This window comes from Drosophila simulans, chromosome 2L, assembly GCF_016746395.2.
Source record: "Drosophila simulans strain w501 chromosome 2L, Prin_Dsim_3.1, whole genome shotgun sequence".
NCBI lineage: Eukaryota > Metazoa > Arthropoda > Insecta > Diptera > Drosophilidae > Drosophila > Drosophila simulans.
Genome location: NC_052520.2, coordinates 21,611,686 through 21,683,265, shown reverse-complemented (window position 1 = coordinate 21,683,265; position 71,580 = coordinate 21,611,686). Strand labels below are relative to the sequence as shown.

The window sequence follows — 71,580 nt, the reverse complement described above, 5'->3', positions numbered from 1 at the left end:
ATTTTACAAAATATTTCTTGCCACAAATATAACAAAAATGTCACACCCACATATTAGAAAATTGTTTTGAATTTTTTGAATTTTATTATTTTTTTATAAGTTCTATCAATTTGTTCGAAATTTCTTTTTCGCATCCCCAGCGTTCTCTCTTGAATCATTTTGATTTCCCAGTTCTCTTGGCACTTCCATCAGCTGAGTAATGAGTATTGAGTAAATTCGACTAAAGCGTTTTTCTTTGTTTTATCTTGACTGAGTACCTCCCAACTATTATAGCATTTCTTCAATTGATAGTTCATCCCTGAATTTAAACCTTTTTAACTGATAAATTGAAATGATTCAGATTTGGTTATGTATATTAACTAAATGGCACAAAAAAAGTGTTACAGCACGCAAGAGAAAAACAGTGAGAAAGAAGCCAAGAGAACGATGAAGCTCTGACAGTGACATGGGCATCACTTACAAATGGATCTCCACCTCCATCCGATTCCAACTGCATGGCGGAGATATATGTATAAATACATATTCATATTTTTATTTATAAAAGTGCAGCAAGGGGAAGTGTGTGCGTTGCCTATTTATGCTTTCTCTGAAATTTATTGTAAAACTTAAAAGTTTTGATGGAAAAATGAAATAAATAGTGACATCACTAAAAGTAAAGAAATTATAAAGTGTCACTGGGCGTGATAAGTGGGGCTACAGCACCAACAAGAACGGCAAAAACGTCAACAGGAGCACTGGCATGGCCTGCAACAACCGGTCAAGTTGATGTGGGCACCTCCAGGACTTAAGTAAGGACACTGACCAGGGAGGATTGTGGAACTAGTAAAGGTTGGGGCAAGGGAGTCGACGTCAGCTCCTGGGCCCTTAACAGATTTGTGGGTCAAAAACCTAGGCACGTATGGTCGAAGACAGAATGACTATTAAGATGGTTATTCGGGTATTCGGTATTATCATATGATAAAAAACTATGAATAAATGTTATGCTTTATACTATCATTAAACATTTGCTCCGCTCTTCCAAGCTATAATATAAGGCTTTTTATACTGGTCATACCCATTTATGCGTGTTATGATTAAAAACAAACATTTTCTACTTTAACTTTAAATGCCGATGGTAATTTCCACTGTCGCACACACAAAATATTTGACGATATTTAATGATGTTTTATCTAGAGGGCGCTCAGCCAATTCTTCTGATTTCCGTGTGAGAAGTTTAAAACTTAACCGTCAGCCGCGAAGGATCATTGGGTGGAGTCGCCGGGCTTTCCACCAAACACCTGTCTAGGACCTAGGAAGCTTCCGTCTGTGCGACATTTTTCACTTAAGTTGACAGTTATGTACTCTGGAGGGCAGTTGCCTCCCCAAAATCCCCACCTCAATCCCTTTTGGGGGTCAGCTCGGTGTTCGCTCAGCTGTCATTCATGAGTTGCCGTTTACCGTTATTAAAAATTACATACTTACTGGTTTGGAGGAAGCAGCAAAGAAGAAATAAATTCAAAAGTTCCACATGCACTATAAAACACTGGGGAGCGAGACTCGGACCATTGGGAAGTATGGCGACGCTTGACACGTCACAAGTTTATAGTGGCTTTTGACAGCTTGGACATACTTCTTTCTCCCCCCGGGTGGCTTTGCTTCTCTTTTTTGACATAACAACGGAAAAGTATTTGACTTTTTCTATATGACGGTTGATTTTATAATTTTCTTCCTGTCGCTGGAGGTGGGACCTCTCGCTTTCTAGTTGGAGTCTAGCTTTTCCAATGCAAATTCTTGGCGCCCAGCATGAGCAAAAAGTTGCCTCAACTCCTTGTTGATGATTTTGCGGTCACTCGTGCTTAATCCTTGGAGACATGTGTCGAACAGGAATTCCGTTCGCAGTGAATATAAATAATAATTTCTGGAGAGCCAGCTGGTAAAAGGTACTCAACTTTGAGTGGGTGTGGAATACTATATGTGTCCCTGTCGCTCTCCTCAGGTTCTTGCCATATTTGCCACAGACAGCTTGTCGATCTTTATAATGTTGTAATTGAAAACTTTTTTCTCCCCTGCATCCATTTTCGTATTTGTTGTACCCTAGAAAAACATTTCTTTTAAAATATTTTATACTTTTGATATGTCATGCTGGCTGAAAGCTGTCGAACCGGGCCAAGGCAAGTGGACAGCAGCAAATTTTGCCGAAAATATGTTGGGAAACACTCGGACAGGGTGGACCGTTTAGATGGTTAAGTGTTGGGTTTGGGGACTTTGGACTTTTGCAAACTGTGACAAAGCCTAAATGAGATTAATAAATTGGTATATTTTATATGAGCGTCTCACATGCTGAGCTCTAACAAGCAGTCGAAACGGCATCGAAAAAAACTGTGGTGTAAAATGTAATATTAATAAATCGCGTTCTAACTCGGAAATCGATGACGCAAGTTTTCTTAAAATGGACCAAAATTTTTGGTCAAGTGGATTTAGTAATGTCCACACACGGTACATAATCATACTCCACTCTATTTCGTTATTCAATATTTGTTGTAAAGTATAAAGTATGCCTAGCAAACCAACGTTAATCACAATAAATGAGCCGCAGTCCGTCCCATTCCAATGACAGTGTCCTGCAACTTAAGCATTGCAAGAGACACTTGGACAAATGAACATTTTCCAAAAAAACAACCTGGTTGAGTGACAATCGGCATGGCAGCCAGCAATGTCCAGTTTTAGAATGTTAAGATGACAAACGGCAAGCGACTCTGTGACAGAAACTCACAAGCACACTGCTGTGCAACTCTGTATAACCGAACACGTTTATACGTCAGAAAGTATTTTTAGGTTTAAGCAACAACTGCCAATAAACTTTGTTGGCGGATGCATCTTGGACAAGTGACAGAGGAATCAGGCGGAGGCGACAGAGGAGTCAAACGACAAATTGCTTGATAGACCGGACTATATAGAAATAGATATTCGTGTCGGGAACGCTACCTACAGAACAACTCCTTTTCGCCCATCCCAGTACTTTATGGGTTCATCACTGGCAGGTAAAGGCTGTTATGAAATGAGCAAAGTCCAAACTAGCAAAAGCTTTTTGTAATTTCTTGTGGTTATGTACGCAAGAAATATTTTATTTTATTCCAAGGCCCAGCTCTCGAGTGAGCAGGCATGCACGTACTGGCCGATAAAAGCCTTTAAGTCTCGTTTTTGAAATATAAAATAAATATTGGACATTTTCATCTCGTCCTATCTGTCAGCTGATGACAATGACAGGCATACAAATGCATTTAATTGTGGGTCACAGGTTTTACGGTTGACTTGGACTCAAGATACTTGCCAGGTCCCCTTAGTTCGTTATCTTAAAGAGAGCACAGCAGTCATTCATCTGGGGCAATTTATTCAAAAAAATAGTCCTTGACGCAATGACATGAGGCATTCACATAAGAAAATCTGTGTTTTTAGAATACCAAATAGTTAACTTCCTTCCATCAATGCATTGCTTTATATACATAAAGTAGGCAATTAAACTCATATATTTTTATATATTAATTTTTCTTTTTAATTAGGATTATATTAAGTATACATATGTCCGTGAGACGGTCCGTATGAACGTCGAGGTCTCAGGAACTATAAAAGCAAAAAATTAGACATGCAGAAGATTCCAAACATATTCGCATCGAAGGCTTGTTTACTGACTTTGCTACAGGCACACTAACGCACACAAACCACCCAAAACTGCGACGCCCACACTTTTGGGAAATGATTTACAAAATTTTGGCCACGCCTACTCTAAGACCCTCAAGCCACACAAAACTCCCACACCCTCATATTTTAGCATTTTTTTGAGTTGTCCTTTTTCCCCCATATCTAACGATTACTAATAAGAATGTTGAACTAAACATATTGTGTTCTCGCGATCTTTTGTGCTATAAATAAATAATTTGTCAATGGTACTTTTAAATGGTCGATGGTCTGCATAACAAGGCCGTGGAATCAATTGCAGTTCAACTTAAAGCTTTGTGAGCATTTTTATAAAATACGATGAGTACAAAAATGCTGTAAAGCATATGAAACTGACCATTTAAGATGTGTGTTTCAGTATTAGTGTTTCGGCTGGTCATTAAATGAGCGACAACTTCGACTGGCGGCATCATTACACCAGCATTAATATATCACATGACCAAAAGAGACCCACCCCCGGTATTTTTCACGCTGTCCACCATAATTGGCAAAAATTAATTAAATATTTTACAAATGAATGATTCAGCGTTACCGCGGTGTCCCAAGAGGGTGTGGTGCGGAACTGGTTGGCCAACAACAGGGAAAATTCGTTAGCCCATAATACTCCGGACCCACAGAAACATCAGATCAGCCGCGGCGGGCCCCACTTAAATCTGAAATGCAGGACTGCATTTGAATTATGTCAAATCCATTTTGTTTTAATGAAACGTTGATTGTTTCGCAATTAATTTTCTATTGTTTGACAGTAATTATTATTTTATTATAATTTATACTCGAATTGTTTTGAAGGACAATGCCAAATACAATAGGAACAATAGGATTACAAATATAATACTCGGGCTAAAGTTAAACGTAGACGAAATTTGTACATATTTTGTGTGTATGAATAATATACAGAGAAAAAACCAAGTTAGTTTCGTGTAAATATAATTCGTCTCAGGTTTTAGCGCTCTTATATATTAAATATATTAAACGTGAATGTAGTAATCGTGACTGGTTATGTGTTTCGACTCCGGTCACCGCCATCTTGAGTATGGACCCATAAATCGCTTGCATTGGTTCGTCTTCGTCAGTTAATTTAAAACATGTCAGACAACTCCGACAAGTTTGGACAATTGATTGACGTTTTAAAAGTTTAGCACAGAAGGCGTTCTTGCATCAGCAACAACCACACGTGCAACATGCAGCTCCGAGCAGGTTCTTCCTCCTCCGATCCCTTCCTGGCCCGGACTATCAGACTGGACAACGACCAACTGTTTTCCGCCCGACCAGAATATCCAGGGACGTTTTGGAATTGCAAAGAGGCCAAGCTCCGACAAGCCTGGGCCAAAGTAATTTATTTATTTTCCATTTGTCTTGACGATGAGCAAACGAGCCAAGTGATGGCCTGATGGCTTGGCCTCGCTTCGATGAATGGCGTTGGCGTTGGAATGGCCTGTGCGGCCTGGTTGGGCTCGGATTCGATAGCAATGGTCAGGGCAAGAAACGGGCTCCACAGAATGGATGGGTGAGAGCCATGCCGTTAAAGATGGGAATACATTTCATTTTTGGCTGTGCACTTTTCGTATATAGTCGGATGCCTTTGGAGACTGAGCTGTAAATAGCGAGACGATGGCGACTGTGACTTTGATGATGTTGTAATTTTATGATTTACTCGTATTAGATTTAAATTAACAAAAAATCATGGGTGACACAGTATCATTTTTTTACGTATCAGTGTTATAAAATAAAACAAGAGAGAATGTTATAGTCGAGTTCCCCGACTACCAGATACCCATTACTGGGCTAGTGGGAATGCAAACACGAAATAAGATCATTTTTTGGATGTCGATAGATATTGGGTGAGACATTATTTAAAATTTTTTTAATAGTGTGGGTGTGACCGTTTTGGCCGATTTGCAGGTGTGAGAAGGGGCGGGGTCAAAGGGTTTTTGATATACCGAAAGAAATTGGCAAAAAAAAGTGTTGGCGTTAGAGTAGGAGTGGTAAAAAGGTTTTTTTTTAATTGATAGGAATTTACATGACTTATAAAAATATTAAAAAATTTCAAAATATTTTTTAAAAGTGTGGCCGTGTCAGTTTTGGGCGGTTGGTGGGCGTTAGAGCGGGCGTGGCAGCATGGCAACAAACTTGCGCTGCGTCTTTGTCTTTAGAATCTACATATATGCTGAGTCTCAACCTTCTAGCTTTTATAGTTTCATACGGACAAACGGACAGAGCGACTAGAGCGACTTGGCTATTAATTCTGATCAAGAATATATTTAACCCAAGATCTCAAATGCAGAACCTCCAATCAACAAGAACAATAGATATGGGGACTCTGATGATGATACGTATCGCAATTCGCTTCATTCTGATTAAAAGAAAATAATAAGCATATAGATTCAAAGGTTAGCTCAGTCAATTAACTAGTATTAAAATATGCCCTTAATAAAAGAGCATTTGCAAATAGTATTAGCAGTCACGAATATTAAAATACACACCTTAACTTTTTAGGGCCTATATAAATAAATACTGCGCCTAGCAAAACATCTGTGAATGAGAACATCCCGCTTGAAACCCCTTCAGAATGTTTCTCTATCTGCGCTCTTTTTCGATTCAAACGTCTGAGGTGGCAACCCATGCATCGCGATGAGAACCTTCGCCCACTTCATCAAAGTCGGATGTCGTAGAGCTTGAATACAGTTCAGGCTGCGCCTCTTTGAGACCCAGGCCCCCACACACATCCATCCATCTATTTTGGAGGACGACAGCTGCAGAAGATTGGCCTCGCCAATGGTACGGGAGTATCCAAGGACAACCGAAGGCGCTCGACGATGGATTATGAAGCTTCCGTTCGTTGCAAGGAAGCGCAGCGATGCCAGCGTCATCGTCATCAAGCTGGTCATCGCATCGCGTTGTTTACTCGAGTCCGACGATATCCTTCTTGTTGCTTTGTTATTTTTCATGTCAGTCAAAGAATTGGCAACGGACATGGCCGATGAAATATGTTATACATATATAGCGATCGAACGGCGGGGGACAAACTCGGCCATGGAGCACATTGCATCAATATTGAAACGTCAACATCAAACTTGCCCAACGGCCAAAGGGCGATGGCAGAGAATAGACAAAGGACGTTGTGCAGGATGCTGCCTCGACCCAAAAAGCTGATGAAGAGTTCACATTTTTCTTTGTATGATTTGACGAATGAGCTGTCATCTTGCATTGGAAACTTGTCCGTATATCTGCCCATTTTCTCCCTGGACAACTCAGAACAGCTGATGGCCTTTATAGTTGTGTTCCTTTTTCGAACAATGTTGATGGCAAAAAGTTGCTCACCATTTCGTTTGATGCTTCGTTAAGGAATATAATCAAAGGCTAGAGAGGAAAGGACAGAAAGGATCAGATTGAACTCATCCTTCAACTCATTCAACTTATTAGTGGGTGACACGGAATAATTCCCTATTCCTTTGGACTTACTGAGGTGCTTACTCGTGGAGTAACAATATATTATGTGAGTTTCGATGGCCTGTAATACTGTCTTCCACGTATCGTTTCCGGTACTATATATTCAATAGTAATACTACAATCTCTGCATTATATTATTAAGTAAACTGACTTAGGAGTTCGACATAGCCACCAAGTAACTCGCAAGAAACCTTAAAATGAATACAAATGTCGCTTACTCTTCTCAAAGGGATTCAACCAAAAAACGTTTTTTAAAATCGAACTGATTGTGGGAATCGCACAAGCCCTACCACCCTTCGCCTCAGAATATTTCGCCTTTTCGGATTATTGATGGCAGGGGATATTTTTTATTGATGTCCAGACACTCATCACGGCTTCTTGCACCCGGCAGACGCTTCTTGTCACTCTCACGTTCTGTTTTTGGAGCCCTCCGCTCCCGCAAATGGCCATCAAAAATGATGCGATACTGTTTTCAACTTTCGGACGACAAGGCCACCGGGCTGAGGAAAAATCAAGAGATATTTGCCAGTGGGAATGGTGTCCGTGAGCAGGAAAAGAGTTTTGTAGTGACGTACGTTTGTTTGAAAAATGCACAGGACATTACCAGGAGCTTCTGCTGCTTGGATCCGTGATGTATGACGACTGGGCCGCGGAGTGGGAGGTGCTATGACTCCAAGCGCCAGCTGCTCCATCACACCGTTGGAACTGTCCTTGCGGAGGAAAGGACTTTGCTTTCGTCATCTTTCGGGGTCCTGACTGACCGTCAGCCCTGGCTCGACGTTCTGCTAATGGCTTCGGTCCATTATCTCGTCATGTTTGTTACGAAATTTAATTACTCTTATTTATTTTTCACTGCCCGTTCTCATCTGCATCCTTGTTCGCGTCCTTGCTCTGCTCCGGTTTATGATTTTCAGCTTGGTCAAAAAATGCAAAAGCAAAAATTAAACGTGAAAAAATGAAATTAAAAATACTTTTTGCAAAAAGCGTCCTTAGGGCACTTCCCTGCGCCCCTTTCCTTTCTGAGGTCTCATGCTTTGCCATCGTCTAAGGTTTCGTCACTTGAGCTCTCAATAAAAGCCCTCCTTTTTTCTGTTGACTGGAGCTAGGAGTTCCGGGGATGGGTCATTTGGATAAAATCTAATAAAACGTTTTAAAAATTATGTTTGTCATTGTTGACAAGTTGCCGTTAGACGGATATATAGATCTTAAGGTTAAACTAAAAATCATTTCTTATATGTATTAAAAGCCAATGATATCAATGATAGGTTTACTTCAAATTTACAATAATTAAAGCCCTCAAAAATTGATACGCAAATGTCGGAATTTTGGATTTGGCAAATTTCGAGCTAATAACAATTCGTTAATTTTTTCTATCCTGGTGGAGATTGTTTCTTACTAAAAGACCTTAAAGGAATTGATAGCGAGTATGTTCTCAGATCCCTGAACATTTCCCCACTTTAACTTGCAGTCGTCGAACAATCCTTTTGAAATTAAATGCCCCACGGAGATGCTGACTAAGAAAACTGTTCCATTGACCGGCGATGGAAGATGGAATTCATTCTGCTCTCCTGCAGCCCCGTGCATGTCCATCAATGCTTTTGTCTTTCGGTTTTGTTTGCACACGCCACTTCTTGCACAAAATCCTTGCAACCCCAGTGGCAGCCTCTTAGACCTGCCACGCCCCTTTGGCAACGCAACCGCCCTCGCCCACGCCCACTGGCATCCCTGCAGCTGTCAGTCAATGTGTCGTGTCACAGTGTCTCTCCATCTGTCTGTCACTTGCATGTCTGTATGTCTATTCTACGTGACACCAGGCGAGCGAATTTCCAACTCCTCCCGCCACCGACTTGCGAGCTTGCTGGATGCCAGCTTGGTTTCTTGCTTTCCTGCTTGCTTTCTTGCTTTCCTGCTTACTTGCTTGCTATCCTGGCAGGATGAGGGCGGGAAGGGGGAGCGAGGAGCCTCGGTGAAGGATGTTCTGCAAGCGATGGATGGATTTTTGGACTCGGAACTTGCACTTGGATTACAAGTCTGATTTTGATGCGTGCATGTTTGTCCCGTTTTCAGTGCAATGTGGAAGGGTGAGGGAAGGAGGGACCACTCGCAAGCGCACTGCTAAAAATTAATTAGGCATTAATAATTAAAAAAGAAAACTACTTCAAAACTATCTAAGTAACTAACTCAATTAGACTTACACAAAGGCTTATAAGTTGCTTAATTACCATAAACTAAATTAAAATTTGCTTAATTAACTAACTAAAAGTGCTATTATAGAAAATTGATCCTTCTATATAAGATATAATTATTATGTCATCTTGTATATTTATATTCACTCAAAATATGACTCGCTATGCAACTCTAATAGCCGAGGTAATCTTAAATGGCGTTGTTTTAAATTTAACTACTTTCTGTAGTCTTTTTAAAACACAAATTCACTCCTCCGGCTAGAAATACTGTATTTGAAATATTTTCTATTTTTCGTTATTTAAATCTTAGAATTACATGTGTATGTATAAATGAGCATGTGAAAAAGAAACTAGACTTCAGGGTTCATATATTTTCTTCCGTGTAATGGCCCCAAAACCCTTCTCTATTATGGGTCAACCTCACACAAACACGAGAGGCTGGGACGGTATGGGAACATTCAAGTTTTCTTATGCTTTGTCTTCGTGTTCTTTTATTATTTTATTCCCTGGCCTTGTTTTAATTCACAGCGTCTGCTGCCGCGTCATCCTTCTGACTCGACTTTGTCTTCGTGGCAGTATCCTTCTCCGTCTCCGGCAACATTGTCTCAGTCCGCATCCCTGGCAAGGATGCTCACTCACAGACACATGTGCCTGAGGAAAGAGGGAGCTGTAAGTGCAAGGCAGTGGCTCTTGTTGTTGGGTTGTAAGTGACATTCGCAATTTTCAAAACTATTGAATGAGTGACAATTTTTGCAGACACGATTGAAACTGACAGTTAGCTCGAGACTCGGAAAGCAGTGACTTGCATTGAATATGGGCGTGCTAGATGGGTCTTCAAATGTCTTAATGGAAAGCTCCAACGATCACTGAATATGGATCACAGCTTGGGCTTTAATAAAGGGAACATTTTTTCTTTGTATACGATTTGTTGCTCCTTTAGCCTGTTAAATATGTACACGTTTCCACGTATTTTTGTCACCTGGTGCTCTGGGAATATTAGGGTATGTTAGATTCGCTGAATTGTATGGCAGCAATCGACCATTTCGGGTTTTCACTGAATGGATTCACAAATAAAATTCCTATTTTAAAAGACTTCATTGGCTGTCGGACAGGTCCTGATGCAGCTGACAATAATGACGCTACCAACTCGATAAACTCGGTGACTCACTGGCCATTAACAATTTCATTTATTTTGTCACATCGGGCGAGTGAGTTGGGCTTGGTCTGTCGGGGACATTCGACCCAGTCTGTCTGTCAATGTCAACATCAATGTCACTGCGTCCTGGACCAGACATTTTGACAAATAATTCAAACCGCACTTTATAATGAATTTCCCAACGCCCTGGTAAGGATGAGCTGCCCAGAGGAGGGTGGGACTGCACCTGATAAGCCTTTCCCCCTTGTTGGGCCAGATACATGCGGGAGATATATGGGGAATAAATTCCAAGGGAGAAAAAAACACTAAACTGATAATTACACTGACGAGCGGGCTTTATTTTTGGATTCAGGCCTTAAGTGCCCAAAAGCGACGACTTGGCGTCACTCATACGCTCATCATACTCCCATAAAGAAAATGATTTTATGGGGCAGATGCTTGTGGTGACTCCGGAATGCTGTGCGATCGTAAATTTATTCGGTCATGCCTGTATCAGATTGCCAAGTTGAAAGTAAGTATTGGCTGCAGAGCTAGAAAACATTCTTACAGTCCGGCAAGAATAAACAAAACAATAAGTAAGTAAAAAGTAAGCGAAAAGATAACAGACCAACATTTTAACATTTCCCAATGTAAAAAAATTTTTTTTTTAAATCGAAGGCAAAGTTAGTCACGCTGCGCCGACTTATTTCGCAACCTGATTCAAAAAACCTGCGTTCATTAAGACGCCCAAAAAGTCAATATCCGGAAGAGAAGAAATATTGTTATAACCGCTGACAGCTGCAATTATATTGCCACGCATCATGGACGTTAATAACCATAAAAACACCCAAAATAACTTTAAATTTTGAATCTGCCAAGCACCTTTGCGAAATCGGATGGAAGTGGAAGTCGTGGTCGAGGATTAGCCAAGTCATTCCAATACTAAGCATCCAAAAAGAAGACGGCTGCGTGCTCCTCCTTGCAATCTTCGATGTATGGCAAAATTTGTCCGGCAATAGGAAATACAATGGATTTGAAATTGTCATAGATACGTAGGGTTTCGAAGTGAAAGCCGTTTTCAACTATCACGTAATTTTTCTGAGCCTTGTGCGGCCTTAAAATTGGCGACAAGTCCACGTTGGCACAGTTTAGAAAAAAATAGGATGAGCTGAGGGCCGCCACGAGATCGTAGCATCCAGTTAGCGTTTCGTTCCAAATGGAGACGGATGCGAAGGCCAGTGATTCGCACTGACATATGGCAATGGCCTCCTGGTTATTGCGGAATGTGTGAAATGTTACTATCCCAGTTGGGTAACTTCCCAGCTTATCGTGCGTACAGTCACACACAAAAGTGGGTGAAGCCAGTGGTGGGGCAACCTCAGAAATGCAGGCCCTTATTATGTTCAAGTTGGAGGTGTGGCATTTCTCCAGTGCTGCCAGATAGCTAGGATGCTCGGCCACAAACTTACTGAGAGGATGTAGCTTAGACAGGATTCTCTCGACGATCTCCCCCCGAATTTTCTCTTCAACCAGAACCATGGCCACCGCATTCGAGGCAAAGGGATTATGAGCCGACTCAATAATAAAGTGCAGTGCACTGTTGATGTCGCCTTCTTCAAAAATAATCATCAGTTGGGGAGATGAAGTGGCATCGTGTCCTGTGCGCCGGTCAGCTTCCGGATCCATTTCGATGACACTGTGATCAGGAGATCTTCCCTCCGGGTTATGGACCATATCGTAGGTGATCACATGATCCTGTGACAAAGACTCATTGTGCTCCGACTGGGATGGATGCTCGGAATCAACTGAACGCGGAAAGTATTTAGTTGTATCGAACATAGCTCATTCAAAACTTCACTGTAATGTAATAAATTTGTTTTATATATTTTGAGATTCGAATTGTTGAGATTTATTTGATTGGCAACGCGATTGCATATGATTAAATAAATCATTTCTGACACACTTCCATATTTCAATTATATAATTTTTATTAAATTCAGGAATTCTAATATTACTTGGGTACTCATACGCTCAATGCGATACACTCTGCATCCTAACCATCGGCATTTATCAAAAGCAGTATAGTTTTATTGGCCCCTTCCATCCATTGCCACATAAAGGGAATTCAAAAGAGCAACCATAACCCACGGTGCCCTTTATTTGTTAATCGCTTAATTTATGATCAAATGCGACAGTTAAATTAAAATATCACAAACAGATACAAAACACCATAGTATTTAGCCATCGTCCAAATAGAAAAATGCATTGGATTTGTTGAAATTAGCATTAATAATTATAAATATTTTGCCAAAATATTGCAATTTTTATTTTGCATTTGAACTACACACTTTTTGAATTACAACAAAGAGCATACGATTATGAAATAACAGAACAGAGCCAACAGCGACAATTAAAATATTTAAAGCCACAGGAATTTTTTTTCGCATGGCTCATTGGCGAACTGAAAACCCTCAACAAAAAGTGCATAGTAAATTTCCTAGCGAGTTGAGGGACATCCACGCGGACATCAAGTGCAGCAACAATACAGCCATGTACGGAACGATAATTTTGCTAACGATGACCATTTACATATATCAAGAGTAATTATAATAAAATGCCGAAAATAAAATTAAAATTAATATAGAAAGCCGATTATAAAATCATGTTTATACCTACAAACAGTTATCGCACACACTCTCATTCGATGTAGCAAAAACAACTGTCAAAAATAGCAAATCCCATAAATCAACAATGAAATTTTGCCAGAAAAAAGGAATTGAAACACAAATAGAAAAACCTGCGTGATTTCGTATACATACATAATTGGGAGAACAAAAATTTGAATTTATGTGGTAGGCCAATATTTCCAGCTTCGAATATTTTGTCAATTTGCGTAGACCTCTATTAAAATAATTCTCAAAATGGTAGAGGGCATGATAAAAAAGCTAACTGCTATTTTATTTGGGGTAAGTAATTAATTAGCATCCCGTCTCGAAGTTTTTACTGACAACTTTTCTACTCTAAGCTTGTATTGGCTGTATTATTTCGAGTAATTATACCCTCTACTCTGCGACTTAAAAGCGCTGAAATAACCATCAATGTGCTTAACTGTTTTAATTTTCTAACAAGTACCGTTTCAATTATTTTATGCCTTAATTTGGTCAGCCTATACTTAGCGAATTTGCGTGATGATTGGCTTGTTCTAGGGGTAAGGACTTAACCAAAAAAACTTGAGGGGGATAATTGTGAATTAGCTTATACCGCTGCAGATACTCGTCCTTCATTGGACGTACTTCGCCATTTCAAAACAACTAGAAGCCATGAACATGAGCTATAGTACATTCGTGGATAGCTTAAACCTTAAATGGCTGGCTTACTCCAACTTTAACAAGACAGATTGGCCTTCGGTTGAAAATGCGGTATGTGCAATGCTTTTACTCATTTTCCCTTTCAAGGGTTTTGCTTTTCACAGGTTTTATGCTGTGGACTGGAGGGTCCCCGTTCTTATATGGATTATCTACAAGTGGTTCCAACACACTGCTATCATCCCGACCTTATCACCCAAGGTTGCAGTGACTTTGTTAAAAACATTTTTATGCCGATGCAACAAATAAGTAAGTTGCTGCTCAGATTGGCAATTTTTGTGGAACTGGTAATATTACTTACTCTTGCTGCAACGCTTTTAAAGAAATGCATTTCTTTGATTGGCGAAAGGAAACATAAAAGAATTATTACACAGGGGCTTGCGGTACTAATAGATTTATTTAAAAACACATTTTAAACACAAGCCTTTCTCACCCAAACCAGATACTAGATGCCCTATGCACAACACGACACTACCTTGTAACCATTCTTGAGTACTGAATGCAGTTTCTCGTAATGATTGTTTAACACTGTATTGTTTTAATCTATGCCACTGTGTTGCATACAATATGCAGATGACAAATCCAAATGGAACAAAGAAATAAATTGAAATAAGCTGTCTTTTATTGCCGATGACAATTTGAATAAAATTAATATACAGTTTATCCTATTTTTAATTAATAAATGTCAAACATTTTGCGAGTATTGAGTATGAGTATTTAATTGTCTGATTTGTAATTTGTTTTTTTCCTGTTGTCTTTTTGTATGCATTTCATGGAAAATTGGTTTTGTTATAATTCGTTCGATGAGTACAAAAAAGTTTCAAATGGCGAATAGAGTGGTAAAAGGGTAGCGGAAACACACTTTGGTCTTGTGCAACGGAAACGGAAGTGAGTATTAGAAGGCAAAATAAACTTTCGGAATGGAAAAACAATTCACATTAAGCAAAACGTAAAAATTTTTGACAATTTCATACCGTTATTATTGGTCTGAAAATGTACCGGTTTGCTATTCCAAATTATAATTTATTGTCTCTTTTGGTTTAAAAATGTATATAGATAATATCAGGAAATCAATTGTGGAAAATGGAACGCAGGCGTGACCTAAGGTAGATATATGAACAGTGCTTTCTATTAATTTAAAACAAATTAAAATTATTAATTATTTATTTTCCCTAGAAGCCAAATGACATTTTTTTAAATTAGGTATACACTACTCGGCAGCAGATTAGCGCCCCCTGCATGGCTCCTTTTCTTCTTATGTTCAATCCCATACCCCGCTTAAGAAATATTTAAAAATCAAGAGATAATGATATATTCGATGGAACGCAGGCGTGACCTAAGGTAGATATATGAACAGTGCTTTCTATTAATTTAAAACAAATTAAAATTATTAATTATTTATTTTCCCTAGAAGCTAAATGGCATTTTTTTAAATTAGGTATACACTACGCGGCAGCAGATTAGCGCTCCCTGCATGGCTCCGTTTCTTCTTATGTTCAATCCCATACCCCGCTTAAGAAATATTTAAATATCAAGAGATAATGATATATTCGAGTTCCCCGATTATCAGATACCCTTTACTCAGCTAGTGTGAATGCGAACGCGAAATTTTCTGGGATATTGATAGATATTGGGGAATAAAATGAGAACAATTTTAAAAATTAATCCAAAGTGTGGGCGTGTCCGGTTCGGCGGCTTTAGGGCGTTGGAGTAGGCGTGGAAAAAAAGTTTTTTATTTCAAATCGATAGAAATTTACAAGACAAAGAAAAATGTGAAAAAATATTTACACATTTTTCTAAAGTGTGGGCGTGGCAGTTTTGTGCGGTTTGTAGGCCTTATTGTGGGCGTGGTAACATGGGTCAACAAACTTGCGCTGCGTCTCTTGTCTTTGTCTCTAGAATCTGTATGCTGAATCTCAACCTTCTAGCTTTCATAGTTCCTGAGATTTCGACGTTCATATGGACAGACCGGCAGACGAACATGGCTATATGAAGAAGAATATATATACTTTATATAGTCGGAAACGCTTCCTTCTGCCTGTTTCATAATTTTTAACGAACCTAGTATAAAAACAAGTGCTGAAAAATTGGGGCTGGAAAATGAATATTGGCTTCAGGAAGAGAATAACCCAAGGCACACTGCATTAAATCCAAATCGATAGCTGCTGCATAAATTTAAAATCCAGAGTCCTGATCTCAACTTAAGCATTTGTGGGATCTTCTTTAAAAAAAAAGTTTAAAAACAAACATTAACGTAAAGAAAGCGGAGTGATGTTATTTTGGAGGAGTACAGTATAAAACTGTGGAGGATGCAAAAGAAATTTTCTATTCTATTTATATTCTATAACCAAATTTCTAAAAGCAGGCTATTTGTAGGTTTAATAATCTGAAGGAGGATTTAAATAATTTTAAGAAAATTACGTTAGCGAAGACATTAAAATAAAGCTTAGTTACAAATTGTGAAGTTTCACATTCAAATATTTTTGGGATGTACGCGTTATGCGATTGATCGTATATAATCTGTAGGGTCGGAACCGCTTCCCTCTTTCATTTACATAGTTTTCTTGAAATCTGGTATATCTGGTAAATCGGTATAAAAAAAAATGTAGTTAAGATTGAATTGCTGCAATTTCACTTAACAGCAACTGTACTAGTTCATGGTTTCTACATAAGAGAAACCAGAACGAAATTCCTAAACCAAACCCTTTCCAGACCCTTGTCCCCGTAAGGCATCACTTGCTACTCTTAGTATCGGGTTTATGGATTTCTTGCCAGAGTAAATCATTAAACCTGATTCAGAAAACCCCAAAAGACTGCGAGTGTTGGGGTGATGGCTATAAAATCGCTTTGATTGATTGCCGTTCCCGATTTGACGACGAAAGGAGGACCACACGCTTGTGAACTCTGTCAGTGCTAAATTTAAAAATATACACATCGTGTGCGATAATATGAAGCCCCGGTCATAAATACAGGGACCCACGAAAGAACTCAAGTGGCTCGTACGAAATTCCGGGCTGTGCGAATGGGTGCTCGCAAATATTTTGTGACTGGCAAGTGCCAAACACTGGCCATCGCAGACAGGCAGCCATCAGAGCGAGACTTATCATTTGCTCATAAAAATGTCAAAACTATCAAGCTGACATTGACTGATGACGTCGACTTGGGGGGGAGGAATGACATTCCGTTGGGTTCCATTTCATAGCCGGGATGCCAATGTTAAATGCTTCGTCTTCTCCAATTGTCGTATATCCAGCTCGACCAGCCCTGATATCCCGGCCATCCTTCAGCACGCATCCTTGCATTGACTGATTTCATTTCATCCTTTCCCTTCGCTGTATTTTTTACTCGGTGCCACTGCATTCACCCTTCCGCCTATCAGTCAATCGAGTGACTCAGAGATGCTCTGGAGCCATCAGCATAACCATTACCGTCTCCTCCGTTTGGCATGATTCATGACTTCGATTGAATTTTGATTGACAATATCGCAAGCATTTAAAGTGTCTGTTTCCGCTTTCCGTGTTTTATGAATATTTTTCTCCACTCTGCTTGCAAGTGGCTTGACTTTTGGACCGCAGGGCTTAGGTGGAGTGATTGTAAAAATCATTTGTCCTTTGACAGAAGAGCGATTGATTGACATTGTCGGCTATGAATTGATCACTATTCCAGAATGAGTTATCAAGACATATATGCGCTGAGGTGGTTTAGTGGAGTATTTGGGGCATGTGCCTATTGCAGAGAATCTCGCAGGAAATATCCAATCAATTTGTACCAATGTACATACGTATGCTTAGCGTATAATCGCCCTGATTTCGTAATGCCTCCACAAAGAAATATAGTTCTTTTAAATTTATAACCTCTAATATGTGTCATCGCCTGCTAGGTATCGATTACAATCCCCACTTTGAGCACCCACTCTTCGAGCATGGACGCACACATTAATTAGCGATAAGATCACCTTCAGTTCTCTGGATGTGAAAATATCAATTTCATTTTGACATTGATGGAATTAATTTATGAGCCGTGCCTTTTTGAACGTCCACACCTCACTAGTTTATTTATGACCGTCACCAATTCGAACCAAATCAGAGCGTTTTGAGTGATTACCTGCTAGACCAATTTGAGATTTATGCTCCGAAACGGACTAAATGTTGTCGTGCCAGCTAGAAATATTCGATACGGAGTACGGTGTTTAGAACACACAGACCACAGGTGTTTTAAAAACAAATTTTTTTGATTACGTCTGTCGATGTAAATTGTAATTCTAATCTCACTCGATTTTCACATTCATGACAAAAATATTCTTTTCACAGAATAGTATTCGGTTATCTAGGGAATCCGATGTAGGCAGGGTTCGTCGACATGCTGGGACTACACTCCGGTTCGAACGAGGGCTTATAACAAATTTTTCATTTTCATATATAAGCTTACATGTTATGTTGCTATGTTTTCTATGGCATTAGTGGAAATACCCTGAATTCACTTTCATGTGACCTCGCATATGATAGAATTTAATCTGTCAACCTCAATGGTTCTAGTACTAATCAGTTAAGATTTGGCTTCCTCCGCAATGCGTTGGATTTTTTTATTTAACAATAAAATACATGTGAGTACAAAGCAAATGGAAGAGTCACGCACTCTTCTCCATGCTGTGGAAGTATGATCACGTCCAGTGGACGGGACATTTCAATTTACTCGTCGCGCTGTTCACCTCATGTGCAACCTGAGGCCTGACAACAATCGCCAACAATCAATGGAAAAAGAATTCATTTTAGGACATTTTGCAGTAATTGAATGCGACTTGTCATCCAAATGGTTTTAATTATTTTTTAAAATTTATAACTACCGTTCTGAACCCCACTACAACTCCCAGCAAATAAATTGCAAATTATTACGGATTTTTGTTTCGATGTGGCATTTAAAAATATTTTCATTTTAATTCCACTGCACGTCGCTCATTGAAACAGCTTCTGTGGCACCACTGGCTCTTCAAACAAACCGACATTTTGACGCAAATTATCCGCTGTGGGCCCACGGGCTATGGACCATTGTCTTTGAGCTTACTATTTGATTAATGAAATTTATTTCCATACTCTCTTCTCCCAATCGTCGTATTCCTTTATACACTATTGTAAAATTTCAATGAACCAAAATGTGTATACTCGGAACCTACTCTCTAGTAAAATGCAAATAGATTTGAGAAAGGGCATGAATGTAATCATTTGGCTACATAAAAAAAAAATCATGACAAAACTTCATTTACAGGTAAAAAATTCTCACGTCAAGTTTATGAAAGAAAAAAATGTAATACCTATTTCGGTTTTTCTGGGATATCGATAGATATTGGCGAATAAGAAAAAAATGTAAAAAATGTTCAAAGGCGTGTTGTGGGCAAAAAGGTTTTTTGTCAGATCGTATAAATTTACAAAACTAATAAAAATATGATCAACACATTTTTCAAAAGTGTGGTCGTGGCATCTTTGGGCGACTTGTAGGCGTTAAAGTGGGCGTGGCAAAAGTCTTTTTAGTTTTTTCTCATTATATTTACCAGTATCTGTCGATATCCCAGAAATATGATCCAAATTCGCGTTCGCATTGCCACCACCTGTAACGAGTATCTGATAATGACGGTTAGTCGACTATAGCATTCTCTCTTGTTTTTTGATAATTTGTATAATTTTTTAGCCCCTTCCCCCATAAGTATTCGCACGGTCAATTCAGAGACTCTGCTAGTGCTTGGCATCTTGCTACTTTGAGTATCCTTTTAGTGGTCTATATTTTAGATCAATCCATCAAATACACCCCTCAAATACAGAAGCAAAATATTTGTAGGTCTGGATCGCCGATGCAAGGGGACTGCCCCAGGTAATGACTGACCCGACTGATGGGACTGGTCAAAAGTAGAACGTCCGACAGACGAACGGTGGCCTCGTAAACCCCATTCCCCGGACTCGTCCGCACCCGCAGCCTCAACTCGTAGACGAAGGACTCTTCGCCGAAGTCCAAAAAGTAGGCCAGTAGAACCATTTCGAGCTTCAGCTGCCGGCACTGCCCGAATGGCTTGATAAGCTGGTTGATGGATTCCACCATAAAGCGACTGCTTCGAAGGACCAAGCCGTCGTCTGTGGGAAGTTCGGTGAGCTCGCGGCAAAAGCAGAATAGGGAAGGTATGTGAGCCAAGTCGCAGGTCCTGTGGTCGGGAATCGGAAGAAAGAGGCTTATGCCCCTGGGCAACCTATTTGGGGGATGGGTCTGGAGTCTTTTCATGCTGACCTCTATGTTGGCGTCCTTCAGTTGACCAAGAGCTATAACATCCGCCAGGGTTTCGCGAAGATCGTACGGAGTGATCAGGCTATGCGCGTTGCTTTCGAGATTCCCCACTGCCAAAGGGTATTTCCGCTTTAGCCATTCCGGGTATATTGCCACCATTAAAGGCTGTGATTCTTCCTTCATGCCCTGAAGGCTCATGCGGTATTCACCAGCTCGCAGGCCGTGGTCAGACATCAGAAGCAGCAGAGTGTTGTTCAGAATATCCGCGTCCAGCAACTTCTTCAAAAGCATCATATAGGAATGGTCCAATTGCCAGGCATATTCATAGTACTCCTGGACACCCTGCGACTGCCAGAAAACCGAGAAAAATGGGATTCCTTGCATATAGGGTACCAGTTGGAGTACAAAGTCTCTGAGAACATCTTGGAATTTACGGCCTGCCGTGCAGTGGATCATCTCCTTCAGATCGATGCTATAGCGCGTGTGATTATTCATCTCGACAATTACAGGAGTCAAATCAAAATCAACTGGAATTTTGGGAAGCTCTTTGTCCCCGTTCCTACTGAAGAGGATCCCTTCAGCGTTATCCTCACCGTAGGCAGTGCTGTAGCCTTCAATCTTGAAGCTGTCCCACAGCCACGCCTTGTCGTCGGATAGAAAGTCTGAGCCAGCTACTCGACTACTTCCGCCACCTAGAAAAGGGACTAAATTGGCATTTGCATCCAGGCCCACACGACTGTAGCCGAAGAATTTCGTGTGCGGGTGGTTTTCTAAGAAGGCCTTCACGAGGGGAAAATATCGCACAAAATGCATGTGAGAAACTGAGTCAATGCCCAAGACCATCACAGACAATTTTTCAGGACTCTCTGTCGACATCAATTTGGGATCAGGCGGAGAGAAAAAATAAAGCACGTCATAATATTTGCTTGCCTTAAACTTGTCCAAGCACCTAATGCGAACTATTTGCTCTCCAGCGCCGATCTTAATTTTTCTGGTCGCACCCCTTTTCAGATCGAAGTGTCCATACGCTGTGTACTGTCCTGAGTGGATGTGGGTGTGTCCAGATTTTAGCCAATACTTACAACTCAAGTCCTCTGAAATCCTTTTGGGCTCCAGAAAATTGCTACCATCTTGAGTTATCGCAATAAGTAGTTGGGGCATCCGACACCGCAACTTGTTGACCGGCTCAATCGAAGAGTAAAACCCCGTCGGCTTCCATTGGCCACTTACATGACAAACGGAGGTGTTCACAAAGACAACTTCTTCGGGTGCAGCCACTTGATCCTTTCTTTCAAACCACTCTGTTACTGGCTGGAGTCCAAAGTAAAGCGTAAAAAATACACCGGTCAGTATCATGGATACTTTCATTCGCAACATCAACCGGGCCATTTCTTGGGTTATATACGATCCGAATAAGGACTTTTGAATGATGAATATTTTGAAAAGACGTTAGGTTTTAGGCCTGCTGTAAGCGCAGAATAGAGGAGCCGTAACTTTCCGGACAGAAAATTGGTCAAAATATTTTAATTAGTTTAGTATTTCACATAGGTGCCTGTAGTCGCACTGAATTAATAATGTCGAACAGATCTGGACCCACATGAGCTCTATAGGAGAAACTAATTAAGCCGGCTAAATACGATTAGAAACTACGGAATATACTATGAATATATGCAACAAAGAATAAAAAACTCAAATTCGCTGGCAATTGTTGATCCCGCATTTCGATAGCGCTTGAAATGAAAAGGGACAAATAAAATAAAGCCACTAATAAATAAAGAAAAACCAAATACATTTTCAAAATAATTTTTACTATTGTTTTAAATAAATAATGTGCAAAACTGTACTGCCGAACTTTTTTGGCTCGGCTTAGCAATGCAAATTATAAAATCTAATCACCTGTGTTTAAAATGTAATGAACGCAATAATTTTAGCGGATTTGTTTTTACATATCATTGCATTGGTAGTGGGGTGAATAAGGGAGGGAAAAGGTGTTCGGGTCGTTGCCGTAATTGGCGACAGCCGCTTAATGCGCCGGGATGTAAAAAAGACCAGCAGAAGGCATAAAAACTAAACAACGTTTTCAAAAAACAAATAAAACGGATTTGTATCTACCGACGGCCAAAACAAAACAACAGAGATTATGGAAAAGCATAACAAAAGAGTTTAATTTCTCATTTTTATTTATCATCGTATGCAAATAGGCAGTTTACAAATACCGGCAACCGAATATTTGAATAGTTTGAATAAAAATCGTGCAATTTATTTAACAAATTATCCATTTTAGCGCTGCTCGCTTTGTTTTGTCAAATGAGGTTAATTTGTGTTTAACCTGACTTGTGCTGGTCCCTGCCTCTTTCTGCGGTCAAGTGTGGGCAAACGCAGTTTGCTGGCTTTCCGAGCCGTTAACAGTGTGGGCAAATGCAGTTGGAAGCGTCGACGTGACGGAATTTAACAAATTGTTGGTCATATATGTAAGTCTCTCTCGACATAAAAGCGAGAAAGCGACTGTTTCCGAGATTGTGGCCGTCTGAGGGCCTCTTGAAATCTCAATTTATAGAAAACTTCTAAGCAACAAATAGTTCAGACAACTTATGGTGTTTCGCTTGCTGCTGAATAAACATTTACTATGCATTGCCTCTACGTGGAAGACAAAGTAGCATTTTTGACTAAAAGAAAATTTGTTTTATACCACCCCTCATAGAATTTATCATAAATACGTAAATAATATAAAATAAAAATGAATCACTATTAATGATATTACCGAAGAAAAGTCTTTCAATTAATTTACGCTTAATTTGTTTGACAAGAAAGAAAATGCAACCTATTTTCTGTATTTATGTATTTATTATTAAATATTTGTTATCTTAGATCATATCCCGTTTTAAGTAACCCCGTTAATAATTAAAGCATTGAAAACACTATTTATATACAAATACCTAACTATTATATGAATACAAATAAGCACTTCACGTTGGATCGCTATTATCGCTTATTTCAGTGGCATACATACATATATAATACATAAGGACGTTGCCTTATTTGAACGTGCATACACATATTCATATGTACGTACATAAGTCCAATACAGGATAATTGCACTGGACATGCCAAAAAGCACACCACGGATTGTTTTGGAAAAATGGGTGGCTGGCTGCATTGGCTGGGCTGGATGGTGATGGTGCGTTGACGTTGTCATCAAAATAAAAATTAATTATGCATTCTATGCGCTGCATTTGAATTGCTTTTGTTGTTTATTACTGTCATTCCCATTTTGAGTGCGTTTGTTGCGGCGGCGTCGCTGTTGTTGTTGCTGTGCATCAGGCTTTGTTGGTCTGTTTGTTGTGCGGGATTAATGTGGCATTAAAGCACCGCGCATACTTTTTAGCATTTGGATCCGATAACTGCGGGGCAAATAAATTACAAATATAATAATTAAGCAGCATTATTTTTGACAAAACAAATGCACACACGAAAATGGTGGCGAATCGGGGCGACTATCCGGTATAGCCGTAGTTCCACCTCCCGGCGGCAGAGGGCGATGGCGCTACTTTCTACGTGCTGCGCGTTGTTATACTAAAATGCATTTGTGCATAGGAATTAATTACGCATAATGACAATTTGATAAAATTGAAAAATTACATTTTATTTCAATTGATTTATTGTAATTAAAAATTCTATAATGGCTCCCAGGGTCCGAGTTTGCGGTCCATTCCAGAAATGTATTTGTGAACAATGCGAACTTAATTTATCGGCATTGAACATTGTTATTGGCCAAGTGTGTAACATTTACTGGAAAAAAGTGTATTCAAATAACTAGCAAAAGGTCACCCAAAAAAAGAAAATATTATTGTCATGATTAGCAATCACACCATACGCTCAGATACCTATGTGTACGTAACACAGCAGCGGAAGTGAAGCAAAAACTGGAGCTCATTGATTTCTTGCCTAACCTCCAGCAAACACAGCAGTCCACTCCATTTGAATTACATGGAAGTACAAAAAAATCACCTATTATAAGCATTCGCATAGTTCATACTAATGAATTTTCGACTTAAAACCACTTTGAAGGCTTCTTAGCCTTCGCACGCTTAGCATTAAGCTATTAAAAGAAATTTGTTTCACACGTTGGTGCTTTAAAAAAGCAAAAAGCAAAATTCCTTGAAAAGACTGCAATGTTGGAATTTAATAAAAGTAGAACACATAAGATAGTTTTTCTTTAAACCATTGGGATAAGCTGACTTTTTTGCTAGTGCCTTTGGACTTATTTTCCCCACGGCTTCCCGTCAGCAGTTGATCAGAAATGATCTCGTGTTTTTCATCCGCGGCATCGACAATAGCCATTCCTGTGGTTTCATTGTCAGGGGGATTGCCATTGCCCTCTGAGCATTGCTCCAGAAACTCACTGACGGCATTCTCGGAAACGGGGTTCTCAGCTCTGACTTTTACGCGAATATCCCCGCCATATCCAATTTTTTGGCCATCGTAGCTCAGCGCGATTCGGGCATCCTCCACGCTGAAGTACTTCAGGTACATGCGATTGGATTTCGTCAAGCTTTTGGCAGCAATGCCACCGATATCGAGAAAGAAGCAGTAGACAATGTAAGCCCTGTCCAAATCGTAGTCGCTTACGGATACCCAAAAAGAGCTCCTGGGCTCTTCGCCAAACTTCTTTTTATTATCCTGCGAAATGATATGGTCTGAATTGCTTCCAATGACTTGATGGAACGCCTTCCGCGACAGACCATCCATTACGGGTTCTTCAAGATATGTTGGTAAGCAATGGTATTCTGGTTGTCCCGAAAACGAGGAGTGTTCCCTTTTTTTGTTGCTATTTTTAAATTTATTCTGTGATCTGACAATTGATTGTTTATTCTAACAATTAATCATGTTTAATTTTTACGAGAGATGAGGACAGGCCATGCATTGGTAAATTGATAAACTACAAAAAAGGACAGAAAGAAATCCAGACTTTTGCCAGTTTAAGGGATAATAGGTTTAAAATAATCTCTCGCCTATCAGATTCCCCATCTTATATAGTGGGAGTGCAAGCGGTAATATCAAAATTAAATTGAATAATCAATAAAAATTACAAACAACTAGGGATAACGCAATAGTCGAGTTTCTCGACTATGAGGTACCCGTTGCTATGGTGGTGGGATTAGAAGACTAATAAAAAAATGAAAAATGACAAAACAATTTTCAGGCGTGGCAGTTTCGGGTCTCCAGACCGGCATGACTGAATCGACTTGGCTTTTGATCCCGATTGGGAATATATTTTTATTGTGCTACCTGTTACATAATTTTCAACAAATCCCCTCGAAACGAAGATGATTTTACACAAACCCAATTCAGCTTTGCAAATCCGTTCAGAGCTTTATTTATAAAATGTATTTTCCTATTTCTGGGGAAATATATGATTTAGATTTAGTTTACCTCATGACCCCGCCATCCGAGTCACAACAACCGAACAACATCAAACGGCCGGCGGACCCCGAACAGCCGGCTTTGCTTTATTTACGCATAATTTCGTGCAATTTATGGGCTAGGTACTCCACCAAACACATAAATATCCCAGCTCCGGAGCGCAGGGAGGGGTCCGGGATCCGAATCAAGGCGAGTTCAAAGCGTTTTCCAGGCCCAGAGTCTATAAAATATTAAAAATTAGCTGAAACAAATACATATAAGTTATACTTGGAGGCGCCAATCGCCGTGGGTGCGTGGAGTGGTTGAGATTGTGATTGCGTGATTGCGGTTTCGGCAGCAGTGGTTGCCACCCACAACGAGCAACAGAGAGGCCGACACGGAAGTGTCTTTCAGCTAGGCCCATTGTGGCCATTAACGCGATCGGAGATTAAAGGCGGCTGCTTCCGAGGCCAGGTCAAAGGAACTTCAAACGGAGGAACGTTCAAATCAGCCACTGCTGATTGGTTCCCATCATAATTCTAGCAATCGAACGAGTTCCTAATTTGTTTGTTTGTTTGCCTGTAGTGGCGGCGGCATCCCTTTGAACCGGCGGAGTCTATCGAGCTCAGGTGCGATCTGATGAATCTGCGTACGATGCAGTATGCAGTACTGCTTTCATAATCCTCGATGCCTGCGACGGAATATTCAACATGTTAATCATCCGCGAACCGTGAAGCGCAATCTCGAAAACGTTCCAGATCAAAGGCTTATCTTTATCTTGACCCCATAAAATTCAATGATTCAATTCCCTAACGAACTGTGATCTACCTGCTAGCCTAATGATTTAAATCTTCTGGAATGTAGGCGTGCCGCTTGCACTTTCTTTATCAGGTATCTGTACGGTGTTGTGTAATCAAAGTCAAAACAAACAGAATACTTCATTTTTAAATTTATCTGCACTAAATATATTAATAATGCATATAAACTATTAATTTTCGTAACTAATTAATTATTTAAATTTACTGGACACAGCAAAATAATCTTTGATTTTATAGATTTTTACTGAAAAGTAGGGCCTAATTTATCTAAAAATTGTTCAATTTTTTTGTATGTTACAATAAGGATTATACATTTTATATAATATTTTGCAAGTGCATTTATAGTCTGAAGGGAACTTAACACTCTTATTTGTAGCGTAAGCTCTGGTCTATTCCTCGCCTATCAGAATTGATTCACAGCTCTAAATGTTTGATGACTTCAGCTTTAATATTATATAACATTTATGTAATATATTCCAATATTCCTGTTCCCAAGCTCGATCATTTATAATATATAAGCTTGTGATTTTTCCCATTAATTTTAGTGGCAGCACTAGGAAGAAATGTCAACGTTGTCTTGGCTACAAATTGGAAGAAAAATAGTAAGATCAAACGGAAAAATTTTAAAATGAAGAAGCTCTTCTCAATTTTTCAACTTTTATAGTTCCCGAAATGGAATCGTTCTTCCGGCCACATAGTCGGCGGGCAGACGGACATGCCCAGATTGACTAGGCTAGTAATCCTAAGAAAGTCCCTTGTGTAAATAGAATGCAAAACAACATTAAAAAGTTTAAGATTTTTTAGAAGAAACCGAGAAGATTTACAAACATACTGCATACATACATGGTAAATGATTCGACTTTTTTTACTTCTTATACCCGTTACTCGTGGAGTAAAAGGGTATTCCAGATTCGTTGAAATGTATGTAACACGCAAAAGGAAGCGTTTCCGGCTATATAAAGTATATATATTCTTGATCAGAATCAATAGCCGAGTTGATCTAGCTACGTCCGTATGAACGTCGAGATCTTAGGAACTATAATAGCTAGAATGTTGAGATTCAGCATCCGGATTCTAGAGACAAAGACACCGCGCAAGTGTGTTGGCCTATGTTGCCACAAACCGCACATAACTGCCACGTCCACACTTTTGAAAGACGTGTTGATATTTTTTCACATTTTTATTATTCCTGCAAATTTCAATCAATTTGCCAAAAAACTGCCACACTTTGGATCAATATTTTAATTTTTTCTCATTCGCCAATATTACATATTAATATTTTTTCGCATTCACACTAGCTGAGTAACGGGTATCTGATAGTCGGGGAACTCGACTATAGCATTCTCTCTTCTTTTCTGCTGAATTAGCATGTACATACACATATTTTTCATATTTTCAAAAAAACTTTTTGGTAATTTGACGTGGTGGTTTTCTCCTAGCTTTATTGGTGTTACAATTACAATGGGTTTCTAAGCTTACAGCTGAAATTCTACAGCTCGAATGCTATCGTCGAGTTGTAGGATGTTCTCAAAAACAAGGATGAAATTTGAAAACTTTTTTCAATTTCGATAGTACTAAGAAAGACAAATAATAAAAAGAAAATAACGTCAAAGCAGTTTCCAAAGTGTGGGCGTGAACAGTAGTTTTCCTCTTAACAAACATCTTTATCAGAAATTTGTGCATTCGTAAGGTCGAACATCTTGCAACGTTCTTGTGCTCACGGAAGTCTTATATACGGATCATCAAATGTGTCCAATCTTGTCGTTAACCAGCTAATACTCTCCGACTCCAATTGTGATATTATAATCATCTGTAAACGTAAATACGATTTCAGATTCCAGACCAACGGAATTTCGTGTGAACTTTCTTTGAACGCTGTTTTGAAATCCCTGGGGTTTTGTGCATTGTGCGTTGTTAGTATGTGTGTGAGGGGGGGTGCTACGGAAGTCGTGCGTCGACGCCTCTGCCGATGACGCCGTCGAAGAAGAAGAAGTGCCGGTAGTTCAGCACTTGCAGCGCTGTTTGCTGGCGTGTGTGCGTGTGGGGTTTGGTTTGTTTGCGTTTTTGTTTCTCCCAATTGAACGCTCTCTCGTGCAGCGCTGTTTCCAATCAGAAGAGAAGAGAGATACAGAGAGAGAGAGAGAGAGAGAACAAAAGAGCGAATTACTCATTAGTTTACTCTTTATTTCCCCTTTTGCAGAGACAGCTTCGGTTTCATTTCAGCCGTTCCTATTGCCCCGTTTTTCCCCTTATACAGCGTTTGCTCACCCCCGTCTCTTTTCAGATTTGCTTTGCTTTCCCCTCTGCCAAGCATCGGCGCACAACGTGGTCTCGCTCTCGCACCCAATAGAATTGGGCTAGATTAAGTTTTGTTTCTTTTTCCCCCTTTAGTTGTTTGGCTTTTTGAGTTTTCTTTGTTCTTGCCTTCGCGGCGGGTTAATTGTTGTTGGGGCCAAAGTGATGCGCAATGGTTGACGGTGTATTGTCATTTACCGTCCAGCTTTTTTTTTTCAATCTCCTTCTCCCTTTTGCCTACGTTCACCTCGCTACACCTAGCTCTTACACATACATAGATGTAAGTGAGGTGCCAGGCGAGAATAATATAACAATGTATCAATACACAACATAAGTACGTATGTATGTTGTAACAAAATACAACATATTTTGATGCCGTGCTAATTAGAAGCAATCTCGCATATATACATACATATGTACATACTTAGCGAGAGTAAGTTTTCCCTTTTTTTGACAGCTAAGTTCAGTTTGAGTAGCCCAGTTATGAGCACGATGAAGATCGGAACTGTGTAACTACGCAACATAAATTAATCTGATGGGGCGGATTAATCTGAACAGGCAGAAAGGGTAAATATTAAGACATAAAGCCGTCTGTTCAGTAACAACATTTAGCTTTTAAAAGTAAACAATTTTAACGCAAAACCCAACTGAAAAATAATTAATGTAAACCTATTACAGTTCGTGACAGAAGAGTCGAATCGATTATGATTGGCAGTTTTGTTTTGTAAATGTCTCTCAAATGTATCCACGTTGTCACAACCCTCGAGATTTCGTACTGGTTTTGCTGGAGAAGACTATCCCGCGTTAGCCGGAGTGCGTATCAGATTTGGGGTATCTGCCAGGTGGATCAATTCCTGCCGACCACGTCTCGTCATCGGGAGCACCCTGAAAGTTAAGCAGGAGCTGGGAATAATCCAATTGAGTGACTTGGACATTTTGGAAAAATATGTGCATTTTCTCACTTGAGACGCCTTTTACAAATTTCATATGACATTTCTATTTTAATTGGGGAAAAAATATTTTGAACTGAAACAGTTATTGCGAGAATGCTCAGCCTGAGGAATGGAATCTTCGCGGGCAATCTTCTCGGCAGCGGCTTTTGCCTTCAGCGATTTGCGCCCTGTGCCTGTCGCTCTTCGCGAAAGCTTCCGGCGGGAAACTCCCCGAAGAACCCATACAAGCAGCTGAGAAATGACTCGGTGGAGGAGAAACGCCTGTCGGTCCTGATGGAGCTGGGGTGTCGATGTCCGCAGAAGTCGCACAAGGAGCGTTGGTTCCTCACCAACCAGCGCATTATTTTGGCCCTGGCCACGACTCTGAATCGTCCGCCGGACTTGGTGTCTGACTTTTTGCACACACTGACCCTGCAGAACTTTTCAGAGATCCTTCATCCCGTCGAGACCGAGACCTTAGGCCCCTCTTGTAAAGTTCCCTTTGTGAACTGCGGAGCCTGTGAGAACTTTATGAGAATTTTCGATACTCATGGGAATGTAAGGAGCCGCCTTAGCCAGGACTCACTGCAGCTACTAATGGAGGCCGTGCAAACTGTTTTGCAGCAATCTCCACCCACTGAGCTCCGTGCACTTGACGCAGGCTTTAGCGGCCAACGAGGAGCAATTAAAAGGCATTCTATAGCGCGTAGAGCTGGTATCGATCGCGACTCAATCGCTCGTCAAAACGGGAGGAGGCGATTAAGAAACTCGGAAGCCAGGGCCTCAGAGAACAGAAGCCATCTCAACACTGGCCTGGAGCAACGCACAGCCGGAGATCCTGGATATGTTTTTGGATCCAGCCTTGAGTCCGCGGGCTTAAATGCCATGCACACGCCCGAAAAATGGGCCTTTACGGATTCTTTAGCTTTAGAGCGGACCAGGCGGCTCTCCAAATTGCTCATTCAGGTTAATGAGAAGACTTATCTGACGCGCGACACTGAGAAGCTTATAACTGCCATCAAAGAGCTCAATTTGGACAGTAATGTCACTAATCCAAAAAAACAGCCCCCACGGCATAGCATCATGGCCAATGTAATTTCCGATTCGTACTATGAAAGAGTCAAGGCCTCTGCTTCGAAAGCCGTGCTCAAGAGCCACTCGGCCCGCGGCTCGAAGAAAAGGAAGAAGGCCAGCGACGTTGAGCCAGTTCCTAAGCGGACCAGGAACCGAGTGTATTATGGCGATCCGCTCCCGGTGCTCCTGCACGAACCGTTTAATCGTGAAAAGCCGTGGACCTGGTTGCGCCGATATCCCCAGCAGATGCGCATGGATGAAAAGGGTCAGGTGACACAGGGAACTATCCGTCGCTACCGGCGCCAAACCGTGGAGCAGATGATGCAGAATGCCAAGGAGCGATCTTCGGTGATCACTGTGATCTCAACAGGTGACGAAAACGATTCCGTGAATGCGCAGCCCATGTTTGGCCAGGAAACGTCCGGGAGCTAAAGCGATGGATGGATCCCGATCGTGAATTTTTAAAATTTCTTGCTAACGAAAATACTCGAAATTCGCATGGAAAATATTCAGTGTGCATGTCAGTAATCCATAAACATTTATAATAAATAATTAAAAAAAGAAATAGATTTTTCTATTGCAATACTTAAATATATTTAAAGCATTTAAATATGTTTTTGAAGTGCAAGCTTCCGAAAGCTTAATAATCAAATGTACAAATTACCGTTCCAAAATTTGATGTTAAAGCTTGCCCACAACCCTTGCGATCTTGAAAAGCTTTCGATAGTCTCCCGCTCTCTGCGTCTATTAAATGTGCCATCCAATGGCATTGGAAATCTGCCTGTCACCGCGACTGTGCTGTTAAATCATTTTGATAATGTCACCCGAGGGGCAGGGGGCCCCTAAAGGGCGCTACGAATACTATTCTTAGACCGCGCCGCCGTACCGCATCTCGGTATATTTTGTGAGTTGAGTTTTATGACGTGTGGTAATTTGTTGGCTCGTTTAGTTTCTTTAAAGGGTGGGCGGGGGAAGGAGATTCGCCGCGGAGCAAGCCGTTCGCTGCGTATCGAAATGATCTTGCATTTCGCCTGGCTCTCTGGTCAATAAAAATCCAAAATTTTTTACGACCGGCAAAGGCAAATCCAACCGAAATGCTTTTATTGCACCAGAAACACTCAATAAAAGCGAATTATTAGTGTTGGATTGCTGCTCTTTGTTTTTGTGTGCTGGCGCGCCTTCCCAATCTATTCCATATTTTTGGCTCGCTTTTTAAGCTTTTGTTGCTTCCTCGTCCCTTTTTTGTTGGAGGTGTAAATGCATTTTTATTACACTTTTAAAGCCAATAGCCGTTTTTAGTTGGGCTTTCGTTCCCCCGGATTTGTCTACATACGTATGTATGTACATACACGTATCTATTTGTGTGGTCTCGGGTTGAGCCCTAAACTTTTTGTGGAGAGTGCTTTGTTAAATGGCGGCGATCTGTTGTTTATTAACACTCACGTTTATAATGGCATTTATATTTCGAGAATTAGGCCATTTGATTTATTGCTTAAATGGAGCTTTCTGCGAAGACACGAGCATGTGCTACGACTTGGTAGTTCTTATCCATTGAATAAAAAATGCAGTCTGCAACAAAAACGAAGTTATTGCGAAAAAGTCAGCCGCATGTGCTTGAATCGAAATAGATTTAGCAAATAAACTATTGAGACACATTGAATTAAATGAATTAAAATGTTACCACATCAACTGCCTATCCTATATATGCAAATAAATTGAGTGCCGAATACTTTGGCTCTAGCTTTTGGCGAGCTGCGACTAGAGCTAGTAGTAAACAAAGTCTTTTTTTGGGCGAAAACTAGACCATAAACCACGACGAACCGTGCTCCACTCAGCGGCCCAGAATGTGAACGAGTATGTCGCCTGTCAGACAGTGACATCATAATAGTGTCATTGTCATCAGACCTATTGCATCGAGGACTTCGCTCGACTTAAAAACTGCCAAACAGGACGTCGAAAACGAGCCGAAAATGCCAGAGCTATAAATCAAAATGCGCCGCATGACGAGCAAACAAGAAAAACAATTAGAAATAAGCACAAAAACTAAACGGGCCATGCATGCAGAGGATGAGGATGAGGATGGGGATGTGGATCTGGATGTGCGCTATGAGCTCCATATGAACCATATGCCGGGCATAAATAAACAATGCAGGACCAAACAAGGACAGCACCGACGACGACAACGACAACATTTCATCAACGCAAACGAGCGAAACGTTTATCAACTGCTCAAATGGCCATTAAACGTGTGTGTGTCCCGACATCAACGCCCCAAAACAGTATGGCGTGAGTGGGGGGAGCGGAGTGGCAGGACTATCTGCCAGGACATTCATCAAACGATAAATTGAGTGAATGACTTCATGATGGCGATGCAAAAGGGGCGCACTTCCTCACTTCCGGCCTCACGCACACTCCGCAGCCAGGACAATTGGCCAGGACATGCTGCAGTTGCTGGCCCGGAGGCGGTGCGCTTGCCACGCCCCCTCGCACCATGGCGGAGAGCAGATGGAGCCCCGGAGAAACTCCATTTTGAGCGACTGTCTGCTGTCTGCCTTAAATTGCCATCACATCCTGTTCGTTGGCCGGAGGACGACGGCTTGCCAATTGTTTCTCTGATTGGTATTCATCCAAGTACTATCCGGTGGGTGCAGCCGTCAGGACCTGTTATCCTTTGGCTCCGGTTTTTGGCCGTTTTTCGCCTGCACTCTCGTCTTCGTCCTTGGATCACATCCATCACTCGCCGCCTGACGTGACGTTAGTGTTTTAATGGACTCCACTTGTCTGCCTTGATCACAGGACTCTGAGGTCCGGAGTCCAGAGTCCAGAGTCCAGTCAGTCCCCAACATCCTTTGGCTGCATTGTTTGTCTACGTGTTGGCAGTCGAGTCTGTGTTTCGGAATGAGGGTTTTTTATTGCAGTCCTGTTCGGATTCATTTGCATCTTTATTTGTGTCAGTTGCTTACCTAGCATTCGACTTCGGAGTTGATTTGATGAACTAAGGAAATATTTTCCAGTATGCTCTACTACTACGAAAATGAACACAGAGATTCAACGTTCATTCGGACAGATTTACAAATAAAATTGTTTCGAACTAAAATGTAAGTGTTCGAAAAACAAGTGACATGAAAAAAAATATACTACAAAAATTGCCGTATTAAGTACTTCATTGAGCTGCTTCGATGATTTTAGGATCCTAAAGCCGGTGCTGCCGTTTTGGCCCTTTTCCAAATAGATCTGTACTTTGTAAACGGCCACTGTCTTCCACTTCCACAACTTTGGTATATTTCCTTAACCTAATAGATTAATAGTAAAGATAGTCAAAAGGGCAGTTAGATAGGTTCGAGCCTAAAACCGGGATATGGATTGATTATATTGCAATACTACATTGCCATGGTGCCCTCGTGGGCACCTAGTGTTGAAATTTCTGGTTTCTTCCATTTTAGTAAATTATTATAATAATAAAAGAAAAATAATCACATGGACTTCAAGATTTTCAGACTTAACTAGCATAGTTTTTCAAAATAATGTGAAAGCTACTATCATATGTCAACACTAGAATGTTTAGAAAAACTGTAATATCTGGCTAGCTAGCTAGCTAGGCTAACTAGCACTTATGAGTGAAAACTTAAAATTTAATTATTGCTATAAAGTAGCTAATGCTTCAAACAATGTGGTATTTTTCGACTCTTACTCTCTTAGTTGGCTGCCTTAGTTGAAGAGTGAACTAGGTACTAGGATGAAAACCAGATCGTGTGGGGAGCTTGGAACAAAACAACAAGTTCTTCCCAGCTTTATCAGCCGGAATTACCCCTGAACGGCGCAGAAACGGAAATACTGGCAACAGTGTTGCGCACCTAATGAGCTTACAATCGAATGAGTTTGCGCGATTCCAGGCGATTCCATCATCCTATATTGGCGGCTTACGTCAGGCGACTTCCTGACATTAGCGAGACGAGGCGACGGGCTCCTTGCCGATTTTAATCGCTGCTAATATTAACTAATTGGCATACTTAGCCGGAGATAAGTGCGATGGGAGAGAGTGCGGTAGTGCGCCTCACAAGCTCTTCATCGAGATGCGACACGGACTGAAATTATCTAATGAATTTTCTCATAATCCGAATCAAAAGTGGCGATCAGGACGGGGCATCCGTTGCATCTGTTGGCATCGTCAGCCAAAAGAAAACTCTTGCTTGTGCTGTGTCGTTGGCTGTCATAATCCGATCATCAGGCAAATCCGAGGCCCAAGAGACCCAAGGCCCAAGGCCCCAGAGTATCGTATCCCCAGGGGCAGGGGGTCCCGGAGAGGGGTTGGCACCCAAGATGTGATCTGTGAGGTCGTCAGCACGATCCCCCTCTTTTCCTCCATGCTGATCCGGTGATTTCTCGCGTTGATTTTCAGTTCATTCTCGCTAATATTTCGCCTGACAGATATTCAGGCATAATTAGAGATTAATTGTTTTGCTCATAATTGGTCTTGGCTTGATATTTTTGGACATTTGGCAGGAAGGCGAAAATTGCACCATCGTGGGGCTCTTAGCCATCACCAATACACAAAAACTAATGGCAGGGTGTCCGGAGAGATGAGGATGGGAAAAGGGACCAGAGTGACACTGGCAGTTGTCCGTGCGGAGAAATCGTATTTACATGTAAAGAGCTGTATGAATGTGGCAAGTGTTTTTCTTGAAAACCGTGTATGAATATTGACTATTAATGTCGTTTAACTTAGAATTACCAGAGAATCGTCTTAAAATTGCATACTTTTACTTTCAAGTAGAAAAAGACATTAGCGTAAGATATTATTCAAAATGTTCTTGGTGTATAGACAGAAATTTGTAATAATATATAATATTATATATATAATATATATATATATGGCATGGCCAAGATATTTTTGATGAAACTAAAAAAATAAAATCTCAAAAAACCACAAAAATAACCCGCAAAAAAGTGTTAAAAAAGCATAAATGTACACCTCGTTGGTTTGAATTCAGTGCTCAGTACTCTTTGTACATTGTTCTCTCTGTGTACTCTTTGTTCTTGCCCAAAAAAAATGTTGGTGAATTTTTAAAAATTTAATTTTTGTCTGCAAAAATATATGCATGTACATATAACTAAAATTCACTCAAATGAACTTTTGAACACCACAGAGGCTATAGATTTTTGCTCTGTGTATTATATAATGCATGGCTTTCTTATCGTGTATCGTGTTATCGTGTATTTTCCTTTTTTCGGCTATTATTTTCCATAAAGTTGATATTTGCCTCGCTAGTTTGACATTTCGCAGGACATGACCAAGACTGGGGTCCCGCAAAGTGAAAGTAGGAGCATATTTTATTCCCCCTAATGACAGCGCGTAAAATGTCTCGAAGGAGCAAGGGCCGGTCAAACAGAAGCTAGAGCCATGACAAAAAGCCAGGCATAAGAAGTAGCACATAAAAAGTGAAATTTATGTTCTGGCTTTTCTTTGTTTTTACTCAAGGCGTTCATAGATTATACGGAATTATGACGAGCGCGTGTCTATCCATCGAACAGGACAATGGACGAATGTCGCCAACAGACTGGAGGACCCAAGCTGACTTTCTTGTCCTGCTGATATAGTTTCCATAAATTCATTTTATTTCATTTGCGGAGCCTAGAACGAAACTCCTGCGTTCGACTCCAGACAGTTACATATTTCTTTCCTAATTGTGCGACAGTTTTCCTCCGTCTGCTGGGCGAAATTTACGTAGATTAGAGCACTTTGCGTCGATTTGTAACGATTTGGCGTACAAAATTGTATTGCGAGCCCATAAATATTTATATTTATGGCTTGGGGAACATTATGAATGGCTGCAAAAGTTTTCTTTCGCGCAAAATTGGAACTGGAGAATGGTCTGCATAGCGATCAGGTTTCGTCAATCTGGAAAGTCAGCAATTCCCTGTTTCCTTGCAGCAAATAGGTATGGTTGCTGACTTTTAGTTGAATTCAAGCAAAATGTCTATATGGATTAAGCACTTAGTAAGCAAAGGGAATGCTGCAATGTTCCGATTACGAGTTCATCTACGCTAAGCAAATTGGGTTTTGAACGGTGCCACGCCCACCCCATAGCACACAAGCTGCGAAAACAGTTGAGCCTAAAAATGTTTCGACTCTTTTAATTTTAGTATTGGTTTTTCAATTTATATTCGCATATTGGCCACGCCCAATCTATCGCCCAGAAATATCACTTTTTATCACTATTTTACAAGACAACTGTTATGGATGTGTTAAAAGAATTTTGAAATTTTTCCCTCGCAAACTACATACGTTTTCACAAACAGGAAATTCGTCATTTCTTCGTTCATAGCTCGCTGGCTTGAGCGACAGTCCAAATCCTTCCTTAGCTACGAATCCTGTTCTTTTTTTACAAATAGCGAAAGCCACCAAAACTGTTTCGCTTAAATCCCAAGACTAAAACCGTAAAAATGAATTTTTAATGCCTGGCATGGTTGGGAGGACCAAGGCGATAGATAGGAAAAGAACAGATTCGCTCGGAAATGTTCACACAGATAGTGGAAGGTTCGAGGAGACAGATATGTGGCTTGGACCGGCCAACCATCATTTCAAAATAACGTATCGTAAATTTTCAAGTTAACATCAAAATTGTTAAAATTATGTACAATCCCCAGGAACAGAAACGAGTGCAGACCGAAAACATTCATAACCAAATTTATTGCAAATAAGAAAAATGTCCGCCATCCGATAGACGGTCGGGACGGAATGAGAGTGAGACTTAGAGGGGTGGATGGAAAAACTGGGAAAACCAACAGATAGACAGGAATGTGAGCGAGTTGAGTGGAAAACTTCAGAGCAAGGAGGACATGGCAGTCGAGCTGTGAACGTAGTAAAAGTGGCCACAGGACAACAACAACAATGGCTCCTGTGCTGTGTAGTTTTCCCACTGGGTCCCTCCCTCTGTGGTCAGCAGAAAATGTGGAAAAATAGATGAAAAGCAAGGCATAAAAAACATAAATTCGGCAAAAGAAAAACAACAGACACACAGGAAAAACAAGAGCAAAAAATGAGGAAAGACAAACATGCGCCGCAAGGATAATGGACAGTGGCAGCGAAGCGGGGTGTAATTTAGCGAGACTGGGATTCGGCGTTTAAGGACATCGGGTCCATCGGCATCCATCGAGGCAAACAACAGGCCAAGCAATTGACATGTGCCGACCGTCCGAAGAGCCAAAAGATCCACTCCAGAGTAACCGGGTTGACCGACCCGAAAGCGAAGGTGTTGGAATGTTTTGGAGTGAAGGGCGGTGGTCAGCTGAAATTGACAAAAGAAATCGGTCGGAATGCAAGAATATTATTTGTCTAAGCAAATTAAGTTCATGAATCTCTTTTTGTTGGATCGTTGCGTATTGTACACAGATTTCGGTTATGTCCAGACCAGTATACCCACATCTATTTATCTATAATGAGACAAAGCCTATAAACAAATTTCAAAAGTGTGCGTTGAGAAGTATGTAACAGGCAGAAGGAAGCGATTCCGAATAGCCAGAAAGTCCTGAAAATGAAAGGCTCTCGATGTGACAAACAACGAATTGCTTTCGAACCGAAAAAAACCAAATTTTGTACAGATTTTTCAGCTGTGTCAAAAATTGTCAGCACAGAATAAATGACAGGCCTAACTTCCCTTCCAAGCACCACAGTGCCGTACCCAATCCCAATCCCAATCCCAAATTCAGTCCCACATACCCCCCTTGCAAGCCTCAGGCTACAGATTCGTATATGTCGTGGCAAATATGAGTTACATTCTGCTGCAGAAATTTGACACATGATATTTTGAAAATTGTCTGCCAGCAAACAAACAAAAGGAAGAATTAACCGGATGGAAATGGCTTTTGAATTTGTGAATTTCTCGATCCACTTCTAATTAGAGACAACTTTTTGGCAGACATTATGGTTCCGATTTCGGTTGTTGAATTCTTAATTCTGAACTTATTTGGCAGTTGTCATGCTGACAGCTTGTGACAAAATTCGAATGAGATGCATACGTCGAGTTTATGAATTAGTATGAAATGGCCATACAATATTTGTTCAGCCACCTACGACTCATTCCCTTAACATGTTTCGACTTTAGCTGGATTGCGCTTCTTTTTGACGAGCCAATTTCTTTTTGAGAGGAGCACCGAGAATCCCATTTAACATGTTGTACCCCATTAAGAGAATTCATTTAGCCTAATTAATTAGCTTGTTGTTCTTAGCGTCAGCAATTACGAACGAGAGAAAAGAACGCTTCCATCATCATAAGATATTTGCCGTTGAGGCGTGGAAATTAATAAAAATTATACAAATATATTTGTGAATATATACAGACACACTCACGCACACATAGCTACTTGCTGCGTTTTTCGTCCGCGCTGCTATTAAATCATAATAAAAAAATGATAATTGCGATTCTCACCCGACAAGCCGTAAATTAATGACACGCATGCGAGTGAGACAAGTGTAAGTCGTGATTCAAATTGACGCGCCAACAATTAACATAACTCTTGGCCGAGAAAGACGCGGCCTCCAAATGGCCAAGGGGAGTACTCACGCCCGCCCACGCCCCTGAATTTCCGCATTTCGGGTTCGGGATCGGGTTCGAGTTCGGGACCAACGGCATTCGTCAATATCTCTGTTCGCGCCTTCACAAATTGCAGCCCAGTCCCCAGTCCCCAGTCCCCAGTCAGTGGCATCCAGCAGCTGCATCATCATCACATTCCGGCCAAGCGGTTCGAAGACATTTTCCGTTGACACCGCGGATTTGCTGCTCCGCAGGCCCCTCGCCGGCGAATCGCGTGCGGTGCGTGGGTTGGTTCTTCTCTGTTGTGAAAGATCTCCGCTAAGGAGGAAAATATTTGGAAGATAAATAAACTAATAAATCATTATGTTAAATTGGCATGATATTTATTTTAGTGCCTTGGTCTTGGTCTTCGGCGCGCTTTCCGAAATTCAAATAGAACGGTAACATGTGTTATGTGGCAAATGCTCTTGGCGTGTTCAACTGTCAGTGTGCTTTAAGTTTACATGAGCCTAGTTGGATGGACAGCTGACTGCGTAGACGACTCTAGATCCCGTGGTATTAGTTCTATAAATGTTGACTTTGGAACGACCCGGAATACTTGGCGCTCTTTAAGCAAAACACTTGCACCGCCGATATGGTCTTAGTCTAGCACTTTTCGGTGTGAATTCGAGACTTGATACAGCTAGTGATGAACAAAATTATGGATCATATTATCACATAATTTGTATCGCGACCACTAACGGAGTCGATCTAATACTACGTCTGTTTTGAGAACTATCAATATATGTATTTATGTTCCGAAAATAATCAGCACGCTTCCGATAATTACACTGACAATGAAGAGGCTATCATTGTGGCAGATCGGACTGAAGAGTTCATTTGTATATGTATGAGTTCAAGTTTAATAGTGAATTGGCTTGGGGCTTTGCAGGATTTTCTCGTTTCTACCCCAGTGATCTTCTGAAACGAGGCACATTCAAATGCAGCGGCCATCGACTGAAAACTGTCGGTTTTTATGTGCTGAGTTCTGCATGTGGAAATGCCAAATTTAATGTTATACTCCAATAAAAACTTCTTGAACATGCAACATGTTGCAGGGATCGCAGCATGTGTACGAGTGCGCTAATGTATGGGCAACGTCCGCATTCCTGCATCGAACATTTTCAAAATATTAACAACGTGCAACAGCAACAAGATGCAGCAACAGCGCCAAATTTGTTATTAATTGCGACGAAGCGGCAAAAGTATTTGCGGCAAATGAAGAAATGAAGTTGCCCGAGGCATCAGGAATGAATGGAGCATGGAGCAGGAATGAGGGAGCCGACTAGTATTTCTACCTCACTGACAAGTGCTTGTCATCTAGAAAGATCGTGGAGGCGCGAGCAAGGGGGCTCTACGCCGCTGCCGTGGAGTGGACCAATAAATAACAAGTGGTGGTGGAAAACAAATGGAAAATATTGAAAAGTGATTGATGCCGCGATGGTCTGTGTCTGCGTCTGCAGTGGGTGGTGGGCCCAACGGGTGGTGGGGGCTGGCAAGGGTGAGGCGTGAACAAAAGCGAACGACCAGGCCGAGGAAAGCAATCGAGAGCATGCTGTGCTCTGAGATGCAAGAACAGTGGTGTCGAAACACCCTGTAGCCGCTCAGAGGAGAACAGTGCCCCCTGATAAAGTGGATAAGTAAACATTCCTGAAAACAGCGCACCCTGTCGTTGAATAGCGGTGTACACACTTTTATCTTTGTTACTAATAATTTTTGAAAATTATCTGAAAATACAGAACTAGCGCATTGGGGATTTTGACAACCTTATTTTTTAGATCTTGATTAGAATATTAATAATAATATGTGTAATCTACAACAGATGCCACTTTTATCCAAAAATATTTATACATTTTTGAAAAGATTGCCAAAATAATCGATTAGAAGTTTCTCTCGTTTTGTTTTCTTCACGGCTAATTAACCGTAATCAGGAGAATATCTTTAGTGTCTCTATGAGGACAGCAAGAAGAGTCCCATAAATGGATAGATTTGCATCAGTCGAGCCTTTTGTGCTTTACTACTGCATATTTGAATGCTGATGAGCCCGTGTCAACGGACAGGGAAAGGCATTTTACATAATAAAATGAACATGAACAGATCGCTTCGTCCGACTACAGATTGGTCATATGTACGAGTATATGGCGTGGAGAAAATTTGAATAAATATCCAAGCTGCTGTAAATCACAATCAAGTCAATCGAATGGGTTGAGCAAGACACCCACTATTTATAAAGTATCTCTTGGCGACTTGTCGCCGCTATTTCCTTCAGATCTCGGCGTTGTGTCGTCTCTTTGGGGCTGAAACAAAACTAAGTTTTATTATATTTATCGCGGCGAGTCCGTCATAAATTTGTTATGTAGGACGCACATTATCAAATTGACCGATAAACATTTCAGTATAGGCCAGACAGCATGAAGCGAACTAAAAACACCCATCCAAGCACTTTCTATAAATGGATGGCTTTGGCAATTAGTTATACATTGTATTTATTGATAAATCGTTCCGTTCGAACATATAAACGATGTGGATTAGACGCGAGACAGGCAGTTTCGGGAAATCTGGGCAAACTCATATCTGACATTGTCGTCACCGTTGAGCATTTCGATTGCCCTGGGACTCTCTTCAGATCCATAAATAATCGTCAAAAATATGTAGCACGCCCAAATTGTTGTTGTGGTTGTTAAAATTATAAAACTCATAAATCCCGAGGCTAATCTTGGGAAAGAAGATGTCTGAGAATTCATCAAAATGTTGAAAAAGGTTTTAAGTTTTTTATTAAATTAACTTCTGTTTCTGTTTTTGCTCGACGTCCTCTGTTTCGATGAATTTAATGAAAAGTGATAAAAACAGTCAGGAGTGATCATCACGGCTTTCCGCCAAACTAATTAGCTAAGCCCATCTTAGAGTCGCTCAAGTCCTAGCTCCTAATTACAAATGCACAAGTGCACCTGAACTTCTCAGCCGATGTGACTTCCATCAGGTGGGTCAACATATTGGCGATGGGTGGTAGAAGTCAGGGGAGTTGGGCATGGGAGCCAGCACTTCTGATCTCAATCACAAGTGCAATCAAAGCGAAATTCATTATCACGCATCACGACCAGAGCAGCAAAACCCGACAGCCTGAGTTGCTAATGAATGATTGATGTGTGTGGCGATTGCAAAAGGCACTCAAAAAAATAGTAATATCTATCAACTTTTTTAGTGAATTACTTGTGAAGCATATTTAAATATTCAAAGATATCGAGTGAAACCCAAGCCCAGACATTGATGAAGCCGTCTAGGCTACAGTCAGATGAAAATTAATGAATTCAAAACCCAAGATTCAATTCATTGATTTGCTAACTGTATTCTTTAAATATTATTTAAATAGCTAACTAGTTTCTCGAATGGATGTGATTGCTTGTATATTTCATCGCTGACATAAGGCATGTACATATAGTGAAACACCCAGAGCACTTTTGAATTCTGGGCTGCAGTTCTGAATAGTCTGGATGCAGCTGGAAATGCACCATTTTCAGGTCGAATATAGTATAACCTTTTGAAAATAAATTTCTGTGCATTAAAGCATGCTTAACAGCTCAGGACTGCAATTTGTGTGCTTTGCACTTGCATTAATCATCATTGATTGATCACTGAACCCGGTTAAATACTGGCATCTAGACTGAGTCTGCCTTTTTGCGGTAGCAAGTCGAAAAAGAATTCGATATCAGTTGACTGACTGACCGGCCGGGAGACTAATTAGTGCGACGAAAGCAGCAAGAGGGGTCCAGCTTATATAGCGTATACGGGCAGCATCGGATCCGCCTTGATTGATGGCACCGCGAAATTCAAGAACACAGCTGCTGTCAAGTCATCGCGAAAAGGATTAGTTCGGCGCGATGCGATGTGAGCGGATGTGAGCGGATGTGACGGGATCGGATCGGGATGCAAAGCGATCAAATGGTGCCGACACATCAGCTCCCAGCAAAAGTTGACACTGGCAAAGTTCGCGCTGCGGGCTTGATGGATCAGGGGCTTTCGGAGGGACAGGGACCCAACGCCAACTCCGTGCATATTCCATCAGCTGTCACAAAATGTGTCACTGTCAGCCCGGATGAGATTTGCTCACAATTCTCTGCTCTCCAGCAGATTCTTCTTAGTTTTTGGAGCGAAATTTGCCTGACACTCCTCATTCGCTCTTTCCTGCTTTTCAGGAAGATTGACAGGGGAACGCTGCTAATCCAATTTAATTTGAATGTCAGTTCGTCTGGAAGACAAGACTCAGCTCCACTTGAGTTTATCCGACTCCCTAACTTTCGGACCAAACAACCACCTCGACCGGAGATGAAGATTCATGGGTATTAAGGAACTTCTTCATCTGATTTGCCTTTTACTCTTACTGCTAATTTTATTGTTTTCGCTTTGCGCGCTGCTGCTGTAGAGGCATTTATTTGCATTTAGGCATTTGTTTCCCAGACATATGTTTCACTTTATTTGGTTCACTGGTCTTCTAAAAAAAAAAAATCAAAAAGCCTTGAAGAACATTTGAAGGCCCAAAAACAGAACGAAGTTGACAGAAGCTAAAAAAGAGTTAAAATTGTTAGAATCTCGATATGGCTTGGGTTTTCGCAGTAGTTTGCTGGGGTTTTTATCAGTGGTTACCGCGTTGTGGCAAAAATAAAAGCATCGCGAAGTTATAACTACAGAAGTGATTTGAGATATCGTCCTAAAGCCATCATCAGGATTTATGATATGGCTAAATAGCAGTGAGAATCCAAAAAAATTCTTCACGTCATTGATATTTGCTTCGTAAAGTGCTTGAAAAGACAGCACTGTAGACAGCACTTTTGTCGTGCTGATGAGCACCGAGTGTTGTCTGCAAGGAGGCAACAAATCACAGCCGTCTAATTGAAAATCAAATCAGATTGAACGGCCTGCGCCGTTCAAAAGATATTCAAATTAAACATTTTAACACATATGTCTGTTTGCTTGTCTATCTGTTTCGTTAATTATGAAATCGTCGATTAGGAGTACTAGAATCAAGACAGAATTTCAAAAAGCTTAAGCTAAACACCTTTTACCTACGACACAATGATATAACATAATTAATAATAAAAAAGCAGTTTTGTTCTTTATAACTTGAAGCCGCTAAATATTACGTAATGGAAATTCTTTTAAGATTCTGACGTTCACAGTTGCTATGATTTTCATATCCAAAAGTCGGACTTATATTTTGTCATGCTATTGTGTCGTCTGATCTGTCCCTTAGATTATCGATCCATGATATTGATACTCTTCCTCTCGTACGGCATTGTTTTCGCTGTGACATTTTTGGCGAGCCATTCCCATCAAACTCCGCAGAATGGCCCCTGGAGTAGGTGCCTTTATTTATGTTTATGGCTCATGAGACACGACAACACTGCATTGCATTAGCTGAAGCTGAAGCTGAAGCCGGAGCCAAAACCCTGCTTCGGCCAGGTCCACCCAGATCCAGATGCCATTGCATTGAGAGCGAAAATAATGGCACACAATGTGATCTTTCCCATTGACATCTTGGAATTTGCTAAGCGCGCGCGTCCATGTCTCATCAGCTTGTTAGGGAGTTGAAAAATGCCCCGGCTTGTGATACAGGAGAAGCTTGGACCTAGTGATGGGCAACCACACCAAGGGGGTATTGTAACTGATGGAAATGTCTTTCTTGTTCTATATTTACGACTTTTTAAAAGGACTATTTCAAAAAATGTATTGTGGTCGAAACATATAAAAACTAATTAATCTATTTTAAATGTAAATGTTAAATTACAGGTAAAAGTTGCGAAACCAACACTTAGTTTATTTTGACACTTATTTCTTCCAATCGACAACATATATTTTAACTGCAATGTACCTTACCCATATGTATAATTTTCGGAACCTAGAACTGACGAATCTTACCCAATTCCTTTAGGATCACGAGGCCACCTCTAGAGTAAGCCAAAGTGATCCGATCGATTAAGTTGAGACCGAACAAGAGAGGACGCTAAAGTCGATTTTCTCGACTGTCTGATACCCGTTGGTCAGCGAGTAGGAGATATTCAGCATTTTGTTGGCGTAGCAGTTCAAATTGTTATAGTGGCGGAGAGAAAGAAATGGTCAGATCGACTCGCCTTGTGATCCTGATCAGGAACATGTATAATTCATAAATATTTTATAGGATTGGAGACGCTTTATTCTACCTGTTACATGCTTTTCAACGAATTCAATACACTCTTCTTCTCTACAAGCAACCGGTATACAAAGTATATAAGAAAGAGACATGAAGAGGCAGCAAGAGAGATGTCCATCGAAATTGCATGGCGGTAACTGAGTTAGTAGCTGCTCCTCTCGGCCTTATTACCGATCGCAGCGCGATCCTTGACAATGACAACAACATCGAGGAAGAGATGGAGGATGGGACTAAGCTGAGGATGCGGATGAGAATCAGGCGGAGTCAGAGTCCCAGTCTCGTCTGTTGTTCTTCGCACGCGTGCGCATTTATCGAAATTTATTGGAGTCTTTGCTCTGGAATTTTGGGCTTGTGTTCTCTGTCTTTCCGTCACTCGCTGGCTACCTTAGCCTTATCCTTTTGGCTTGTTTGACCAGAATAGCCGGGCGGTGCATGAGGTGGCTTGGAGCTTCGAATCCATTGTTTTTTGGCTCGCTTGATGCGATCGATTTGCAAAGAAAACCCATTGCCAAGGGAGAACACAATGTGGCTAGTTTTTTGCTGCCTGGCCTTACTCTCGATCTTGGTGGCTGTCATCGGTTTACGCATCCCCGCACCAGGGTCAAGTTTTTTAAATATTTTATCAGTCGACTCGAGTTTGGTGGAAAACGGCGATAAAGATCGCGCCATTTTTTCCGCAACCTGGTCGTGTAATGAGTCTGTTTCACAGGCTTAAAAAAAGAGGAAGACCTGAATAGAAAACACCTAAGGATTTTTCGGCAGAGTCATCAAGGACTTTGAAACCTTAACAAATCCTAATAGAATTCAAAATATAAATGAAAAAAATAAATCGGTATTGATTAAGTATTTATCGGTATAATAAATTTATGCATATACGATTTACACATGCAGGGTTAACGAATCCTAGTATACTCTTACTTTTACATATTGCTAGAAATGCCAAGGAAAAAATTAAATTAAGCAACAGGAGTGACGGGTATCTGATAGTCGTGAGACTTGTTTTTATATTTTTATTGGCAATACTGCTAGATATATGAGTTTTGGCTTCCCGAACTGAAAATACTACATTCCTTTGATTGGAGTTCTGCTTGCACATGCGAAACAATTATATCACCGCCTAACACCACCCTGTGTGGCTTTTAAGAAAACAGATAAATAGAATTAGTTAAGCACTCTTAACATAAAAAAACGCGTGGTATAGCGTTGAAAATTTGAAAATGGTTATATGGATCAAATATCAAATAACACATAATATATCAAATATAAATATATATATGAAACAAATTTATTTATTTAACAGTTTTGAAATGGCGGTTTCCGAGATGACTGGGATTCTCTGCCTCTGGCACGCTTTATTTCAATTCACATGGTATCTGAGCGTAGATCTCTGAACTCGGAGACTGCTGCACAATGCACAAAGCGCAAGAAAAAGTGTCGCTATCCGTTTTCGACTTTCAAAAGTCGATCCCTCGATCCCTTGCAACAAGAATTCCCACTTGTACGCCATACCCAGTCCGTTCGTTGATGGCCAAAACGAACTGAAAGCCGGCACAAGTCCGCAGTCGTCTGCGCAACAGTTTAAAGTTTTGAGGGCCTCTGCCTGTGCCGCTGCCAATCGGTATCTAGAAGCCAGGGAAACAAGCCAGCACAAAGCCCGATGGGGAGACTGCTCGTCCTCGATAGTCTTGTCCAGCTCTCGGGCTGTCCACAACAACGGCGACACAAGCCAATCTCCGATCTCCGGAAAAAAACTGCAAGATTTCGCTGCCGTCCGACTGTTTTGCCTACACTTCAAGACCATCAGCACCCAAGCAAAATGCGTTCGGCACAGATCAAATTAAAATTACGTTCCCGACTGGTCCCGATATCGATGAAGGGTAGTTCAGGCTTTTTGGACTATATTCGAAAGGCAATTGAAAATACATCGTAAATTAGCACAATTTAACATAACATAATAATCATAAACCAGAAAACATTAATGTTTTTGCATAATATAAGACTACGGACTGGCACACCTGACTTTCAATGTTCAAAGAACCAAAAAGGGTATCCCCAGATCCAATTCCGATTTTCACCTTCACTCCAGGCTGAGGCACCTACTGCTCCCGACATTGGGAATCGATCGCATTTGATATATTTGCTCCTCGAGCTCCGCGACTGTTTACCAACTGCAGCATTGGATGTATTGGATGTGGTGGCAATGGCGTCGTTGTTGCAGCCTCTTGCCTCCCGCCTTATGTATTCTTGTGGCCCATCCGCAGCGATCGTTGTTTCTGGGACAGCATAAGCCGCTGATTTTGCTGGTAGCAGTCGCAACTGCAACAGTTGCAGGAGTTGCCGCTGCCTTGCTCCTACACCTCCGCAAAACCCGGATGATTGCAGTTCGAGTTTGGAGGATGGCGCACGAGGCTGGTCGTCGAATGCACTCGATCCCCTCGCAGTGTTTATGTCGTTTTTGTGAAATATCAGCTGCTCATGTATAGAAGGCTGCCTTGTTGCTTCTGCCACATTTGGTGCCTGCTCCGTGCTGGTGTTGCTCAGCAGCGTTTTGTTTATGCCACTGGCGGCCATTGGTCAGCAATTGGCTGCCGCTTGAGTTTCAAATCATTGCACTCCGCCTGCCAAGTGGCTATGAAGTAAATTATACAAGCAACTGCGGCGTCGTTGACGGAGAATTATTTTTTAGCGGACGGCCTAAAAATGATCAATGCTTTCGGGAGAATTTTTTAATAATTCTTCATGGTACCTAAATGTTTATAAAATATCACCAAGCTGGTTAAACGGAGAGCTCTATTTAGTACCTCATACTCAAAATGCAAAATGTAAATGTAAATAGATTCCTCGAAAGAGCGCTACCATGTATTAAAATGCGGTAGCGAGCCAATAATGTGTAGGTGCTTTTTATCTGGATCACTACAAGCTACCATCTTTCTTGCTATGTCCGTCTGTCGGTGTGAACGTCGGTTTTCCAAAATCCGTAAGGTTGGAGAATCAGAAAAGAATAGCGCTTTTAGTTGACCTTAAAACCCGATTTTTATTGTTTTATTTTACGTTGATTGCCAATCTCTTTCAGTCGTTTTATAAGCTATAATACAAGTCCAGGTCGAAAGGCATAGCAAACGCCAGTGTCATGTTTTAATACTACCAAAACTTGCTGGAATCTTAGTTAAATATACATAAATATACATGTATAAGGTTAAAGAGTCCGATTTAGATTCTGAATAAGAGACACTATCCATGACTCTCCGTCCGTGGTTTTTACAAATGCTTTAATTTATAGATTATAGTTTCAGGCTCTACTAGTGCTTGCGCCGTGGAGTGATCAGTAGTTGGTAGAAGAACATTTGCTGATTCTTGAAAATAGTGAATGTCCAAAAATAGATAACAGAAGTTTTGCATTCTATTTAATGCCAGATACCCGTCACTCAGCTAGTGTGAAATTTCCTCACTTTTCTGAGAAATCGATAGATATTGGGAAATAAGATGAGAAATAATTTAAAATTGTTCCAAAGTTTGGGCGTTACAGTGGGCGTGGCAAACATTTTTTTGCAAATCGGTAAAAATTTACAAGAATTCACAAAAAAGTGAAAAAAACATTTTCCAAAAGTGTGGGCGTCGCAGTTTTGTGCGGTTTGTGGAGGTTGGAGTGGGCATGGCAAGATTACGCGCTGCGTCTTTGTCTCTAGAATCTGTATGCTGAATCTCAACCTAGCTTTCTAGCTTTCATAGTTCCTGAGATCTCGACGTGCATACGGACAGACGGACATAGCTAGATCGACTCGACTATTGATTCTGATCAAGATTTATATACTTTATATAGTCGGAAACGCTTCCTTCTGTCTGTTACATACTTTTCAACGAATCTAGTATACCCTTTTACTCTACGAGTACCGGGTATAAATACATACTTATATTTTTAAACCCTAATGAAATGCTTACAAAACCATAGACCAATTTTTTGCGCTTACCTGGAAAAGGGGCCCTAAATTATAATGAACATCCCGCCCTATTTAGCAAAATGCCTTAGAGAGAATTCCAAAATAATTAGGCGCACAAGATAGGCATTGTGTGAACTATTTATCTACCTGCCGCAACTTTCACCAGCTTACCGAAGGGGACCGCCTTTTTCCCGATGCGCGGTAATCCGTGCTAATCCATCAGAAAGGAGTCGCAATGTTGCCGAATCGATTTTCCGGCAACTGCATACGTTTCAAAACATTTCCCGCAGATTTCCCAAGGAGAAACGTGTGTTGGCATAACATTTGCACATTTGCTGCCTGCATTCGGTGGACAAGAAAAGGGCCAAGTCAGGACGCTGATCTGATTTATGGTCCTCAGAACTTCACTTTCGATTCAGTTGCAGTTCATCACTTGGGATTCGTTTACATACGAGTTTAGGGCCTGTTCCACAGTTTATTTCTTTGTATTCCGACTGTTGTCTTGACTAGTCTTTTGACTTTCCCTCGTAAATCACTCAAGCGCTAAGTCCTCTGCTTGACGTCTTCCGTCAAGACAATAAACGGTCGAAATTTCGCCAGTCTAGTGTGCTACCGGAGTGAAAGTGAACTCAACTAACCCGAGTTGAGTTTCGGAAAATTCCCTACCCGGCGGCCTACGGGATAATTAGAATTTATTCGAATATCTGGCTAATTTTTTTTTTTTCAAATTAATGTAAAAATGGCAAATAAGTTTTTACAAATTATACATCAACCTTGAGAGCTGAAATAAACTTTCATGTCTACATTTGTTATAATCTCAGATCAGAAAGGATTTCCATGCATTTTCAGCACCTCCGTGCACCTGCTTTTTGTTTTTGTTTTCGGTATCTGTTTGTTTCCGACATTGTTTTAAGTCTTATATATATTTTTGACAAATAATCGCCGGCGGTTAATTTTAATTGGATTCTGACAAAACCCAGGCAACAAAAACAGCAGTCGTCTGCAAACTCAGTAAAATCAACAAAAATGAACGGCAGCAGGAACAAAATCCTTTTAATAAAATTAAACATCAAACATTGCGTGGAATTTTTTGTCGTATTACGCTGACAGGCGCAGGATTTAAATTAAAAACACGCCAAGTCCACAACAATAGCCGAGGCCAAGATCAAAAGGCATCAAAAATTGTTATGTGCCAAGAGGCAGAGGTGAATCCCCCTCAGTCCACCCACCAACAGCAGCAAGACGAAAAACCCCGCCGAAAAACTTTTACCAGCGTCGACGGCGGCGAAACGGAAACGGAAATCGACGCGCAAAAGGTTGCAGGTGTCATGTGACAAGGTCGGGGGCCTGTGGGTGTGGTGTTGGCGGTGGTGGTCCTGCCACGCGCACAATTTCGCGCAGGTTAGTGGCTAGTGAAGGATGGGTTGAACGGGGTCGTCGCGGGATTTCCACCAATTGATTAAGCGTGCGTTAAAATCGCGGGCGCAGCTCGAAAAAGAAAACAAAATCAAATCAAAGTGTTGAAGCCTAAGAGGCTGAGCGATGCCGATTGTTGGGAGTTGGGTTGGGTTTAAGGGTTGCCTGGGGCACTGCAAGTCAGGTGAACGGGGTTAATTTGCTGCGTCTCAGGGCATATGGCGTCTCAGGTCCCTCGCTTTCGCTCCCAAGAAATGAGTCCCCAAGGCTTACAGCAAAAATCATTAAAAAAGTTCAGCGAGTGTCTGGCCTTAAATTAAGGACGAAAAAGGCGCTCGAGAGAAACAAAAAACCCAAAAACAATTGAGTTCAGGTGGGGTGGTGGGGCTTCAGGCTAAGTCCCGCGTCGGGCGCCATTAAAGTGACAGCAATGCCATAATTTTAAATTGCGAGCTTTTCGAATCCGAAGAAAGAACGAAGAAATAAAGGTATTGGCAAGTCTTCAGTCAGTGAAAACGTTGGTTTGTGTTAGTGTGTTTTTGGTGCTCAGGCAGTCGTGGGGGTTGGCATAAGAGAACTATTAAAGTGTTTTATGGTGGCCGAGACAAGACGAACGTTGCAAAAAGGGCTGGGGGAAAATAAATGGCAACAGGACCAGCTCTTGGACGAACCCAACCAACACGATTTAGTGGTTTTCCCTAGCATATTTCCTTTTTTTTGGTTATTTTGTGGCTTTCCTTATCTATTTGGTGCTCCAAACAGACTTAAGACTGACGAGTGGATAAGCAGCACATTGCAATTTCTTAAAGTTACATAGGGGTACTAATTTCACAACATAAGAAAGTTTGACATACAGAAATACAGATTATTCTAGTGTCTTTGGTATAACTCAATTTGAAATCAAGGCAAATTTTAAATTAATGTTACTTAAAAGGTTGTAGTAAATTGCCTGAAAAGTATGTAACAGGTTACAGAAGTCGTTTCTGACCCTTTTAGGTATAAATAGCTTTGATCACGATCACTATTCAATACTGATCAGGGGACATGCATATTTACTATTAGAAGAGCGACTGTTTCCGAGATTACTCTCTAATGCCAAAATTTAGGAGTTGAAAAGGACTTGAGAAGAATATTTTTATGATATCGAAATTTGAAATCGAAATAATGAGATAAAACCTATAAACAATTTTCTAGTGTCCAATATTTATACCCGTAAACCATATGGCTGTAAAATAAATATATTCCTGATCAGTTTTACTACCCGAAAGAATCTGACCTTGTCCGCCGCATGAACTTCGAGATCTCAGGAACTAAAGAAACTAGAAAGTTGGGATTAGGTAGACGCAGCTCAAGTTTATTTCCAAATATTGCAATCGAGGCGTTCATTCGGACAGGCATGGCCAGGTCGACTCGGCTAGTGATCCTGAACGTTTTTTAAATCCTCGTGTATAAATACCAGGTACTATTCTTTACCAAGTCGTTCTTGTCCATCCAAATGAACGTTGAGTTCTTGGTAAATATAAAAGCTAAAAGCTATGTGAACACTATATATTTTTCGTCTGCCTGTGATCACCATTTACATCTTTAAATGCAACTTGCTATGAAAATACGTTATTTTTCATTGGTCTAATTCATTCGCAATTCCTTCTCTGCCTTGGGTTTATTTATTTCAGAACAACATTTCCGAAACATTTAACAATAGAACCTGAGCGACTTGGAATTGCAATGCCCAACAAGAATAAAGAATACCCCTGCAAGAAGCAAGAACGACAAAAGTGTCGCTGCTCATTTAACCCCAAACTCTGCGGCTCAGTCTGGAAAGTAGTCTAGTAACCCAAGCCAGCGAACCGCATTGAAAAGTACCTTCAGCTCAATAATTTAACGGATTTTGGCCAGAGGCAAAGAGTCTAATGGGTGGTGGTGCGATGATGTGAAGTGGTGGTGCCGGGTAGCGGGTAGCGGGTAGCGGGTAGCGGAGAACCCTCCTCAGCACAATGAGAACATTTTTGGGAAAACATTAACATTAGCCTAAAATATTGTCCCATAATTTGCCGCAAGCACTGTGGATGGTGACAATACCGGGCCCAAGCTCGGAGTGGAGGTGGTTGTGGGATGTTGCGGCTGGAGGACGCTCGGTGGGACGGTGAAATATTTCAGTGCCAGCAAATGAAGCCACTTGCCAGCCGGAGAGGATGTGAGGACTCGGTGGATGTTTTTGGCGACAATTTTAAAATGCCAAAAGGCGGCAAGCGGGCGTTTATCAAGCTGAACGACAAAATTTGAGCAAAGAAAACAGGAGCAGCAGCATCAACCCTCGCAGCGTTTAGTGGGCCCATCAGTCAAGTCACAAAATTAGGCAATTAAAAATATGCCGAAGGCGCACTCCAGCAAATAAATGGTTTCACAGGACTGCAAGGAGCAGGGCAGGACGTAGGCCCACAGCATCCATTGACATAAAAGATAGCTTTTCGCGGGGAGGCTGTTTCGCAACCGAGCTGCCATGGCGTATGAATCATCAGATCAAAAACTCGCAGAAGATTGCGCCTGTGATGCCTTTAGAACGAGCTTAGAAATGGAAGGGAAGAACTTATTCGAAAGAATGCCAAGAAATTGTGGTCTTACAAAGTAAAGGATTGAACAAGGCTAATTAGGTAAAAAGTTTGAAAGCTACAATTATGGTCCATCCATCTTCTTAGCAATAATCATCGCAAAAGAATGTTTCGAATAGTATGTTAAGCCACGGAAGGCAAAGATGGATGGTGGTAATCCAATTAAATCAAATTGAATAAAGTGTTAAGTGTTTGTATAATTCAATACCCTAAGGTGGGAAAGTGCAAGTTTTAAAAAACGCTGCAGTCGATTTCCTCGACTATCAGTTAACTCAGCTAGAAACTCAGTTTCTCAGCTAGTGGAAGTACGAGAAAATGTTTCATAAACAAAAGATCTTCAAAAATTTGAGAGAGACAGCCGACAGGCGTGAAATGCTTATATCCTAGCCATAGAAATTGTTAAGTTGTTTTACTTACTTTTTACTATACTTATTGTTTAAAAAGTCTGTGGACGCTAAACAAAAAAATTAAATGGCAAAAAGGAAATAAAATGAATGAATGAATGTTTTGAGCTGTTTGTGGGCGTGACTAGAAACTAGAAACCTGTTCAACGAATTTAGTATACCGTTTTACACTTTGAGAAACCGGTATATATGATATAGTCGTTCGATCTAGTCTGTTCCGACTTAAATTCTTCACATACGTTTCGATAATCGAACAAAAAGGCCTCATTGTTATAGTAATACCAATCGTTTGCCACTCCAGTCAGAACGCGTTTATCCGCCTCCATCCAATTTAAGCCAAGGTCCGCTATCTAATATGCAATTTGGCCAGAGCAAAGCACCAAACTTTGATGCTGAGCCATTTTGCCAGATTCAACAAACCTCAAGGAGTCGTCAACGACGCCAACGACATCTTGCGTTGACTGCCTGCCAAGCCAAAGCGTCAAGTCAGAGGAATGGTTCATAGAAAGTAATGGGGTTCAGTTTGGAGGCCGGGTTGGCAACCCAGCCACACCCTACGGCCACCCCCGGCAATCCTTTTCGCGCCGTCCTGCCAAGAAGACTATTCTAAATTTTCGGCTGCCCTGTCAGCTCGGGTGTGTTCTGTTCCGTCCTGTTGGTTAGGTTTGGCTTGCTGTGCTTCGGCCTGCTCGTCAATAAATCGTAGAGTGCCAGTAATGATGCCAGCTTGGCAGAGCTCTGGGCATAGCTCCACTCTGCGATAGCAGCCGTTAATGTCAGGCGAGCGGAAATATATGGGGCCGAGTCGGTGGCATGGCTGTGGCCGTGCTCCTCCTCCTTCCTCCGCGTCCGTCTCCGAAACCTTTGCGACTGTCTTCGGGTTTGGCCAAAAAGACTTTCGTCTCGGCCACGATGACTGCCATTGATGATAATGATGACGAGTCAGCCGGCGAAGCCGTATTCACCCTCCTCCATCAAGGCAAGTCCGTCAACTCAATGCAAGGCAGACCTTGGGGCTTGGGGCTAGGGGCTTGGGGTCTTGGAGTCTTGGGGTCTTGGGCTCCTTGGATTTGTTTTATGCGTCATTCGGCCAAATATTTCCTGCCTGCCCCGCCCCTGCCTTGCCTAGCTCATTGTGGCCCTGCCGGGGACTCGATTTCGTACCCGGACTCTGCTCGGACTTTTGGACTCATCATTTATATAAGCAGTGAGCGGCCATTCCCGTTGTCAGTTGTGGAAGGATTTACGCTAGCCCAGACAAGACGTCCAGTCTGTCTGTGTGTCTTTCTTTCTGTCTGTCTGTCTGTCTGAGAGAGTGAGAGAGTGTGTGTGTGAGTGCCTGTGTGTGAGTGAATTATGGCCTCTGGTGATTTCTTTTTCGCCCTTTTTTCGTCCCCCAGCGGAATCGCCCTCGCAGCGCATGGAGTTCGTTCTCCGCTTTAGCACAGTGGCAAATTTATTGACAGATATAATTCCTTATGCGTATAATTAGAAATTCGGCAATCATTAGGCGGGCGATGCGCATATATCAAGTTAATGGCCTTTCCGCACAGACCCAAGATTGGATGGATCGATTGTCAGGGCAAAAGGCAGAGTTATGTACATATGTCCGCGCGATTTGTATGCACTACAAACATCTGATATTGGAGTGGAACGTAGCCATAATCAATTGTTTGCCAATAGCAAGGACTCAAAATGTTGGTTTTATTTATCTTGGCTAGAATCTGAATTGAGTCCCTGAGTTTTACAAACCCATTACAAAGCGGATAATCCACTAATATTGGCTAATTTGTATCTTCTAAAACAACGTAATGGCTAAAAATGTCATTCATTACGCACAAGCACAACACTCAGTGGGTTTATTTACGGTTTAAGTCCCATTTGCCATAAAATAAAATCTTTCATTCAAATAAATAAACCAAAAACTCGAAAAAAGAGAGTGAAAAAGCGACAGACACAATTACCAAATTTGCATTTGCATGAATGGCAAAACAAACATATAAATTCAAACAGCAAAATAAAACATAAGTAAATAAAATTATTTATGACTTGGGCATATATAGAATGAAATCCAAACGAAATCGAGTACTTTTATTTAATTTTACAAAATTCAGAAAATATAGAATTGAGATGAAATCACACGGGTAAGTAGGCAACTAAAGGTGACCAATAAAAACTATTTTTATTTTAAAAATTATTATTAAAGTTGTTTATTAATATTCTCCTTGATTTCCTAAAATTCAGTATCCAATTTCTATATTTTTTAAAATTATTATTACAAATCTGTACCCCTATTGTTACCTATCCAGTTGCTCCGATATGTTTAACAAGTTGCGAATACGGCACCTATATGGCTCCTGGAGCGGGTCCAATCCACACGTGAACATTCTCCTCCCATCTTTGCACGTCAGTTTATGGGGGTGGAGCTCGATGATGAGCAAGCTGAAAAGTGGTAGATGTGCAAAGAAGATGTTGCACAGAATGGTGCGCTATATATGCTACATGCGAGTATTCATAAATAATATTTATTAATGTATTTTTATGTGCGCAAAGAGTACACAGCGTAATAACTTATACAGTTGCCGTCGACGATTTTCGTACTGTGCTACTGTTGTCGGTACTGCTCGCCCTCAACATTATGACGTCTACAATTTACTGTCCATGTTCAGTTGTTTACTCAGATGCTGATGATGATGATGATGGCTGACTGGCTCGGTGGGTGCCTGGGTGGCTGGCTGGCTGGCTGGCTGGGTGGCTGGGTGGCCCGGCAATGTGACAAACAGGCTGGATTTTTGTCGTTGACGAGGGTGGCTATGCCGCCCATTAACAGCCCTCTCCACCTCCAATTCCAGTGGCCCAACTGCGGCGGCGTGCAAATAAAAATGATTAATGATGATGCCCGTTGCCACAGTCAGCTGAGGCGGACTCACGAGCAGCAATGCCCGCCGAGTAGGCGACAGTTCCTCCTTTGACCCCATCTCTGATCCCAAAATGTGTGTCGCTCAGAAATAGAGAGGAAAAGGAACGGCCTACACATATTTACAGCTTAAATCTAATGATGGTATTGGATAAGATTAAACTAGAAAAAATATTAATGTTTATTCATAGTCGTCGGTCCAAGATGCTCCAAATCCCTATCCTATCCTATAGCTACCATCCGAGATGACCCCGTACAACAAAGTAAAAAGTAAGATGTTTTTATTCTTCCTTACGGTGGCATTAAAAATAATACCTACTCCGTTTCTTATTGTTATTTAATATTACTATTATCATCCGTATATGTAACGATTTTTATGTTGGCTCTTGCAAAGTGCTTTTTTTGCCCAGTGTAAAAACGGGAACTGTAGCTGGAAGTTTGTTTAATTTCTGCAATTGCTACCACGGCAAACTCCTAGATCAGGCGGATGGAAGCGCGGGGACAGGAGGATACGAGCAGCAAACATGTAGAGTTGGGCGGAGCACACCAAAGGTTAATAACTGCCATAAGATGATGCATAGCATGACGCGGGCACAGAACAGTTGACAGTTGACTGGCAGCCGGGTGAGAACGAGGAATGGTGGTGGAACGGGGAAGCCATGTTCTCTCTTGGCAGCCATTTTTATGCCTCTGGGCGGCGAACGTGAAATTTGGCCAAGCTTAGCTAGACCCACTCCCCGCCACAGTCGCGATAATCGCACCTTTGCACCTTTCTGCTAGCTTGTCTGAGCGACTCAGGTGTGCCACGAGCACAGACACAGCCGCACCGGGGCACGGACGCAGGTACAGATACAGATACAGATACAGATTCAGACACAGACACAGACACAGACACAGACACAGACACAGACATAGACACAGAAACAGATACAGATACATTGGCGACTGGATCTACGGGGCAGCCAACCAGCGAGTGAACTCAACTCTTGCCAGCGGGGTGCATTTTCATTAAGAATGAAAAATGATGAGCAATCAATCATTTGCCCGGGAGGGTGTTTCTTATATACGAGTATGCGAGCTGCCTTTCCTTACCCGGCACTCAGCTCCATACCATCCCTTTCAACATACTGTAGTGCCGCCTCTCTCGCACTGCAGTGCATCTGTTAGGTACAGCTTGTAGATTGATAGCATTACCTGCCTCTGGTGTTCGGAATGGCTCGCCGTCTTCCAGTCCTCCATGTTGTGGCTGCTCTTTGGTTGGTCAATGCCTCACATTTCGTATAATTTACATCTTCATTTTCATGTATATAGACTCCTCCATTCGCTTGAGGTCTGTGTTTCCTCTTTGCTGAATTTTTATCGCTCGCCGAATATATTTCACCCTTGATTTGTGAGCTCTATCGAACACAACGAAGTGCAAGGGAGCACCGCTTACGGTGTTCAGATGTGAACTGTGGACTCCAAGCAAGAGCCTCCAATAAGAAGTCGTTGTTAGACTGATGATCTCAAAAATTTGGTCAAATTAACACAACATCGAAGCCGACTGCGAGGAAAATGTGGATGCGTGCGGTGGCATAGTACACGTACTAAATGGAAAAACGATAAATGTGGGTATCAATTTGATTTGCTGTGTAAAAGAATCATGGAGCTATGGTTTAAAAGGGGAAAAGGGTGCTAGTAATTGTATTCCAAAGTCTTTACGTTATATGTGGTAGTCCAGTTCGTTGACTATCAAATATCCTTTACTCAGCTCGCAGGAGTCTATGTATCTAGAATCTGCAAGCTTAATATAAGCTTTCTTGCTTTTATAGTTCCTGAGATCTCGACGTTCATACGGGCGGACATAACCAGATCGACTCGGCGAGTGATCCTGGTCGGAAACGCTTTCTTCTACACTTTTTACATATTTTTCAACGAATCTATGATACCCTTTTAGTCTTAAAATAACGTCTACTATTGATCCACTTCTGTCTGCACCACTCAGTTGATGGTTTATGTCACTTTATCTGAAATTGTACAATATTAGTTAAATTTTCGGCAGAGAACGTTGGGCCGCGAACATAAAAACAAAAATCCTCCAAGACAGCCACAATAAATTCATAATTGGTCGTGGTGCGTACCTACTTCAGATTCGGAGAGCGCGATTTACATAAATTCAACGTTCCAGCCGTCGATTCACCAGCAAGATGAAACGGTCCCGGTCCGGGCTGACCAATAATAATAAGCAAATGTCAGCTGGATTCGACCAAGGGAATGAAAGATAATAAAAAACCACAGAGAAACGAAAATCGACGATGAACGCCATCAAGCAACGGAATCAATTCGAAAAAGCTATTGAAAAACAGACGCAGCAACTGTCATCGGACAAATGATTTGTATTTTTGTTTTAGTTATTTATGTTTCATAAATTATCGGATGTATCTTTTTACGATATTAATTTTGCTCCGACTGCCCCTCAGCATGGTCTCTATGGGCCTCAAAACGGATGCCGCGACTTGGTCTGCCTGCCGATCAAGATTTTATTTAAATGGAACTCATCAACGCTCATTTGGTGGCTCTGTGACTTCATCTCCATCCATGATGGCAATGCTGGAGCTCGATTCCCGCCTTTTGTTTTCTTTCCATACTCCCTACTGAAAAGGGTATATACATTGAATGGTCAGCGGGTACTGAACTAACTGCACGGTAAGGAGGGCTTGAATACATAACCCATCAGGCAACGACTTCGCTGATTTCTTATTCACTTGTTCTTACTTATAGAAAAAAGTTGTCGAGTCCGAGTCGGGTTTTTCCATCAAGACCTAGGGGGGAGGTGTGACGATTTACCAAGGGGTATACCCTAGTCTTATTCCGACACATTGATACAGTTTTCCTCAGTTGGTCTTGTCCACATTTCGCGGCTTTTGGGCCTCTCTCCCGGGTTCAGCCTTAATTATAGAGGTCGACTCTGCTGATGATGCCTTAATGTCAACGTCGTCCCGCCGCTTGCTTCGTAGTTAATTAATGGACTTCGTCGTATTAAACTCATTAGTTCGCTTTCTGGGCATAATTTTAATTAATCACTCACAAATCCACGCACACGCAACCGCAGAGGAGACTGCGATACACATTCGAGTAGAACGACAAACACGTTTGGATCGCCTTATCAGAAAGTCTTTGCATATTAAACGATCTGCTGGCTACCTAAAAACACAAATCGAAGTCGGATCGCAGATCCGAAAGCGAATTCGAATCGGAACCGAGATCCATATTTAAGCGAAAATTAAAATTCGCTGAACAGCGAACAGATCGACAGATTGTTCGTTACTCAATCGATTTTTAATTTTAAAATGAAATAAATCAAAATTAAGAAAAACGAACGCAGAAAACGAACGCTCAAAAGAGACTCGCGCAAAAAGACGAAGCAAATTAACATTCGCTCGCCCGCCATTCGATTTGATATATTAAACTCAAAATGTATATTTCATCATTAAAAAATGAAGAAAAAAGGCAAAACAAGAGCCGAGCGCTCAGGCGAAGAACGAAATGCTGGAAAAGATCGAAACTAGTTTTACAGGTAAGCCCGAGATGAGGCTGAGATCGGATCAGATCGGATGCTACGAGATTCGTCCATCGCCATCGCCATTGGGTCTCGGGCCTCTCCCTCTCGCTCCCACTCGGCTGCCGCTGCAGCCGCTGCAGCCGTCCCGCTCGCCCCGACGCTCGTATGATAAATAACAAATCAAACGCTGAAATGTCGGTAATGTATGTGGCATGTCAGGGTTCTCCTAATTTATGGCCTGGATCAATAAGAATAACGCCCCAATCAGTGACTATAAATTAACGCAAAGACAAAAACGAAAAAACGTACATTTACGAATACAACTTCAAAAATGTCGAAGGCTGAGAATGTTTGGCGGCTGTTATGCATTTCATCTCACTCCCTGATGCTCAGCTCAGAGTTATTTGAGGTTTAGCCCCGAAAAGCTTTGATCCGGAATGTCGTTGACTCAGGCGGCACCTGAAAGCCAAGCCCGGTATCAACAGATATTTCGATTCGCAGCACATATGTACATCTGGCATTCGAAAAGGATTTTGGAATTGGGGATGTGGATAAACAGGATGTCTTGCTAGACCGTATGTTAGTAACAATAATAAACGAAACCTTCTATTGGGAGCTCAAAATATTCCACTTGTGTGTTGCTATATAGTTATATAGTTATGTACGTACGTGTGTCGTTTTCTTTATCAGATTAGATTCTTTCCTGGCTCCCTTTGTCATTCCCCTAAGTCTTGGGAAGCCGATAATACTTAATCCAATCCTACCCAGAGTTTGATCAATTAACTGAACTGTGAACACTGACTTTCATTACTTCTGCGCCTGGCGACTGCCACGGAAACCAAACCAGAGCAGCGGATTGCTCCGCGATGGAGTTGGAGTTGGGGAAAACAGACCCAAGCGACTCTATTGAAACGCACATGGGGCCAGTGGGCCAAAATGAAATTATCAAAGCGCAACTGACAACTGCCGGAGAAACTGAAGTGGACAAGGATACCGTTACAGTCTATACAAATGTCGCCGACGCCGCACACGCACTTTGACACACGCAGTTTTCCGAACAGGTGGAAGCCAGGTGGCTTCACTAGTGATGAGATCTCTTTGGAAGCCATTCGAATGCAACATTTTTAGTTAAAATCAAATGTCTCGCTTTCTGAAAGCGTTCGGAGGAATTATTCTTTGTGTTATTATTGGCCAAACGATTTAACCGTCTGAGCTTCGTTTTATTATCGCATTCCATCAGCTTTCAGCCAACATTACGAACAATTTAAATGGTAGCAGAGATTTGATTGTAACCATATCTTACTCCCAATCCTGAAAAGTAAGTGGCTAAAATCGTATTACACTACAGTTCCCAAGTACTGAGGATAAACAATTGTGCCATCACTGGGGAGAAAAGCACCACTAGAATGAGAATGATGTATGAAATGCTTTGAATTTAGTTGTCAAAGCTGTGTTCGTTCTGCTGAATGCGGAGCAGGGATATCAGCGCGCTTCGCAAATTGTTAAAATGTGCCAGAATCGCACAAAACGCGGCATAGCATGTACAACAAAACCAGCGAAAAATGGCAGTGCAACGCAGCTGACAGTGGGGCTTGACAACAAAAGTGAGCATAACTGACAGCACGGAGGAGAGTCTACAACAGTGGCAAAAATCAAAACCATTCCCTCAAAAGGGGAAAAGGATTGTGTGAAACTAGCAGGCGCATTATTTTTGGGAAATTATATCAAGTCATTCCTGTCGGGCCATGACAGTACTGTAAGTTTAATTGTACCTTCAAAAACGGAATATAGACACTATTCCACGTTGTACTTAATAATGGTTTTTAAAATTTCCCTATGCCCCTTTCCTGCCACTGTGCCACATCACAAGTGTTGCATGCTGCACCCGCCTTAACATCGCAGCGATTTGTTGTCCAGCCGGAAAATTCATGTATTCAACAAATGACACCTTCACGCGCATTGGCGGCAACATTCGCCTGTCAGCACCGCGCCTCTCCACACTCCACGCAAATGCGGAACTTGGCCGAAGAAGTTGGCCCAAACGCCTCGCGAATTTGGATGCCCGGCAGTCGAATAGGTTGCCGCATTGTCTTTGTCGACATTTCAATGCTCCTCCTTGCGCGAAGTTAGATGTTTTCGAGCCACGCCAAATTCAACCGCTAGGAAACAATATCATCCGCCGCTTTCCTCTTAAAGCCGAAATTTTGCTCATTCGGCATAAGGAGTGCGAATTAACCTGTTGAATTTAGGCTGAGTGCGGCGAAATGGTCGACGCAACTGCAGGCCAAAAGGAAACGAGGCGGCTGCTCGCGTTGGCGTCGCCAATTGGCAGTTGACGTTTATGCGCACACGAAAACTCTCAGTGGTGATGAGGGGCTTGTCGTATTTGCTGCATGATGAACAATAGATGCGGGATATTTGTATGTTTACATTTGAAATCATATTCAAAAACCCAGTAAATCAAGAGTATTGGTGATCACAACATGTATTAGGACTGAACTGCAACTTATGTAAAAAGTGTCTTAGGTTGTCTTCGCTAGGTATCTCGATTTCAAAGAGAACTCCAATTAAGATTTATAACGTTAAATTACAAAAGCATTTAGAATCCGGCTGCCGGCGATGAAAATACGGGTGTCACCATACAATCTTGCGTATTATGAGAAATATCTTTGGAAATTAAGTTAAATAATTTAAATATTTCTACAGCCTAATGGATTTGTTTACATGGTCACTCAGTGCAATTTTTCATTTTAGTGGAAAATCCAGTAAGTCCACTCAAACGCTTTATGCTGTTCAAGGAAAGAAAGAAATATTTGAATCTCACGGCAGGGAAAACCAGTTTGCTTACGAATCGCGAGAGAGCGAGCGAGACGGCCGACGAGATGGCGCGCGAAACAAATGTCAGAGGCACCGAACATCAATCTCCAGCGGTGTTGGCCGACTCAGCTATACCTGCATATAGCCGCCAAGCCACCGATCCGAGCATATCCTATCCTATCCGATCCGATCCGATCCGATCCGAGCCACATGGCAATCATTCGGCCCGGCCAACAAGTTCTTTGGTCTCCACAAAAGGAAAAGCGCTTGCGCCGCGGCCAATTTGCAGGGAGCGCGGCGAACAACGAGGGAAAACCGGCTAAAAGGTGGGCAAATGCGTTTCGGTCATCGCCGCTGGTATTGTTGCTGTTCTGGCTGGTTGAGAAACTACAGTTGGGTTCATAGCCTCATTTCAAATTGGCAAACAGGTGCGACACAAATCGTGTCCACGTTCAGCGCTGTCTGTAGTGCGGGGTGATGAAAAGTATATGTAAGAGCAAACCATTTTCTTTTAACATGTCCAAATAAATGGCTTTAAAAGCACTGGACGCGAGTACCATTGTTTTAATTAAGCAACAAACGTATAACCGTGTCCTAACAAGGAAATGACCTCGATGAGATGATAAAAAAGTACGCGGCAATAAAATGAAATGAAATACGTAATAAAATTATAAGAGATTTTAATGCTCAATGCACTAGCGTGCATTCCGCATGCATATGTGTTTGAAAAGTGCACAAGTTATTTTCGATACAAAATTAATGTGTTCAAAAAGGAGGCAGCGGCAACTCAGCCCATTTTGCACACATACATATGTGGCATGTTTAAATAGAACGGCCACATCAACATCAGCAGCGGCCCAGAAACAGCAACAAAAGCTTCATAAAAGCGTATATCAAGTGGGGAAAAATAATGAAAAAATAAAGAGTCGGAAAAACTGAACTCAAATCGAATGAAAAACGATAAAAATCACACAACTGTCCAAAGACCGCCTGAGGCCGAATGCAAATGCTTCGATTTGAAATGTTGCAACAATAATTGTCACAAATTGAACTCATGTCATGATTTGCGACGACGACTAGAGGGGCAGAGTAGGGATCGGAGGGGAACAGACGTGAGTCGGGAAAGATTCGATTGTCTGGCAGGTGCAATTAGAGCGAGGTTTCTGCGATAAAAAACAGCAACTGCCAGCCATAGTGCACTGATTGCTTTTCAGCCGACGAGAGGAACTCGGTGTATTTGTATAGCAAGATTAACTTTTCGCTAACTGAATCTTCTAATACGTTCATAATTGCCATTTAGTTAAGGTGGTACATTTTTCAGAATATACATAGTATTCGAATATATAGTATTTTTTCGTTTTATTTGCCAATTTGTATCAAGGAAATCCTTACTTCGAGAAGGAATTCACTTGGGAAGTATCGAAAAGTATAAATATTTACGCTAAGCTGCATACGTAAGCCCAACATTTAATTCTGATCTAATTAGAAACAAGACCAAATATTGTTCATGGGATCGCGATCGGCCGGCCAACTGGCGTTTAACAACTTTATAAGGTTTATCTCGGAACGCCTTTGATAGAATAGCTTAGTTCGCTGGGTTGGTAAATATTCGGCAAGCACATGGCAGGCTAAAATAGGCCATAATGGGTGCTTTATGACTTTTTAAACTCTGGGTAAATATTGAAACCGGAAGGCGGCCATAAAGCTCCAGCAGCAGCTGCTGTGTGTAAACACATACGCTTCACCCGATTTTCAGTTAATTAAAAAGACCAAGCGTTGCAAAACCGCCGAGAAAGAGGTCCATTCGGGCAACGGCCCTCCCAGATTTGATTTGGCAAACACTGCGGCTGGCTAATTGGCTCCCCCAATAGCGATCCACATTGCGCTGCCACCCTTCCCTGTCCGGAATCACAATCACCTTCACGGCGATGGCGATAGTTCATTTCTTAATTGTTCTGCCGCCAACGCCGCCGCCACTGACAACAATCTCGGGCAGAGATAAAAATGTATCCGACTGATAATCGCCGAAATTGTGTTTGCTTCCCGCCGAGATATTTTCAGAAGCAAATATGAGAACGTATTAACTCTGAAGTTCAAAAGAACTGATGCGCCCGTTTCCTCGATTCGGCATGACAATTAATATGCGCAAGTAATCATCACAGGTCTGGGAAGTCTTCTTACAGCTCCCATAACTCTCGGCAAGATCAAAGGCGGCGACAATAGGGCTGCAGTGAAGTGTTCTTTGTTTGGATCTCCGGGCACTTGAGATCCCCGAATTAAGTTCTGATTTGTCACTGTTTAGTCGGGCCATCTAAGTACTTATTTGCCTGTTGATTGCGCTGCCATTGCGCAGGGCATTTTCCGAGGCCCCGGAAAAATATAAACTAACACCAGCACTGAAAACCCACTTAATTACTAGTAACACCATTTGGGTTTGGCTTGTTCGGCAGCTAAATTTGCATACCGCCAGATTTCCTTCGATTTTTTCCTATGAACAATAAGCCATATTGCCCAGCCACTCCCCTACACTTGCCGACCCCTCGCCCCTCGCCCGTCGCCACAAGCCGTTCTCTGTCTCGAATGTTGTGGCAAAATTATGTAGCACGTCCAGTGCTGAATATGTTTAAAAAATATTATGCACGACAAGTTACATGCATCAAACTGCGCCTGCTGAATTTCTGCCGCCGCACCGCTGCCTTCAGCGAATCTACAAGCGAATGCCATAAAATCAAGGCACAACCAAGAAGGCGGCAGGTCCCCAGAACGGAGATGGGCTTTCGTCGTGAGGGGGGATTTTCGGCTTGGACTGCCACTTGTGGCCAGTGCACACACTCACACATACACCTGCATACACACAGGTTCACACGAATGCAGCACCCAGCGGCCATCGAAACCAGGCAACCTGTTGCACGTCCGACGCACTCGCTTGTGCACATACGTCTTTCGGGGTGCATTTCATTAGGGGCGCAGGCGACCAACAAATTGTCGCTGCCCGGTAATCGAAGAGCTGGCGGGGACCCGGAATAAGAAGGAACTGCAAATGGACATCTGGTGCGATTTCTAGTTAGTTTTGGGTAAGCATTGCGATATGAAATGTGTAGGAGTCCTGGCTCAAGTCACACTGTTAATTCACAAATATGCGCATACGGATAGAACTGAGGCTTAACTGAGGCTCTTAATTATTTGAATTCCGACTATGATTTCTTTTCTTTTATTTCAATCTATCTCCCGACTGGTACTGCTAGGGAACTGCTGTGTACCGAATAATTACGCTACATGATCGAAAACGACGATTTTATTTCCATCAGTAGTTGCAGTAGTTGCCTACTGTTTTTATGGAAACTGTTTGACACAGACCTAGAAATATTCCTACGAGAGCAATAGAAAGATGACTTTTGCTACGGCTTCATGCAAAAGGCTTTTGCATAACGACTTGGCTCTTGATGAAATGTATGCATATATGCATATTATTTGACTTACTGCGTTGCAAACGCTGATTGAAAGCAACACACCCTCTGCGAGGGTATTAAAGAAGATTCGCTGGTTTTAAATCTCAGAGGAAACCATAATAATTGATCCCACAAACGATTTTGAGCATGCAGCGCGGTGGCCTATTGGGCTCCTCTCGGCCCAGAACCATTTGCACTTGAGCCTGTCGCCACAGTCCGATGAGGCCGAAAGCCAAGGTGACGCTTCGGAGAAGGGAAAACTGGGCCCTGTCCGTCGCATTGTTTCGCTGGCTTTGTCCGCATCGAGTGCGGACAGGGGTATCTACATATGTACATATGTGCCGGGGGGAGCTCCAGTGCCGGGTGGGTGGCAGTGGCGTCGCACGACGTTTGTCGCTGTCAATTAAGGCTGCAACACAGCAGGAACTGGAACTTGTTGCACAAGCTGCACTCTCTGCTGCAGTTGCCATTGCAGTTGCCGATGACTGTGCCACTTTTCTATGCCACTGTGGAGCTTTCTGATACTCACCGCCGCTGCAGCGTCTGCTCCTGCTGCTCCCCCTCTCTCTCCAGTGCCCCACCCTCGGGGAATCGGAAACCTTCGTCCTCCAGTGCGAGGAACCATTCCGCTTCGCGCCTCGGATCACGGCAGCTGCATTGTCTGCTGTTGACCAACTTTGGTGGCAGTCCAACTGGGCTCGTTTCCCTTTCTGGTATCGGTTTTCTGTCAATGATACGTTGACAGCCGCTGAGCCAACTGAACGCAGCTTTTAATGCCCGAAAGGAGAAGCATGACTTCGGGAAGGGCTTTCAAACAGCCACTATAACATTCCGATAATGTGGGCAAATTCAACATTTTCAAATTCTTGTGCAGAGTATTTCTTTTCGCAGCTAGACGAGTGCCTCAATTAGAAACTCCAGAATGATCAATCGATCCCAGCATCTCTTAGATTGCTACTTTTGTTTCGCAGCGTGAGGTACTCCTAAGCACGAAGCGTTCTCTTGCGTTGCGGTGTTTCAACGCGCTCGTACCAGATGCACCTATTTCAGCACCCATCATTATCATCCAAATGGTAAAGATCCGAGGTCAGAGATCCGAGATCCGAGACAAGCCAATGGGGATATCCCAAGGGCCGAGAAATGCACCAAGTCCATCATGTCAGTCTTGGCCAGGGTGGCAAGTGGAGGCCACAATGGCAGCAGTTGCTCAGCCACGTTCCTCTGGTTACCAGTTGTAATTCACGCGGTGCATGGTGCGTGGAGCCTCTCCCCTCAGCCAACTGCGTTCAATTTTTTTGAAGGTATGCCTTTGTGTATGGGATAGTATATATAGTATAGATAGTATATGGGATAGTATAGCTCCATGTTTATTGCTGCCACTGACAGCGAGTTAAAGATGACGATAATGAAGCCCGCTCCTTATTTTGTTGACTGAAGCAACGCAGAAGAAACGAAGACTTAGCCTGAGCCTCAATCTGCCATAAATTAGCATCTGAGAAAATTGATTAAATTCTTTATTCAGAATGAACTGCAAGCTTCCCGTCCCCAATGATTTCAAGAGTCATGTGAGAGCCAGAGGTCTAAATCCCAATCAAATACCTCGTCAAGCCAACCGTATATTTTGTATTTTATCGCATTTTTAGTTTACTTATATTTTATTACTCTATGCAAAAGTGATGCAAAATTGCAGCGATTGTGAGTGAGTGCTTAAAATCTTCATATGGACGAACAACTTTTCGCTGATAAAAATTTCATTTATTTTAAATGAATAAAAATTCCTATAGTGGACTAAAGCCAATCATAGTAAAAGGGAATGATGAGAAAGGAAACTAAGCTAACAAAATTTAAATTAAAACGAGATAGAACGCTGTAGTCGACATCCTCGACTATCGCATACCATACACAACTATTGGGAGTTCGGGATATATCAACAACTTTTGCCATTTCGATAGAACAGCAAATAAAATAAATAAATAAATGTTTTTTAAAATGTTTTTTAAGCCGATAGAAATTTCCTAGAGTGGCCGTGTTAAAATCAGGAAATAAACTTGACCTGCGATTATGTCTTTGGAATCTGCATTTGTGATATCGACTTACAAGTTGTAATATTTTCTGAGGACAGACGGATGTGGTCATTTCGACTCGGGTATTGATCCTGACCAAAAATATATTTATTTGATAAGATCAAAAGCGCTGTCATCTACATATTACTCGAATCTCTCCTCCTTAACGCAGCTTCGCCTGGCCGTCAGTTTATACCACAAATCAAATGCGGAGAAGGATGAGAAATGGAATCACGACTGTCTCCGTTTCTGTGCGTGCCAACGCTCCGTCTCTTTCTCAGATGAGGCCTTAACATCGACCGACTCCTTCCCGCTTGTAAGTCGGACCGGCAGATCCATCCGCTGCAGGGCGTCGAACAGCAGCGTCATAATCACACGGCTGCATTTGGTTTGTGGAGGGGCGATGGAGGCTCCAGGGGGGCTTGGAGCTTTAGATCCCTTCTCGAGCTCCTCCATAATTATGGAGAGAAATAAATTGTGTATGATTGCTTGATTGGCGATTTATTGACTCACATTATTGGAAGCTGCCGCGCCGTCATCCTGCGCCCAAGCGCATCCATAGAGCCGGAGCCTGGAACTGCGAGCGAGTGCATTCATGAGCATTCCTAATCGATGCGGGCCTGACAGAGTATTTATTACCAATTGCGTATAATAATTCTCCTTTTCCTTTGACAATAAAAAGCACGGAATGGAGTGGAATGATGATTGAAATTGCAATTGTCATTCAAGACCGGAAGCTTTTAGAACGATAAAATTGAGAGAGCACTCCCCTTTCATTTTAAAAAGGGTAGAGTTATAATATCAGCTTTGATAAAAGCTCTATTTTTAATACCAATTTCAGAGGAAACACCCAAAATGTTTGCTTAATTATACCCGTTCTTACCCGTTACCCGTTATATATATTCCTGATCAGGATCAGTAGCCGAGTCGATCTAGCCATGTCCGTCTGTCCGTATGAACGTCGAGATTTCAGGAACTATAAAAGCATACAGATTCTAGAGACAAAGGCGCAGCGCAAGTTTGTTACACAAATAATTTTGAATAATTTTGAATAATTTTTAAACTTTTTCTCATTTTATTCCCCAATATCTATCGATATCCCAGAAAAATAAGTATATTGTGTTTGCAGTCGCACTAGCTGAGTAACTGAGTCGGAGAACTCGACTATAGCTTTCTCTCTTGTTTTTTTCTTTTTTTGATTAATCTTGATTTAATTGAGCCTTGCTGATCATCGGATTATGTTCCTTTAAAAATTAATCACTGGCCACAAAAATTCAACGTAGCACTTTTCATTTGGGCAAATAAGTTATTAAATTCTATGTTGGCAAACATGTGATAGTTTTAAAAATTAATCAATTTAAAAAACTATGAGATTTTAAAAAAAACACACATTACTGATTGAAAATGAAAATTCATATCTCTATTTATGCAAACGAAAAAAAACTTGTAATATTTAAAATAGAATTAGCTTATCTAAATGGACAGGTGAGAAAGGAATAATTTCTGGATAAAATTGTTCAGAAAACCAACAAAAACATTCAATTTCACTGTGTTTGGGGTGAATCGATAGTTTTAAAGACTGAAGTCTGGCCGTCAAATTGAGAAAAACTGGAAAAAAAATGAAAGATATGCGTAGAAACAAAGCATTCACACGCACATAATTCAATAGGTTCAAACAAAAGCACATTTAATTTTATTTATTATCGCCAGTGATGGGATATCCTTTTGTATAAGTGTATGTGTTGTTTCCTTCATAGCCAGTCTTGCCATTTACCCCGACTTTCACTCAAGAAAATAATTTTGATGTGTTCTGCTATCTAGTGAGCAGGAGAAATGACCCGAGAGATGCATCTGAGGGTAATAAATAAGCCTTGAGATTGAAGAAAGGTTCGGTAAGGAAGAAGGCTCAGAGAAATGTCAACAAATAAAGTGTGTGGTTCCAAATTCAAAGGTCTCTGTCTCTGTGAGACAGACACATTCAGGCAACAAGAGATACACGGTGTATGTTCCTGTATCTCGCGCTTGACTTTATGTCTGTGTGTGTGGAAAACGCAATTTCAACTTTCCAATGATGCGGCGATAAATCACGGATAATCTACTTTTCAGGATCATAATTTTTGTGTGAATTGACAGTCAGGCAGTGACAAAAAGAAAGCCGACTGACAGATTTATGTACACGCACTAACACACGCGCACAGTGCGATAGGGAGGAACATAGAACAGGCTGAAAGGACATCGTCGATAACAGCGATATCAATTTCACATAAAACCCACGCCGGTTCCGCTCTAGAGTTACGAATATACGAAAGTGGATGACAATGACGAGTTTCCTCCATTTTTGGATTCAATTTCAGCTTTCATTGCTTTGTCGTTAGAATGGGCGTAAGATAATTTTTGATATAGGATTTTCTTTTTTTCATAACAAAAGTTAATATCAAAACTTTTGTATGTTGCAGATGCTGTCGTCAGAAAATTTCTTTAAGTTACCGTCAAAGGTATTTTTGGATGCTTTACAATATCTTAACATCATAGAAAATTCTACATGGTCATATTTTACTGGGACGATGGAGCCTCTAGAGACCATATGGCAATGGTGCGGCCATCTTTAGTTTTCTGGACTATCCATGCGGGTCGCCCAGCACTTCGAACGTGTCGCACGTCCCTGCTCCCTTGTCCGTCTATTTATTGGCGTCATTAAATCATTCTATCAATCCCAGGCACAGAACCCACACACACCCACTGGAAAACCCACCCTCACCGACCATCATTAGTCATTAATCGTTGGAGTGACTTTAATGGCATTAAATAGTCGCAATTATATTTCAATGCGATCCCTAGGACCAGGACACAAACGGATGTTCTTCCTTTTCAGGGTGACTATAAGTCTTTTCCCAATGGCGTCCACCAGGATTTAGATAATTGCTTTCTTTTTCTTCTTCCTCAGCAGGCCTTTTTATGCCTCAAAAATCGCTAATGATTTAATCAAATAATCGTCTTACTTTGTTCTGGTAAATGGTTCAAAAACAATGA

At 41.5% G+C, this 71,580-nt stretch overlaps 5 protein-coding genes and 2 long non-coding RNA genes across 11 annotated transcripts in view; 3 read left to right on the top strand and 4 right to left on the bottom strand.

Annotated features, from left to right (window-relative positions):
* Positions 1–10,823: 10,823 nt before the first annotated feature.
* On the bottom strand, positions 10,824–12,417 carry LOC6733106. Its single transcript, XM_002080147.4, has one exon. It carries the CDS (start codon positions 12,322–12,324, stop codon positions 11,428–11,430), a length of 897 nt encoding a protein of 298 aa, XP_002080183.1. The 5' UTR covers positions 12,325–12,417; the 3' UTR covers positions 10,824–11,427.
* Positions 12,418–13,279: 862 nt separating this feature from the next.
* Positions 13,280–14,487, top strand: LOC6733105. 2 transcript variants are annotated; one of them, XM_016177964.3, is made up of 4 exons: positions 13,280–13,451; positions 13,511–13,693; positions 13,755–13,904; positions 13,958–14,487. In XM_016177964.3, exons 1-4 carry the CDS (start codon positions 13,407–13,409, stop codon positions 14,264–14,266), a joined length of 687 nt encoding a protein of 228 aa, XP_016025820.1. In that variant the 5' UTR covers positions 13,280–13,406; the 3' UTR covers positions 14,267–14,487. The 2 variants fall into 2 exon arrangements, with proteins under 2 accessions (XP_016025820.1, XP_002080182.1); XM_002080146.4 differs by having other exon boundaries at positions 13,294–13,451; positions 13,740–13,904; positions 13,958–14,486.
* A 5,117-nt stretch (positions 14,488–19,604) lies between these two features.
* LOC6733104 lies at positions 19,605–21,585 on the bottom strand. The gene has a single exon (XM_044923780.1). The coding sequence runs from the start codon at positions 21,504–21,506 to the stop codon at positions 19,653–19,655; it is 1,854 nt and encodes a 617-aa protein (XP_044779715.1). The 5' UTR covers positions 21,507–21,585; the 3' UTR covers positions 19,605–19,652.
* Positions 21,586–24,202: 2,617 nt separating this feature from the next.
* LOC6733103 lies at positions 24,203–25,035 on the bottom strand. The gene has a single exon (XM_002080144.4). The coding sequence runs from the start codon at positions 24,864–24,866 to the stop codon at positions 24,300–24,302; it is 567 nt and encodes a 188-aa protein (XP_002080180.1). The 5' UTR covers positions 24,867–25,035; the 3' UTR covers positions 24,203–24,299.
* A 4,295-nt stretch (positions 25,036–29,330) lies between these two features.
* LOC6733102 lies at positions 29,331–31,204 on the top strand. Its single transcript, XM_002080143.4, has one exon. The coding sequence runs from the start codon at positions 29,680–29,682 to the stop codon at positions 31,069–31,071; it is 1,392 nt and encodes a 463-aa protein (XP_002080179.1). The 5' UTR covers positions 29,331–29,679; the 3' UTR covers positions 31,072–31,204.
* Positions 31,205–55,976: 24,772 nt separating this feature from the next.
* Positions 55,977–59,838, bottom strand: LOC120285056. 2 transcript variants are annotated; one of them, XR_006541933.1, is made up of 4 exons: positions 59,748–59,838; positions 59,435–59,688; positions 56,694–59,313; positions 55,977–56,623 (listed from the first exon to the last, which is right to left on the bottom strand). It is a non-coding gene; the product is annotated as an uncharacterized LOC120285056 (long non-coding RNA). The 2 variants fall into 2 exon arrangements; XR_006541932.1 differs by lacking the exon at positions 59,748–59,838 and having other exon boundaries at positions 55,978–56,623; positions 56,694–58,266; positions 58,382–59,313; positions 59,435–59,526.
* A 10,352-nt stretch (positions 59,839–70,190) lies between these two features.
* Positions 70,191–71,580, top strand: part of LOC27209043 — a 1,615-nt gene continuing 225 nt past the window's right edge. Inside the window, exons 1-3 of one of the 3 annotated variants that reach the window (XR_001601157.3) lie at positions 70,191–70,285; positions 70,372–70,932; positions 71,007–71,580. The exon at positions 71,007–71,580 is cut by the window's right edge and continues 206 nt beyond it. This is a non-coding gene — a long non-coding RNA (uncharacterized LOC27209043). Of the gene's footprint in view, positions 70,933–71,006 lie in introns of all 3 variants that reach the window. The other 2 variants (XR_001601159.3, XR_006541931.1) reach the window with 2 other exon arrangements.

Excerpts from the sequence above, each read along its gene's own strand:
- LOC6733106 (XM_002080147.4), bottom strand. The coding sequence starts at position 12,324 with ATGTTCGATACAACTAAATACTTTCCGCGTTCAGTTGATTCCGAGCAT.
- LOC6733105 (XM_002080146.4), top strand. The coding sequence starts at position 13,407 with ATGGTAGAGGGCATGATAAAAAAGCTAACTGCTATTTTATTTGGG. Across the intron at positions 13,452-13,510 it reads TAACTGCTATTTTATTTGGG|CTTGTATTGGCTGTATTATT; the intron begins GTAAGTAATTAA and ends TTCTACTCTAAG. Across the intron at positions 13,905-13,957 it reads GGCCTTCGGTTGAAAATGCG|GTTTTATGCTGTGGACTGGA; the intron begins GTATGTGCAATG and ends TGCTTTTCACAG.
- LOC6733104 (XM_044923780.1), bottom strand. The coding sequence starts at position 21,506 with ATGGCCCGGTTGATGTTGCGAATGAAAGTATCCATGATACTGACCGGT.
- LOC6733103 (XM_002080144.4), bottom strand. The coding sequence starts at position 24,866 with ATGGATGGTCTGTCGCGGAAGGCGTTCCATCAAGTCATTGGAAGCAAT.
- LOC6733102 (XM_002080143.4), top strand. The coding sequence starts at position 29,680 with ATGCTCAGCCTGAGGAATGGAATCTTCGCGGGCAATCTTCTCGGCAGC.